Source organism: Musca vetustissima, unplaced genomic scaffold (genome assembly GCF_032173495.1).
Source record: "Musca vetustissima isolate MV318-11 ecotype Yass unplaced genomic scaffold, APGP_CSIRO_Mvet_v1 utg9089, whole genome shotgun sequence".
Taxonomy (NCBI): Eukaryota; Metazoa; Arthropoda; class Insecta; order Diptera; family Muscidae; genus Musca; species Musca vetustissima.
The window spans coordinates 78213-150301 of NW_026880574.1; the positions used below are offsets into that span (position 1 = coordinate 78213).

At 33.4% G+C, this 72089-nt stretch overlaps 2 protein-coding genes across 2 annotated transcripts; one reads left to right on the top strand and one right to left on the bottom strand.

Annotated features, from left to right (window-relative positions):
* The first annotated feature begins 2704 nt into the window (after positions 1 to 2704).
* Positions 2705 to 3894, top strand: LOC133326252 (succinate dehydrogenase assembly factor 4, mitochondrial-like). The gene is made up of 2 exons (XM_061534935.1): positions 2705 to 2787; positions 3590 to 3894. Exons 1-2 carry the CDS (start codon positions 2733 to 2735, stop codon positions 3874 to 3876), a joined length of 342 nt encoding a protein of 113 aa, XP_061390919.1. The 5' UTR covers positions 2705 to 2732; the 3' UTR covers positions 3877 to 3894.
* Positions 3895 to 6417: 2523 nt separating this feature from the next.
* LOC133326258 (WW domain-containing oxidoreductase) lies at positions 6418 to 57983 on the bottom strand. Its single transcript, XM_061534940.1, has 7 exons — positions 57980 to 57983; positions 57828 to 57915; positions 57146 to 57655; positions 56897 to 57076; positions 11151 to 11280; positions 6787 to 6915; positions 6418 to 6619 (listed from the first exon to the last, which is right to left on the bottom strand). The coding sequence occupies exons 1-7, from the start codon at positions 57981 to 57983 to the stop codon at positions 6419 to 6421; spliced, it is 1242 nt and encodes a 413-aa protein (XP_061390924.1). The 3' UTR covers position 6418.
* Positions 57984 to 72089: the final 14106 nt, after the last annotated feature.

Consider the following 72089-nt stretch of genomic DNA (forward strand, 5'->3'; position numbering starts at 1 on the left):
TTCTGGTCGCTCCAGAGGCCACAATTATCCTCCAAATATTTTTACATGGAGAAAGGGATCGGGCCAAAGAATAAGAATGTCCGTTTTTTGGTAAATATCGATCAATATTTAGTGGGTCGAATGGACCCTGACTTTTGTGAGAAAAATTGCAAAATTTGTATTCTAAATAGTATATATTTACCCCTGAAAGAAGTAGACCCTAGAAGTTGATATACTGTCAAGAGGAGTGGTTGATCTTTAAATTGATACCAATTGCATTGTCGTATGTACTCGAATGTGGGAGTTACACTTAAATATTTACAGGTGCTTACGTATTCATATATTATTAAGTAACCCATTAACTTACAAGAGGCCGGAAATATAGCTCTGATCGCATTGAAATTTTCCATGAGGGTCCAGGTATGGTCAAGGACAACGCCTAGAATTTTCGCTGATGATCTGATAATAATATTGAGATGAATTGGACCTAAAACTTATTTTTTGTGTTTTTTTTTTGAGTCGATCTATAAAACACAATTGAAAGCTGAACATCACAACACAACCTACGGTGAAGGGAATATGAACAAGTAATTAGAAGGTCTGTAATGAATATTAGTAATATTTGTTTACCTCTAGTCGGTCAAGAGGGTGCAAATATAGCGAAATATTTGCCATGCTCTGAATATAGAACAAGAGAAAGTTAGATTTTCGTGGAAGTAGTGTAGGGTATCATATGGTCGGCCCCGTCCGACTATACTGCTCCGCTCACTGATTTTTATATAGCTACGAGTAGTCTTAAAATACTGTTTTCTTAAGAAACATGAATAATCATAAATTAATTAAACCAGGTACGCAGACAAAACTATAGAAAATATTTAGACATATTAATAATTATAATTTGTTTCGATCGCTAATTCAAGAAATTTTCATATTTTCCCATTTAAAAACCAGCATTATTCTTATTGGATTTTTTAATTGGTATTTTTTCATTTTAATAAATGTTTTTGTACAACACATTATTTATCTTTTTAATAAAAATAAGTTCATATAAAAATATGATGATTTTTTTCCTAATTAATTATTTCGATGTCTACTGTACCGAATTTGTACCGTAAATAATTATGATGATAACCCGGAATTTGTGCTCGGTCAAGGGCAGCCTCCTCAGCTCATACTGGAACAATAGGTTGGCTTTAACAGAAACAACCATTTGAACTACCAAAATGTGTATTGGTAAAACGCATCACGTGTATGCTTATTCACAAATATGTTGGTATTCAAAAATAAAACACACAACTTTTTGTGTTCAGCATCAAACTACGATTTTGCGCAGCTCTATTGAAAGACATATTTTGTGAATATAACATCTCTTTCTGCACCAATTCTGCTGTACACATTTTTTTTATTAATTTATACATATTGGATTTTCCTTATGAATATGATTTGAGATATTTTCCTAATTGCCTTTTAATTTATGGAATCTCCCAGATGTGCGTAAATATTAAATTACGCACTTCACTCAGGTAGAAGATGAGATGAGATACCACTCGTAATTCATCATGCGTTAAAATTTTTATTGTAGATGCACATTTTCCCTTTAGTATATGACGAATGATATTGAACTCCTCCAAATGCAGACTGTATCATCTGTCAACAAAAAAACCAACCCAACAAAAAATGTAAACAAAAAACAGCTGGGCGAGGTATTGTTGCTATTTGGGCCTTCCTCCCCTACTTCAGCCAAACGAAAAGTTTCATCAACACTTAAGATATGCTATCGTGTGTTGTTGTTACTGCTGTTCGTTGTCGATGACTAAACCGACCAGTGGAGAACGTGAGTGACGAGACATATTCACGAGACCCAAAACAATACATATTTATTGACGAATGTGTGTAAATATATACTATTAATTGGGGTATGGCTGAACGACAGCGGCATACGTGCATAAAACGACGTACATCCATATAACTGCGAAAAAACGAGTACGTTAATATGTATGTAGATATGTACACTACGTTACATATTGACACTCACTCGACGCTGTAATGTTTGGAGCACATACATATCAAAGTCACGAGAGTATTTGGTTGTTGTTGGTGTTGTATTGTGCATGTACAAACAAAACCAAACCTTAGCAGATAATAATTATATACACAACATGTATATTTATATATAACCACACAACAACAACAATATCAAAGGGTGTTTGATAAACACAACCAAACAAAAAAATGTGTGTTAATGTTTTGTTTTTGTTTCATTTACATTTTGTGTTTGTTTTTCGCATCTCTTCATTGATAACAACAAGAATAAACGGAATCCAACCTTTTACACATGCACTGAGAGCAGCGCTGCCTTTGTTGCTTTGTTTACTCGGTGTGCCTGTGGATTGTATTGTGCATGACTGCGCTGCCGCTGCCTGTTTGCGAGAGAGTATTGCGGTAATAACAGCCACAGCCTGAGAGAAAGAGAAGCATGCTTTGGTTTGTTGGTATAAAACCGGCTGTTTGGCACGAAATGGCAAGCATTCATTCCAAAGTTGTCAATCGTATAACTACAAACGTCAGAACAACTTGCTATACGGCAATAAAGTAGTAGCACAAAATAAAATCGAGAAAACAACAGTCTCTTGTGTAACAAAAACATCGTATCCGAGCAAAGATTTCAATAAGAAATTCTGTAGTGGAAAACAGAAGTCTATTGTAGATTTTTTCGAAATTTATTCCAAGTTCCAAATACAAATCAATACAAAATGAGTCAAATTGTGAAACAAACCAGCCGCTTGATGCCACAAATCACCAAACAAGGTAAGGAGTGTATTACATGTTTTGTGCCACACCATCCAAATGAAAAACAACAATAACATTCAATGAAAATTTGTGATGATGAAAATCTTTTGGAATTTGGTCACCATTGGACATCGTGGGTCAATGGCCAGTGAATCTAGAATTGTCATCAATAAAAAAATTGTGATTTAAAGAAGTCTCAGAGAATTGCGTTTTAGATTCCAGTTAGGGAAGTTACCCGCCCATTAAATTGTGGTGAAATTGTTTGCCCATGGGGCACCAAAATTGAAAAAATTTCGGCTGTTTCTAATCCAGAAATGAAAAATACTAAAATCGGTTTTGTGTTCATATCCAAGACTTGAGTGAGAATTATTACGAAAAAATCTTGATATATCGATCAGAAAATCTATAGAATAACCCATTTGATTCGGAAATCGATTCTTCAATCTGAAAATTTTTCAAATAACTGGAGAAATAAAGATAAGCTCTTATTTCCAATAAGAAAATATCAAATAAAATACTGTGCCTTACAAAAGTGGACCCGATTTTTAGCAACATTTCGAAATTTGAATTATTTAAAAAATCTCGAATATTTAAAATTATTCAAAACGATAGAAACTAATAATTCCAATTTGCAAAAAAAAAATCCAATTAGAATGCAGTTGGATCGATTAAATGTTATATTTGGAAATATGTGAATATTTGAACTTATAATTTTAATATCGACCATTCTAAATCACAAATTTTCAGATTTTTTCCTATATATTTCTATTTTAAATACTCAAATTTTAATAATTTATTTTTTCTTTATTTTTATTTACAGTGGCCTGCTTCTCCACCTCTTCAGCCCGCCTGCAAGAAGGTGAAACCTTCAAAGGTACCTTGAAACCAAAAAGTGCCCGCTTCATCGAATTCCAAAAGAAATTGAGAGCCAAAACACCCTTGGGTAAATTGGATGAATTCTCACGTCATCCCTTCCAAGAAGTTGAACCCTTGAGACCATGGCCCAACAATGTTAACCCCCACACTGGTGAAATTGGTGGTCCCGCCGGCCCCGAACCCACACGTTATGGCGATTGGGAACGTAAGGGACGTGTATCCGATTTCTAGTCATAAAATCTTTAAAATTTAAGTATCCTCAACAGCCATCATCCCAAAATCATCCTAACGTTAGTTGATAGTAAGATATACATACGTACATAATAACATAGAGAGGCACTTTAGTTTTTTTCGTTTCACATTACTTTTTTTTTTGTTTTTGTATAATATTTAGAAAATTGTTTAGCTTGTAAGCGTTTGCAAGGCTTCCTCGCTCCATTGACCTGATAACAACATAAGGAAACAAATTGATTTCCTTGATAAATGGGGAAAACATTTTTAATTATTATCGCCTTGCTCTTTAGGATTTACTTAATTGTTCTTCTCTTTTTATTATGCATTGTTAAGTTGTGATTTTTCTACACAACTATCCATAATAGACTGCTGTATACTAATAAAAAAATGTAATAACTCGAAATGTAATGAAATGAGAAAAAAAAAATCAAAAACCAAAAAAAAAATATTTTAAAATAAAAAAATATTTAAAAAAATTTAAAAGAAAAACTTGTAATGTGTTTTAATTTAATAGAAATATTGTGGGGACTTTGATTTCATTTAGAAGAGCGACATCAAAAATGAAAATAATATAAAAATTAAATATTATTTTTCGAAAAATATTTTTTTTATATAAATGAAAAAAATATTTTTTAAATGCATATTTTAGTAAATAAAATATTGAAAATATTTTACTACAATACAATTTTAATACAAAAAAGAAAAAACATTTTAATAAACAATTATTAAAATAAAAAAATAAAAATATCTTGCTAAAACTTTAAAAAATTATTTAAATATAAAAAATATTTTTAAAATATTTAACTAAAATTTAAAATATATGTATACCCTTCACAACACTGTGGTACAGGGTATTATGTCTTTGTACATATGTTTGTAACTGGCAAAGGGAAATGAGATAGACACATGGTTCCTTTTGAGAATATGCATAGAATCACTTTCTGAGTCGATTTATGCATGTCCGTCAGTCCGTCCGTCTGTAGATGTTAAATTGTAAACATAGTACAGGTCGCATTTATGATCCGATTTGAAAGAAATTTTGAATATGTCACTTATTTGGCCCAAGGACGAACCCTATTGAAATTGGGAAAAATCGGTTCAGATTTAGATATACCTCCCATATATAGTTTCGACCGATTAAAGGTAAATGGGACACCACAGTCCCTATATGTCCGATTTGCACGAAATTCGGCATAGAGTACTGAATTAGGTCCAGAATAATGTGTGCTAAGTTTCGTGAAAATCCGTTTAGATTAAGATATAGTTCCTATATATGGTTTTGTCCGATTTTATGTAAATTGTGCACCAAAGTCGGTATATATCTTTCGATTTGCGAAACTTTTAAATATATATATATATATATATATATATAAATTAAAAAATAAAGGGATTTTTTAAAGCATCTGTTCATTTATTAAATTAAATCTTAATATTTTTTCATATATTTAAAAAATCTAACACCACAAATTAACAATTAAATGTCATCCTTCAAATAATAGGTTCGTTCGTTTACTTTCCCAGTAATATTTACTCAGTAAGATTTGCAGAGAGTGAAAATCCGTTTAGATTAAGATATAGTTCCTATATATGGTTTTGTCCGATTTTATGTAAATTGTGCACCAAAGTCGGTATATATCTTTCGATTTGCGAAACTTTTAAATATATATATATATATATATATATATATTAAAAAATAAAGGGATTTTTTAAAGCATCTGTTCATTTATTAAATTAAATCTTAATATTTTTTCATATATTTAAAAAATCTAACACCACAAATTAACAATTAAATGTCATCCTTCTAATATTAGGTTCGTTCGTTTACTTTCCCAGTAATATTTACTCAGTAAGAATTTGCAGAGAGTAAATACGAATTTTTCCTTTTCAAGAGAGAAAAACTGCAAAAAGTAAACGAACAACATCCAGTAAAAAGATTGTTTCGACACAGCTGATTAAAACAACAAACAAATTGGCGCAAACTAAAAAACAGCATTTTTATTAGAAAAATGGATAACAAGCGGAAAATTGATGTTGTTTGTTCTCCACAAACATTTAAAAGGGTTATGACCGGTAAGTTTTAACTATTTATTTGGAAATATATTGATGTTGATTGATGTTTACAGATTCGGTGTATATGGAGTCAGTGGTTTGGAACCTAAAAAATCGTTCGCCAATTACTCTTGTATTACCTTATTTTTAAATACTTGCGTTTTCTTCATCCATTTTTGTATTTAATGATACAAAATCAAAATAAAATTCACAAAACAATCAATTTTCTTGAGAACAATTTTTTGTTTGTTTACAAAACATAACAAAACAGCTGATTAAATATCAGCTGATGGTACAAGAAAATTCTTACTGAGTAAATTTTCCTTGTAAGAATTTGCAAATACTCAGTAACACAACTGTCAAATCTGCTCTCTCAATTCACTCTCTTTTACTGGGATTTTGGGTAAACGAACAACATTTTGTAATAATTTGTACAAATTCGTAAAAATTATTGAGTAAACGAACGAACCTATTGTTTCCTTGTTTGTCCTTAATACAACAGCTGTTGGCTTTCTGGTTCCTTCAAACGCTTAACCATATCTCCACTTATTGTCCACAATTGATTTTGTAAATTCTCATTTTGCGATAGCTTGCTTGGCTCACAGAAATAACAATTGTTAAAGTAAAGCCCTGTAAGGCCAGTAAGTTCATTGGCAGTGGCACAATAGATACTCGTGGCAGCCGCCTGTTGCTGTAAAGAAACAATGCAAAGAAAAAAAAAAACGAAAGAATGAAAAACTAATTACAATAAAGAACCTTCGGAATTTGTGTGTTGTATAATAGCAATTGTTGTTTGCCACAACGATTTTCTATTTAAATTTTTATAAAAAAATGTGAATTAAATTTTTGAAAACTTACCAGTGATTTAGTGAATGGTCTCACTAATGCGAACAGTAAACGATAAAACCACCAATTCCGTTGTATCCGTGTTGATACCATATTACCGGGATGTACAGAGAACACAGATATGCCGCGATGTTTCCAAAGCTGAAATTAGAAATAATTTTGTTTATTAATTAATTCGGTATTAAAATCATGAACAGATATTAGAATCTGGGGAGATATCTCGCAAAAAAAAGACTGACTTATTTGTGCATCACCTGAAGAAACGAATCTTGAAATACTCTTTAAAGGTCACAATTGGTGTCAAGTTGTAGGACAAGGCTGTATTTTTTTTTTGGAAATTTTTACAATATGTTGTGCGTATAACTGACATTTTTCGATTAAAAAAAAACCTAGAACTAATGCGGAAATTTTGTTGTGAAGTTAACTGAATTATTAGCTCAATGTCGGGATGGAAACATTATTGGAAGTAACTGTAATTGAAAGTATGTAACTGTCTATATAACTATGGTGAGTGTACAACATTGAGGAGTTATAATATATTTCAAATTTGAATTTTAACTACAGACCATTGAAGAATTTCTTCAACATCCCTCGTATAAATAATTTCGTTCAAGCCGAATGTCCTGTCCTGCATTTCGGTCAAAATGAAATATTTCATTTTTATGTGAGTGCGTGTGTGTGTGTGGTGTTATTCTTATCGAACCGGGTTCATATTTTCTGGTGGACTAATCGAATACTGGTTTCTTGGATGCAACTTTAAGATGGCATGTGGTGCCTGCGTGTACAAGAACAAGTTCATGCCATGCAACTAACAAACAAATAAATATGTATTACTTCATTATTTGTTGTTGTATCATATTTTTTTTGTTAGTCAGAATATTTTTTGCACTCTGCTCGTGTATTGCACAAGTCTCGCTACAATCCAAGGTATATTTAATAAGGTAGCCGCATCGGCCCAGCTGTTGGGCAAATAAATGTCAAAAATGTTGTTGTAGTGTTGAACCAAAAAATTAAAAAACAAAATTATAAATGAAAATCTCCGAATTTCGAAAAGCTTTTTTGGCACTACTTTTATTAACATTTTCTACAAGAATTTTTGTAAAAAAATCTTGTCAATCTGTTTGTTTTTGCAAAATATTTTTGACATATCAAAATACAACAACCGATGTTTGTTGTAGAAATTCGCCGATGCGGCTACCTTGTATATCTACCTTGCTACAATCCTTAACGAGACGAGACGTTGTTATTTTTGGTTTGTATGTGCAGCGAATTAAGTGTGACCAAGTATGTCACCGATTTATTTAAAAGAAAAAATGTTTTCGATTATTAGGCGTTTGACTGTGCACGTGAGTGATTCGAAGCCGGTTTTTGGCATTTTGGGAGAATGTTTGTTGTTGGCTACAGCATTTTATTCATGATGGTCTATTATTAATGTGCATATATTTCAAAGGGATGTGTGTGATGGTGGTATTTTTTTGGTATACATTTTGAAAGATTAATTTCTTGAGAATACATGACACCTTCTTAAAATAACCGGTCATACAAATGTACTTTTTTAATATAAAGATATATAAAAAATGAGTTAAAAATTCGTAAACTACGACCGGGCCAAATTTTCCGAAGTTAATAATCTTGGGATTTTTATATACGAACATAGCAAAGAAGTAGACCAATGTCGACTATGTTTTCCAAGGATATTTTGCAACCCATGGACCACAAGAAATAGTAAATTGCAGCCACTTTTGAAGGAAAAATTTCATAAAATTAAAAAAAAAAAAAACAGTAAGGAAAGTAATAAATTCGAACGGGGCCGACTATTCTAACATAACATGATCTATATATTAATATGAACCGAATTAGATTAATCCATAAGCATGTCATTCTGTAACTCTTCAGTTGGATAGATAGAGAATGCGACAATATTATGTTAATCGATTTAAAGCAAATCTCAATCGGACACTTATTGATTATTTAAAACCCAATAAACATGAAGTCGGTCGAATATATGGGCTATATTTCTACAAAGAGCAATTACGTCACTCTATACTCAATTTTGTACGTTGTACAAAATTTCACGTCAATATGACAAAAATGAGTAGTTTGGGCACCATTTAATTAAAATCGAACGAAAATATTAATGGAAGCTATATCTAAACCGAGTTCAATGAAACTTGTCACAGTTAGTTTAAAATACTTTTAACACGGTGCATCATTTACTTAAAAAATATAGGATCTATATCCAAATCTGAACTGATTTGAACGAAACTTGTCACACGTTAGGCCATACTAACTTCACTACGTTGTGCAAATCGGACGAAAATATATATTGAAGGTATATCTAAATCCGAACCGATTTTCAGGAAACTTAGCACACATCATTTTAGACTTAATTCGGTACGCTATGCCAAATTTCGTACAAATCGAGGGATATATAGGGACTTTGGTCCACCATTTACACAAAATCGGACGAAACTATATATGGGGGCTATATCTAAATCTGAACCGATTTTCTTCAAATTTTCTTCAATAGGGTTCGTCCTTGGGCCAAATAAGTGACTTGTGCCAAATTTCATCAAAATCGGATCATAAATGTGACCTGTACTTTGTTTACAATTTAACGGACGGACGGACGGACAGACAGGCAGACGGCCATGCATAAATCGACTCAGAAAGTGATTCTATGCATATTCTTAAAAGGAACCATGTGTCTACCTCGTTTCCTTTTGCCTGTTACAAACATATGCACAAAGACATAATGCACTGTACCACGGGAAACCTTCAAACGTAGAACCCAGAATATCAAGTTACAGCCATATTCGGTTTCAAAACCCTGAAAATACCAAAATTTAATCTATACTTTTTAAAAGAGTAAAGTGATTGACTGACTGACTTAACGATTCATCAACGCCCAGACGAAACGACTGAAGCTAGAATATTGAAATATTGGGTGAGGGTCACTCTTACTCCAAAGGTAACAGATAGGCTGGGTTTTTGGAAATTCGTACTAGAACGTTTCGAAAAGTACTAAATGTGATACCATTTGTGTTTGGCGAACCGGTAGAGCTAGAACTCTTAAATTTTAAATGAGGGTCACCGATGGAGCGTAGAAAATATATAGCAAAGGGTTTTTTGGGCATTCGAACTATAAGTATACAAAAAGTAATTTGTACAATGAAATTTGGAGTCACGATCACTGTAGGGGTCTAGGATTGGGGTCCGGATTCAGTTTAAGAAATTAATACTTATGGGTACTAAATAGTACTAAAATTGGTAAAATTGCTAATTTAGGTGAACCAATAGAAACCAATAGATAGAATCATGAAATTTGGAGTCAAGATCACTGGTGGAGTGTTAGATTGAGATATGTAGGATGTTTTAGAAAATTGTACTAATGTGTACTAAATTTGGTACAATTTAAACTCTGGGAGTTGGAATCCTGAAATTTTGATTTCGGATCACTTTGGAGGTGTAGGATTGGGAAATGTAGGAAGTTTTGGAAATTGGTACTGCTGTGTACTAAATTTGGTTCAATTTGAATTGTGGTTGAACTGATAGAGTTGGAATCCTGAAACTTGGATTTAGGATCACTGTGGGGGTGTAGGTTTGGCATAAGTAGGAAGTTTTAGAAATTCGTACTACTGTGTACTAAATTTGGTACAATTTGAATTGTGGGTGAACCAATAGAGTTGGAAACCTGAAATTTGAATTTAGAATCATTGTGGGGGTGTAGGATCGGGGTATGGAGGAAGTTTTTGGGATGGTTGAGGTGGGTACTTATTGAAATAATGTGTTCTGAAAGGAACTACATTTATTAAAATTTTAAGTTGGGTTAACATTTAGAGCTCGAATCATGAAATTTGATACTAAATGGTACTCAAATTTAATTTATGGTCGATATTAATGTGTGGATTGCTTAGTTTTCCTGACATATGCAGTTTTCCGTGAAAATAAAATAATATGTTTATACATGTTTTAATATTTCCCACATTCGCTAACCAAGTAGCTGGTATATGCTAGTAACAAATATTTTATTTTAGGAAAATGTGTTATCCTATTAGATCTGAAAATATAAAATAACAGATAATTCGGTTGGAAAATGTGTCTAGAAAAAAAAAATAAATAAAATTCGGATTTTTTGTTGCAAATAAAAATTTAGTTTTTAATGAATTTTGTATTGGTTTCATTATAAAATCAAAATGGTAGCTCAAAAAGCCAATGAACTTCCATTCTGACATTACAAATCTATTTTATGATTTTTTATATTTTAATTGATCGTGTGTTTCTTGTAAGACCTGAGTGGTCTATAGTTACAAAGTATGACCTCCACTCCTTAGTACGTCAAATACTAAATTACATTTTTTTTACTCACAACATACCTTAGCTAACTTGGCAGCAAACAGCACATTACATAATTTTGCATTATTATAGGCCATCATACTCCAATATTTCTCCGCTGGAGGTGACAAATGTTGTGGCGTTAAATTATCCGCTGGCAAATTGGCATATCTGAAACGACATAAAAATTTTAAATGCGTCATATTATTTAAACTTGAAAGCAAGTGAATAAAGTTGATTATGATCGGTTTGGACGAATTGTAAATATCCTAAACACATAATATTGACTTAAGATTTAATCAATTGGTAGTTGATGGCAAGTAAGACGAACTTCATCGGCAGTCTTACACAATTAATATACCACATCCAAGATTTACTCCTGATAATTAGAAATTCAAGAGAGAAGAGAAAAATTACAACTGACCAGTGTTTCAAAATAATAGAATTTTTCAAAGGACTGGGAAAAAACTTCAACTAATCCAAAGTTTAAAATTTATTAAGAGCAGACCCTATAAAATTTAAAAGAGATTTGTGGACCAAACAAATTTGACATATTTAATGTTGACCTACCAGAGGTTTCATTAAATTTAAAATTTTTAATATTTTCAACTCTTGGGATGGTAACAGAAGGAGTGGACCGATAGACTGTATCTTCGGTTATGATTTAGATATGGTAAAAATAGTACTTTGTGCGAAGTTTGGATCAAATCGAATACCCAAATAGCATCGAGATTTACAAAATGTTCAAAAAAATTGATAATTTATGGGTAAAGTACTAAAAGAAGTGGAGCGATAAATCTCATTTTCGGATTAAAATAAGGTGTGAAAAACGTATTATTGTGCAAAGTTTAGAAAAAAAATGGATGCTACAGGAGGAATCATTTTACACAACTATGTTGTGAGGATATCAAAGCTTTGTGTGGCCCCAAAAGTTTGCAACCGTAATCCTCATATCTTAATTAGCTGAGTCGATCTAGAAATTTTTAAAAATCCGATGCAGACCACAGTTATGGACCAATCGCCACGATATTTTGCATGTGTGACAGGTTCTGGCCAAAGAAGACTCCTATAGCTTTTTTTTAAACGATCGGTTAATAGGAGAATAAAATTGTATATATTTTATTTCTATACAATATTTTTTTATTACAAACGGAATCACGGGCCTAACATGGAATACCATAGTGTAGCCTGTAAGAAAACGACATTCACTAGAATTGCAAACAACAACAACAACTACAAATTGTATGCAAATGTTGTTTATTAGAGATTAATTTACATAGCCTACAACGCACAATGAACTAAAAATAACCACAATAACAACTTGAAATAGTAGCAGCAACAATAACAACCGCGGGCAGTGGTCTCTATAATTTATATCAAAATATGCATAAATTACTATATGAAGAAAAAACAAAATAATAAAAGAGAGAGACAACAAATGAAAACAACTATCAAGAATAGTTTTCAAGAAAAAAACACGCAAAAAATAAAATAATAATAATAGTAGTAGGAAAAAAATTAAATACGCCCATATGAAAATTGATGTTGTAGTACGCACGCATTCACATGCTCAGTCACGTTTTTTAACGGCGTTTGGCAACTTTGTGTGGAAAAATTATGGGGTTTAAACTAAGGATAGTATTTTAGATACCTCAATAAGCATGGATATTTAAAGGAAAATTTGTTTCCGGGATCTCAGTTAGAGTGGATTTCTTAAATATTATTTTTTTAAGGGGCCTTAACAAGCGTGAATTTTTAAAATATTTTGTTTTCTAGGGACCCCAATAAGCGTTGATTTTTAAAAGTATATTTTTCAGGGACCTCAGTAAGAATGGCTTTTTAAAGTATATTTTTTCAGGGACTTCGGGATTTTTTAAAGAATATTTTTCAGGGACTTCAATAAACGTGGATTTTTAAAAGAAAAATTTCCAAGGGCTTAAATATGCGTGGATTTAAAAAAGGAAATTTTCCAAAGACCTCAATAAGCGTGGATTTAAAAAAAGGAAATTTTCCAAGGACCTCAATAAGCGTGGATTTAAAAAAAGGAAATTTTCCAACGATCTCAATAAGCGGGGATTTAAAAAAATGTTTTTTCAGGGACCTCAATAAGCGGGGATTTAAAAAAATATTTTTTCAGGGACCTCAATAAGTGTGGACTTTTTTAGAAAAATATTTTTTCAGGGACCTCAATAAATGTTGACTTAGAGCGGATTTTTTAAAGCTTATTTTTTCAGGGACCTTAAAAATCGCGGATTTTTAACATATTTTGTTTTTTTCAGAGACCTCAATAAGCGTGGATTTTTACAAGATTTTTTTTCAAGGACCTCAGTAAGAGTGGATTTTTAAAAAAATATTTTTTCAGGAACCTCAATAAGCGTGGATTTTAAAAAGAATTTCTTTTTTAAGGACCTCAACAAGCGTGGATTTTTAAAAGAATATATTTTCAAGGACCTCAATTATTGTGGATTTTCGAGAACATATTTTTTCAGGGACCTCAATTATCGTGGATTTTCGAAAACATATTTTTTCAGGGACCTTGACAAGCAAAGATTAAAAAAATAGTTACTCGGGAACTTAATTCTGAAAAAAATATTTCCTCAAAGACATCAGCTAGCGAATATTGTGTGAATTTTATAAAGATTCGACCCTAACTTGAAGTACCTCTCCCAAAATATTCTCTAGCTCCATAACCTATAAGTGTCAACTTGCCCAGCCTGCAGCCGTATTTATTTATTTAAGACGCAATCACTTTAAACTTATCTATCTACTCAATTGAGTTCAATATGTCTTTTTTTCTTCATTTCGATTGATAATTACAACAACTACAACGATGGTCTCGTTTCGGGCATAACGTTTAATTCACATGCACACACCACCCGAGGAGGCAGCACATGCTGGCTATTCACACTGCTCACTGCTGCTGCATGTGCCAAGAGTTCAAATACATTTTTTGAGATGATTTATTAATAACAAAATATAATAAAAAATATATACATACACACATATGAATGCACATACCTACATATATATCAAATAGTAAATAACAACACCAAAAGCCCCACTAAAAAAACAACAACAAATACCGGCTGATATTTGTTTAGGCGTACAAATGCCTATTTTTAAAAGACAACTAAAGATATGGACTTTGGACTTACATCCAAGTGCACTCCACCGGCGAATGGAGCTGAACATACAAATGTACACATTCTCACACACACACACGGATGTGTTGTTATTTACAACGTCAAGCTAACCACAGCAAGAGAGTCATACCAAGCCTTAAATCACATGCGACACATCATTGCTATAATTGCTCCAATGGATATTTGAACTCTCTGCTGTCAGTCAAGTAGTCGTATATGCAAAACAAACAAACAGACAAACAAAATGTGCAACAGATTGGGAGTCTTAAATAAAAGCCACAAAAACAAAAAAATATTCAAAAAATGTGGAACATATTTGAAATTGTTACGATTAAAAGTGCGGTGCCAGGGACCGAAATAGAGACTTTCAGAGAATATTACAGAATAATGGGATAGGATCGAAGTAGGTCTTCTTATAGTTGAAAGGTAGGTCTTCTTATGGACGAGCAGTTTCTGGGACCGCAATAGGCGTGAATTTTTAAATCATATTTTTTTCAAGCACCTAAATAGGAGTGGATTTTTAAAGAATATTTTTTCAAAGACCTCCATAGGCGTGGATTTTTAAAGAATATTTTTTCAAAGACCTCCATAGGCGTAGATTTTTTAAAGACAATTTTTTCAAAAACCTCTAAAGGCGTGTATTTTTTAAAGAATATTTTTTCAAAGACCTCCATAGTCGTGGAATATTTTTTCAAAGACCTCCATAGGCGTGGATTTTTTAAAGAATATTTTTTCAAAGACCTCCATAGGCGTGGATTTTTTAAAGAATATTTTTTCAAAGACCTCCATAGGCGTGGATTTTTTAAAGAATATTTTTTCAAAGACCTCCATAGGCGTGGATTTTTTAAAGAATATTTTTTCAAAGGACCTCCATAGGCGTGGATTTTTTAAAGAATATTTTTTCAAAGACCTCCATAGGCGTGGATTTTTTAAAGAATATTTTTTCAAAGACCTCCATAGGCGTGGATTTTTTTAAGAATATTTTTTCAAAGACCTCCATAGGCGTGAATTTTTTAAAGAATATTTTTTCAAAGTCCTCCATAGACGTGGATTTTTTAAAGAATATTTTTTTAAAGGCCTCCATAGACGTGGATTTTTTAAAGAATATTTTTTTAAAGGCCTCCATAGGCGTGGATTTTTTAAAGAATATTTTTTAAAGGATTTGAGGACTCGGTGTGGATTTTTTAAAGAATATTTTTTAAAGGATTTGAGGACTCGGTGTGGATTTTTTAAAGAATATTTTTTTCAAAGGATTTGAGGACTTGATGTGGATTTTTTAAAGAATATTGATAATTTTTGGTCAAAGTCCTCCATAGACGTGGATTTTTTAAAGAATATTTTTTAAAGGATTTGAGGACTCGGTGTGGATTTTTTAAAGAATATTTTTTAAAGGATTTGAGGACTAGGTGTGGATTTTTTAAAGAATATTTTTTTCAAAGGATTTGAGGACTTGATGTGGATTTTTTAAAGAATATTGATAATTTTTGGTCAAAGTCCTCCATAGACGTGGATTTTTTAAAGAATATTTTTTTAAAGGCCTCCATAGGCGTGGATTTTTTAAAGAATATTTTTTAAAGGATTTGAGGACTTGGTGTGGATTTTTTAAAGAATATTTTTTTTTAAACATTTTGTTAGGCGTGGATTTTTTAAAGAATACTTTTTTCAAAGGATTTGAGGACTTGGTGTGGATTTTTTAAAGAATATTTTTTTCAAATGATTTGAGGACTTGGTGTGGATTTTTTAAAAAATATTTTTTTCAAAGGATTTGAGGACTTGGTGTGGATTTTTTTAAGGAATATATTCGGGGACCATAAGAAAACGGATTTTACGTATGGATTTATTTTTCGAGGACCATGTGAAACAGAGATATATTTTTCAGGGACTATAAGAATAGTCGTAGACTTTTTAAAGGGGGTTTTCAAGGACCTCAATATTTTTCAACGTGTCAAAAAGCCTGATTTGTTAAAATAGTTTTTCAAGGACCTCAATAAGTGTGGATATATGAAATAATGTTTTCAGGGACCTAAAGAAACGCGCATTTACTTTTGGATGCGTGGATTTCTAGAATATATTTTTGTGGACTGAGAATTCCTAGAAGATTTTTATTTATAGACCTCAAAAGCCATGGATTCCTAGAATATGTTTTAATGACTTCTAAAGGCGTGGTTTTCTAGACGATTGCTTTTAAACGACCTCTAAAGGCGTGGATTTCTAGAAGGTGTTTTTGCGACCTCAAAAACTGTGAATTCCTAGAAAATTTTTTGATTTAGAGACTTAAAAAGGCGTGGATTCCTAGAAGATTATTTTTTTAATGACATTTAAATGTGTGGATTTCTAGAAGATTGTTTTTTAATTACCTCTAAAGGCGTGGATTTCCAGATGATTTTTTTTCGGGACCTCAAAATGCGTAGATTTCTAGAAGATTATATTTAGGGATCTTAATAACCTGTTTATTTGTATATTTTCAGTAGAAAAATATATCTTCTTATAAAAGAACTAAAAAAATCTTAAAAAAATTTGCGTATACTTTCAACAATCACTGTTTACCGGTTTGTTTTGTTTTCCACATATTAAATCGCAGAAAAACAAAAACAAACGATAAAATACAATAAAATTATTCAAAAACACACAAAACCCAAAACAAGCGAATGAGACAATTTGGACTTTGGATTTGTTTTGGTTCAGTTCAGACAAAAACTCAAGTTTGCAAAAAAATAACAAAACAAATTAATTTTTGTTTTCAAGGGACTTTAAACCATGCTCCATTGGAAATGACGCCGTACAAAAGACATCCGAAGAAACAAACACAACCAACAATCACGAATGATAGTATCAAAGAAATGGGACATTTGTCACAGAAACGAAAACATTTTGAGAAAGTTCGACAATGCAACGGTTTTTGCGTTATAATCAGCGATAGACACAATCAGACCTACTGACGAGGAAATTGTCCTATAATTCAAAAATTGTATTTTGATTATCAGTAAATTCAGTCGTCGTTCGTCAACTTGTTGACGTCTTTTGCAGCCGACTTGCTGGGGAGGTTTAAAGTTCACCAAGATTTAATTCAATAAAAATTATAATTTGTTTATACTGATCAAGAATTATTTTTGAAATATCAATTAGGAGAATTATAGTCGTCGATTTGCAACGCAAAATTGAACCTAGTTTTTTGTGTGTCGCACAATTGTTTATCGTGCTAGGTGTAGATATCCGATGATATATTTATGTTATTTGGCAAAATATGCAAATACGAAACAGATGCTATTGCTTAGGTTATTTTTTGAATTTTTTTTAATAACCATGCCTATCATTATCATTTTGTATTATATTCCGCCAATAGGGCTACTTAAAAAAATATTTCTTAACCAGTGAGAGGAGTAGTATAGTCGGACGGGGCCGACCATACGATACCCTACACAACTACCATGGAACTCAAATTTTCTGCGGATGTTTATTCCGAGCCTGGGCAATATTTTTCCTGATATTTGCAACCTCTTGCCCGATTAGAGGTAAACAGCACCTCTTTCTCACACTGACATATTTTCCGGCTTTTCATTTGTGGTCTATAGATCGACTCCAATATAACACAAAAAATTAAGTTTTCAGCCCACTTCATTCCAAAATTATTATCTGATCATCACCGAAAATTATAGGCGTTGTCCTTGACAATAACTGTTACCTCATGGAACAAAGCGATCTGCGCTATAGTTCCGCTCTCTAGAGTGATAATGGGTTACTAAATAATATACAAATGCGGAGATACCTGTAAATATTTAGGTGTAACTCCCACATCCGAGCACATACAACAATATAATTGATATTAATTTAAAGGTCAACCACTCCTCTTGAATATAATATCAACTTCTCAGGTCTATGTCCTTCAGGGGTAAATATATACGCTATAGAATACAAATGTTGTCATTTTTCACACAAAAGTCAGGGTCCATTTGACACGCTAAATATTGACCGATCTTTATCAAAACAGGCATGCTTATTATTTGGCCCGATCCCCTTCTCCATGCAAAATTTCACGATGTTCGGGCCATTATTGCGGCCTCTGGAGCGACCAGAAAAACCGACAAAAATTTTGTATTTGGTCCATTCCATCCCCTAAATATTAACCGATCTTTCCCAAAAACAATAGGGCTCTTCATTGGCCATAACCCATCCTACATGCAAAATTTCGTGAAGATTGGTCCATAACTGTGGCCTGTATCGTGTTTACAAATTATAATGGACAGACGGACGGACGGACACACAGGTCTAGATCGACTCAGCTAGTCGAGATATGACGATCGATATACTTAAAGGTGGGTCTAGGACCAATATTTCGCGGTGTTACAAACTTTTGGGGCTGCACAAAGCTATAATACCCTGACAACATAGTTGTGTAGGGTATAATTATTCATGCCAATAAGGCTTAATTAAAATATTTATTTTTAAATTGACGCTATTAAACATAACAGTTACAGTTATTGAAGAAAAAAAAAACAATTAAAAAAATAATACATTTTAAAAAAAGTCTATTTAAAATACTTTAAAACATTCATCTATTAGCATTTCTAAAAAATGTATATCTTAAACCACGCCTATTAAATCTACATTATTTTTTTATTCACGCCAATAAGAATATTTCTCTTAAAAATTCCCATCAATAAGTCTACATAAAATATATTTTTAAAAATTGACATCTATTAGGCCTCCTTTTGAAAAATCATGACTGTTATGGCTACTGGAAAACATCCACGTTAATAAGGGCTACATAAAATACGTATTATTTTAATGGCGCCTATTATTATTTAAAAACTATGATCACAAATGACATTGATGTTAGTGCAGGAACGTACGCAGGGGGCGGCCCAGGACGTAATGGGCGGTATTGGGATTGAAAACTAAAATATTAGCTTGGAACTTGAGTTACATCGGCCCTTAATTAGGCCTAACCCCTTATATAATGAAAACACCAAGAAGTTGCTAGTTCCTACACAATGTTGTCAATATTGGTCCCGCTTTAGTATGCCTCATATATAATATTGCCCTTTAAATTGGAGTATTTACTGGATTTTATACACATGTTTCAAAGTACCATGCGTTAATAATGTCATGTAATGTCAACATTTTAGGGTTTTGAGATTTTAGGAAAACCCTCATTGAAATTGCTGAATATTCTATTTGGTTATATGTATGCTCCCTATGTTTTCATTTCAAAAAATTGTCAGTATTTCTGTGGTGGAGGGTATCCAAAGTTCGGCCCGGCCGAACATAACGCTTTTTACTTGTTTCCTTTCACTCTCTCTCTGTTGACAAATCAAATGTATTTCTCCCAAATAAAACACCGACACCATTGTGGCTAGTTTTGCATTCTATTGTATGTTTATTGCCGAAACCGTTAACGACCACTTCATTGTTGTTATAAAATTCGCATATCTATTTTCCAAATTAATTTGATATAAACGACAAATACAAAATAACAAATAGGTGTTAATACGAGCAACAAGATCAAGCGAAAGGTTAACATCGTATTGGATTGTAATAATGACGAAAATATAAAATCAAAATAGTATAACTGAAACGACAAATAGTTGTTTTATTTAAAATGCAGAAATCTGGACACTTATTCATATAATAAACCACTTAAACTTTACACACACTATGTGGTATGCTACACTGTTCGATATTTAATTTTAATCAGACACCCGTTGACTATTTGGGGCACAATTAACACGAAGGTCGAAAATATATATGGAAGAAATGTCTGCATCTGCACCAATTTCAACCAAACGCAATAAAGCCAGTTTAGTCTCAATTTGATACGTTGTGCAAATGTTCGTGTCAATCGGACCCAATGGTGCGAAATGAAAAAGTCAAATTTTGCCTTCCTTAAATATGAGATGAGCAGATGATTATGTGGGGTATAAAAACTTCTTTCAGCTGATGCTGTGGTTACCGGTATTTGTAACAATCTATATATATAAAAGAGCTTAGTGTTAAGTGAGTGAGTGAGTGACTGACAGATCATCGCCCAGACGAAACGGCTAAAGCTAGAAGCTTGAAATTTTGAGTGTGGGTTGGTGTTCGTGTGTAGGCGTGAGATAAGGCTGGGTTTTTGGAAATTCGAACTAGAAGGGTACGAAAAGTACTAAAATGTACCAAATATGGTACCCTTGGTATTAGGCGAATGGGAAGAGCTAGAATTCTGAAATTTGGAATGTGGGTCACTGATGTAAAGTTAGGAAGATGTACAAAAGCGTTTTTGGAAATTCGTACTAGAACGGTACGAAAAGTACTAAATGTGATACCATTTGTATTTGACGAACCGGTAGAGCTAGAACTCTGAAATTTGGATTGGTGGTCGCTGATTGTAGGATATATGTATCAACTGGTTTTTGGAAATTCGAACTATAAATATCCGAAAAGTACTAAAATGTACTTAATTTTGTACAATTTCGTACCATGTGAATTGATAGAGCTAAAAACTTGAAATTTGAAATGCGAATTAGGGATGAGATGTAGAGTCCATTTAAGGAGATGGTTTTGGAAGCATGTACTCATGTGTACGAAAAGTACTATATGATACTATATTTGGTACAAATTTAATTTGGAGATAAAAATCGAGCTGGAATCCTGAAATTTGAAATTAACATTACCGTCGGAGTGTAGGATTGGGAATGTACGTAGTTTTGGAATTATTTTACCCAGTTTCAGTAATTTTTATTCATGGGTACTAAATGGTACTAAATTTGGTACAATTTGAATTTTATGCAAACCAATAGAGCTAGAACTATGAAATTTGGAGTCAGGATCACTGTTGGGGTGTAAGATCGAGATATGTAGGAAGTTTTAAAATTTTTTACTAATGTGTACTAAATTTGGTACAATTTGAATTGTGGGTGAACCGATAGAGTTGGAATCCTAAATCTTGGATTTAGGATCACTTTGGGGGTGAAAGTTTGGGTTCAGTGGGACGTTTTGGAAATTCGTACTACTGTGTACTAAATTTGGTACAATTTGAATTGTGAGTGAACCGAAAGAGTTGTTATCCTGAAACTTGGATTTAGCATCTATGTTTGAGGTAAGTAAGAAGTTTTCGAAATTCGTACTACTGTGTACTTAATATCGTACAATTTGAAATGTAGGTGAACCGATAGAGTTGGAATCCTGAAACTTGGATTTGGGATCACTGTGGGGGTGTAGGATTGGGGTCTGTAGGAAGTTTTGGAAATTCGTACTGCAGTGTACTAAATTTGGTACAAATTGAATTGTGAGTGAACCGATAGAGTTGTAATCCTGAAACTTGGATTTAGGGTCACTGTGGGGTTGTAGGGTTAGGGTAAGTTGGAGGTTTTGGAAATTCGTACTACTGTGTACTAAATTTGGTACAATTTGGATTGTGAGTGAACCGATAGCGTTGGAATTCTGAATCTTGGAATTAGGATCACTGTGAGGGTGTAGGATTGGGGTCTGTAGGAAGTTTTGGAAATTCGTACTGCAGTGTACTAAATTTGGTACAAATTGAATTGTGAGTGAACCGATAGAGTTGTAATCCTGAAACATGGATTTAGGGTCACTGTGGGGTTGTAGGGTTAGGGTAAGTTGGAGGTTTTGGAAATTCGTACTACTGTGTACTAAATTTGGTACAATTTGAATTGTGAGTGAACCGATAGAGTTGTAATACTGAAACATGGATTTAGGGTCACTGTGGGGTTGTAGGGTTAGGGTAAGTTGGAGGTTTTGGAAATTCATACTACTGTGTACTAAATTTGGTACAATTTGGATTGTGAGTGAACCGATAGCGTTGGAATTCTGAAACTTGGAAATAGGATCACTGTGGAGTGTAGGTTTGGGTTAAGTAGGAAGTTTTGGAAATTCGTACTACAGTGTACTAAATTTGGTACAAATTGAATTGTGGATGAACCGATAGAGTTGGAATTCTGAAACTTGGATTTAGGATAACTGTGGGGGTGTGGGTTTAGTAAGAAGTATTGGAAATTCGTACTACTGTGTACTAAATTTAGTACATTTAAATTTGGAATCATTATGGGCGTGTAGGATCGGGGTATGCAGGAAGTTTTGTTGGAAGTAGAAGGGTACGAAAAGTACTAAAATGTACCAAATATGGTACCCTTTTTATTAGCGAACGGGAAGAGCTAGAATTCTGAAATTTGGAATGTTGGTCACTGATGGAAGGTTAGAAAGATGTGCAAAAGGGTTTTTTGAAATTCGACCTATAAGTGTACTAAAGGTACTAAACTTTACTGAATTTATTTCCTATTGTATATATATTGAACATATATAGCTGGAAATGGTTTAAGACATTCGTACTTATGTGTATAAAAAGTGTAAAATGGTACTAAATTCCGTACTATTTACCTTCAGTTGAGTGTGTAGAGATGGAATCTTGATAATCGGAATTAGCTTTAAAAAATTGTACTTATTTGTATGAAAAGTACTTAATTGGTACTAAATTTGGTAGAAGTTGGATTTAGGTGAACAGATAGAGCTGAATTCTTCAAATTGGGAATTAAAATAACTGTTGGAGTGTAGGACTGAGGTAGATTATGAAATTCGTACTTTTTGGTACGAAAGGTATATATGGTACTAAATTTAGTACGATTTGGATGTTGCTTGAAAGGATGGAACTGAAACCCTGAAATTTGGAATTAAGATTTCTGTTGAAGATTGTGCTATAGAGACATCTTTGGAAACTCGTATTTATGTGTACGAAAAGTACTAAACGGCACTAGATGGATTTGGGTGAACGGAGAGAGCTGGAAACCAATAATTTGGACTAATGGTTGATGTTTGAATATAGAATTGAGATATGGAAGCATATCACCTACCTACTACTAAATAGTACTATATTTGGTACAACTTGATTACATGTGAACGGATAGAGCTGGACTCCCGAATTTTTAAATTAAAATGACTGTGGAGGATTGACATAGTTTAGGAAATGTTTAATTATAGAAACAAAAAGTACTAAATGGTACCGAAAAGCTTACAAATGTGTGAACGGATAGGGCTGTATTCTGAAATTTTGAATTAATATTACAGTTTGAGTGCAGAATTGAGATATGTCGGTAATTTTTTAAAATTCGTCATTATGGTAAATGTTAAAAAAATTTGGTACAATTTTGATTCGAGTTAACGGATAGAGATAGTAAACGTAAATTTGGAATTAAAATTACAAGATTAAGGAAGTATTGGAATTTCGTACTTATGGATACGAGAAGACCTAATTAGTACTAAATATGGTACAATTCGTTTTGTGTGAGCGGGAATCCTAATATTTGGACTTAAAAATAAGGTTGGAGTGTAGGATGAGGTCGTTTTAAAAATACGTAAATATCTGTACTAAATGGTGCTAAGTTAATACAATTTAGATTTGAGTGAAAGGATAGAGATGGATGGATTTGAAAATAAAATTACTCTTATAGCAAAGAAATGAGACAGTGTTGGAAATTCGAACTCATGAGTACGAAAAGTACTAAATATGGTACAATTTGGATCTATGTGAAGAGATATTGCTGTTATCCTGAAATTAATGAATAAAATTACTGTTTCAGTGGGAAATTGAGGCAGTTTTAGAAACTCATACTTACGTCGACGAAAAGTAATAAATGGTACAATTTGGATGTTGGTGAACGAATAGAGCTGGAATCTTTAAATGTGGACCTAAGGTTGTTATTGGAGTGCATGACTGAGGTACTTTTGGAAATTTGTACTTTGGGTACGACAACCAAAAAATTTTGTACAATTTGGACTTCGGTGAACGGGTAGAACTCGAATCCTGAATGTTGCAACTTAGGTTACTCTGGGAGTGTAGGGAAAGTACAGAATGGTATCAAATATGGTACAGTTTAGCGAACAGATAGAGCTGAAATTCTTAAATTTGGACTTACGATTGAAAGCAGGTTTGAAATATTGAGATTGGTTTGGTATATGGGTACGAAAAGTGCGGAATGGTTTCACACAGAGCTGAAATTCTTAAATTTGGACTATTTGAAAGAAGGATTGAGGTACATTTGGAAATTTGCACTTATTAGTACGAAAATCACTAAATTTGGAACAATTTGGACTATGGTGGAAGAAAATTCACTAAATTTGGAATAATTTGAATTTGGGTAACGGAGAGAGCTGGAAACCTAAAATTTAGAATGTTGGTCATTGACAGAGAGTTAGAAAGAAGGACCAAAGGGTTTTTGGTACTAAAATTAGTGGAGGTGACGGTATAGAGGTAGTCTTGAAAATGTATAATTATGTGTTCGAAAAGTTCTAAATGAAATTACATGTGGAACCTGTACGTTTTTGCTAAAGTGTGGATTTCGGAAAATAGTGCTTATGTGTATGAAGAGTACTTAATGGTAATAAACTTGATATTAAATGTAGGAACAGAGGTGGAATTAAATAGTACAACTAATTTTTTTATTCCCTTTCCGCATACGAAGTAGCGGGTACTTTGCTAGTATATTTATATTTGGAAAAAGATTTTCGTCACATAATACAATCGCATCAAATGGATTAAATGCGATTATATCGTGGATATACACATGGTATTTATTGAGAATATAGAACCACTTTCGGAGTTGATTTATGCATGTCCGTCTGTCCATCTATTTGGGAACAAAATACAGGTCGCATTTATAATCCATTTTGTATAAAATTTGGCCCGCCCTGTTGAAATCGGAGAAAATCAGTTCAAATTTTATGTAAATGATGCACCTATCTTCCAAGTTTTGTTCGATTGAGACAACATTTTGCACAGGTTACTGATTTAAATCCAGTATGATGTGTCTGTAGTTCTGTTGAAATCAGTTTCGATTTGCATATATCTCCCATACATAATTTTGCTCGGTTTCATACAAATGATACACCAAAAAAATAAAAATCTGTCGGTATAACTTATTTGTTAAAAATACGATATAGCCTACGAGTGTTTTCATCGCCTGGTAGTAACTTTTTGGATATTTTTGGGATAGAAAATGCTTGCTGGGTCTGATTGACATGCTATTTTTATAGATTTCAGAATTGAAATGGTAAATCACAAATTTAATTTCGTCCGATTTCATTTCAATGGACTTCCAAAGATACTATGTCTGTTCTATCTACAGGATATTGTGCACATGAGCATCTCTTGTATGTACCCAAAATTGGTGAAAGGTATCATATAGTCGGCGGCCCCTATTTTACTATGTTTAAGTTCCTACTCTAGTCTTCTAACCTGAGTGTCTATAATTAGATATTCAATTTTGTCGGAGTAAGAAAAAAAACCTACTATCACACAATGCAATAACATAAAGCCCAACTACGGTCTCGGCCGATTTAAGGAATTTGGAATGCACATCACATGGTGGAGGTATAAAAATTTGATCCGATCGACTTACCCAATTTTCATACCCTACACAACTTTGTTGTCAGGGTATTATAACTTTGTGCAGCCCCAAGTGTTTGTAACGGCGCGAAATATTCGTCCTAGACCCACCTTTTAGTATACCGGTCATATCTCGACTAGCTGAGTTGATCAAGACATGCATGTCCGTCCGTCAGTCTTTTCATTATAATTTGTAAACACGATACAGTTATAGACCTATCTTGACGAAATTTTGAATATTGGATGGGTTCTGGCCAATGAAGACCCCTATTGTTTTTGATAAGATGGACCAAAAACTTAATTTTTGTCGGTTTTTCTGCTCGTTGTAGAGGCCGCAATCGGAGCAAAGAATAAGCATGCATGTTTTGATGAAGATCGGTCAATATATAGCGGGTCAAAGGGACCCAGACTTTCGTGTGAAAAATTACAAAATTTGTATTCTATGGCGTATATATATATATACCCCCGAAGTACATAGACCCGAGAAGTTGATAGTATATCCAAGAGGAGTTGTTGACCTTTAAATTGATACCAATTATATTGTCGTATGTACTCAGGTGTGGAGGTTCCACTGAAATAATTACAGGTGCTATTCAGGTGCGTATTCTTATATTATTTAGTAACCCATTACTACACTAAAGACGGTAATATAACGCTGATCGCTTTGAAATTTTTAATGAGGTTCCAGTTATGGTCAAGGACAACGGTTTTAATTTTCGGTGATGATCAGATAATAGTTTTGGGATGAAGTGGACCGAAAACTTATTTTGTTTGTGTTTTTTTTCGAGTCGGTCGGTATATACAACAAGACAACACACGGTGAAGGGAATCTGGAGAGTCCAAACATCAAGAAATATTGCCCAAGCCCGGAATAAACATCCGCAAATAGTTAGAGAGATATAAAATTATCGGTCCAATTCACAACACACTTGTAAACTCGAGTGTTTGCAATAATTCAACATTATCATCTGACAAATCTAACAAAGGAAACTATTTTTAAACACTATATGAAAACATGCACATATACTCTAGCATTTATTTAATCTATGTTCCGTTTAATATAACCTTCCACATAGGATTGATTTTTGTACAAAAAAACGTTCTAGCATTGTTTAATAAAATATATTTTTTGTTATTATTAATATTATTTTATTTGAATTATCAGTAACAATATAAAAAATGCGTAACAATATTTGCTGTAGCGTTTATTTTTTCTAACAATTTATTGACATAATAAATAAATACGTATTTATGTATGTTCGAACATGTGTATGTGCAATAATAAAACACAATGAAAGTACATTCCTTTGTGCAAAAAAGAAAAAAATAACAAAAATTATATAAAAACCATATCACCATAAATAGACAAGCTATTATTACAATATTACCTACAAAAGTATTGAGAATGTGCGAAAAAAAATTATAATAGCAGAACCAAAGATGGGAGTGCGGAAACATCTTTTTGGAAATTTATGGTGATGATAATAATAAATAATAGATTTTTAATTATATGTTTTCAGTAAATACTAAAAAACTGTATTGCTTTTATATTCGATCTAATGAAATAAATAAATTAAAAAACAAAATTTAATAAGAGCGACTAGTTCACACAGCGGTCCATGCATATAAGGACGAACAGACGCACAAAGACTACAGATCGAAGGAGGATATGTTTAACCAAAATATTCCCCATTCGGTTTGAATGCAGACGAGTGATCTCAAAAATAATTTTCACTAGCCGCAAATGAAAATATAAAGCCTTGTAATCAAAAACATTCGAGTTACCAACAAAAAAATCATCAGGTGTTAAATTGAAAACCTGACTTATGGAAATTTTTTCTTCTGGGATTTCAATATACTCGCCTAGGGCTTTCACCCATTAACATTTTCCACAATCTTATGGTACAGTGTGATATATATTTTTCAGTTGCAAAATGCGACGAAATCGAAAATACCGATAATGACTTTACCGAAACGTGAACCGATATTGACTTTATGGGATCTCCGAAGAATATTTAGAGACCAAAAAAAAAAAATATATATATTTTTCGTGATGGCATAAAAAATCTTCGTCGGACATAGACAGACCTCTATTTAGGAAAAAACAATACTGTTTTTAAAAATGTTGTGGATTTTAGGGGAATATTGTATAAAATTGTTTCATTTTTGATTTATAAGCTCCCAATCTGGTTCATAATAAAGAAATCACTTTCAGGATATAAAATAATTATCACGTTCTTTTGTTCAAGAATTTATCTTTGTTAAAACAAAAAATAAAATTAACTTTCTACCCAGACAATGAGATGCTACATTAAGCGAGTAGAAATTTATGACAACAACGAAAATGGTTTCCAAAAACTTAGTAATTTCGAAGAATATTCAATAAAATTAAATGAATCATCGAAAGTAAATGATAAAGGTAATGTACCAAAAACAAAACGTTGCAACTAAATATGTAAATATTTTAAACAAAAACTTTTAAAAATTGTAAGAAGAAGCACATAAAGAATATTTTCGATCAAAATAAAAATAAACCGGTAAGGAATGTACCACTTTTGGTATATTCTAGATGTGGATCCTAAAAATTTCAAATTGAAAGAATTACAATATGTGATATTTACCTATAAGTGAACCAACTAACATCAATTCATACCCATCCCTTTCTGCATCCAATGCTAAATTTAATTTCATTCAGATTTTTCGTATGCAATGGGACAAATTTATGTATTATTTACATTAAATCGGACGAAAATATATATGGGAGCTATATCTCAATCTTGACCGAATTCTACGAAACTTAACACACATCATTCTAGACTTTATTCAGTACACTATGCCAAATTTCGAGTAAATCAAAAGATATATAGGGACTTTGGTGTACCATTTACATTAAATCGGACGAAAATATATATGGGAGCTATATTTAAATCTAAATCAATTTTCTCGAGATTTCAGCACGCTATACCAAATTTTGTGTAAATCTGAGGATATATAGGGACTTTGGTGCACCATTTACCTTAAATCGAACGAAAATATATATGTGAGCTATATCTAAATCTGAACCGATTTTTTTCCAATTTCAATAGGGTTCGTCCTTTGGTCAAATAAATGAGCTGTGCCATATTTGATCCAATTCGGATCATAAATGCGACCTGTACTTTGTTTACAATTTAACAGCAACAGACGAAAAAACGGGCGGACATGCATAAATCAACTTAAAAAGTGATTCTATGTGTCTATCTCGTTTCCTTTTGCCTGTTACAAACATATGCACAAATACATAATATCATGTACCACTGTGTGGTGAAGGGTATACAAATTTCAACCACTCTCAAAAAGTTTAATTTTGAGTTTCGAAATTAACCTAATTCAAGAATGTCCCTTTAAAATTTCAAGTGAAGATCTCAACAACTCTTAAAGATATAGCTATGGTTTGGGGTCGGGAATTCCCATCCCGGGTATTCCCGGGATTTCCCGATTTTTTGACATTGATATTCCCAGGATTTCCCGATAGTATTTCCCGGGAAAACGGGAAATTGTTTTTTTTTAAATAAATATTAATACGGAATTAAAATTTTAAAAATGTATTATTTGTTATCGATACTACAACAACTACAAGGGGCAGAGATGGTCCGTCAGAAACAGTGACGTAAATGACATACATTTTCGACGTATAATACATACGTCAGAAACGTCGGAAACCCACCCAAAATCATTAGGTTTTTGACAAAATACTCATATCTATTAATGAATTTGGAAATTACGTATGCTTTACATAAATCCATATCAAATTTCAAAATTTTTTTCTCCAAAAAGTTTAGAAATTTGTATTAGATCTAGTAAGGAATAGACAGATATATGTAAAAATAATATATATTCTTGAAAATAACAGTATATGGTAATAATATTCGAATTAATGACGTTTTCTACATTTATTACATTTTATACAGGTATATGACGTTTTCGACGTTTACACCTTTTTGACAGTCGAAAACCTAAAAATTCGTCATACGGACCATCCCTGACAAGGGGAGATTTTAATGTGTGTATAAGTGGAAAATGCTCACTTTAAAACCGATTTATATAATAGACAGGTTCGAAATTCGGAAAATGATTAAAGAAAATCTGCTGGAATTATGTTTTGAAATCCATCCTATTGAAGGGTTATTTTGCTGGAATCATGCCATACATTTAAATTATTGTTGATGCTGTCTTAAAAATATCGTAAGATCAACAAACTTCCATCGACCATTCAATTCCTCAGATATTACAAAAAGAAATAATAAATGACCGGCGTGACATAAAATGTATATCTAAACTGAAGTTTTTAAGAGGCCCATATAGTTTGGGGAATACGGATGTGCCAAAAGAGACGCAAAGGTGTATACAGAAGTTATTTAGGTTTTCAATGAAGTGGAATCTGGTCATCTAGTAGTGATGAAGATACTCCAAAGGTATACATGTTTTGAAATTAAATTAAAATGGTTGCAAAGTCAGCCCCTATAAGATCAAAGCCTTGTCAAAGTATTTTTTTTTAAGAAATAAGCTTTATTAAAAGTGAGTGTTATAGTACAATGACGTAGAACGTCAATTTTTATAATTCTAATTATTTGATTAATATAATATCATTCCTACCCTTTAATTAATAATAATACAAAGGTTGTGAAAAGACCCGGGAATTCCCGGGTACCCGGGAATGAAAATTTTGAATTCCCAATTTCCCGGGAATTCCCAAACCCTAGATATAGCCCATTTATTGTGTCAGCATCAAGCGATGGCAGAAGTGCTTCTCAAACTTTAAACGCGTTTTTATCGAAACAGTCTTTTAGCCAATGGCGGACACGATAACTCTAACAATCCAATACGTTCCAAATTTTAACGCGTTATTCTGTACGTATATAGCTATCGTATGTATTAGGAGAAATGCATTCGTCAATATCTGCCTTATTTTCTGACTCCATTTATGGTCGAAAATATTGAATTTTTCAAAAATCAAATTTTATGGGTCTCCCATTTTGTTAATTTTTATGGTTGGGAAGTGGTGTTGATGAGTTTAGAAATCCGTACTTATGTCTATAAAAAGTTCTAAATGGTACTAAATTTGGTACTATTTGCATTTAGTTGAGCGTATAAGATGGAATCCTGAAAATAGGAACTATTGTACTAAATTGTACTAAATTTGGTATAAATTGGATTTATGTGAAGAGATATAGCTGCAGTCTTGAAATTGGGAATTAAAATGATTGTTGGTGTGTAGGAGAGAGGTACCTGAGAAAATTCATATTTATGGGTACAAAAAGTAGTAAATGGTACTAAATTTAGTACAATTTGGATAATACTAATTCTAAAATTTAGAATTAGTATTACTGTTGAGGATTGAGCTATGGATACAGCTTTGGAAATTCGTAATTATGTGTGTATGAAAAGTACTAAACGGCACTATATTTGGTACAATTTAGATTTGGGTGAATGGAGAGAGCTGAAACACACGAATTTTGGAATTTCAATTACTTTTGGAGTTAGAATTAAGGTAGTGTGGAAAATTCTTAATTGTGGAAACAAAAAGTACCAAATGGTACCAATTATTTTATATTGTGAACGGATAGGGCAGAAATCCTAAAATTTGGAATTAAAACTAGTGTTGGAATGAAGGATTGAGACATGGAGGTAGTTTTGAAATTTCGTAATTATGTGTACTAAATGGTACTAAACATGGTACAATTTAGATGTTTTGTTGAACGGATAGAAATGAAAAGCTGAAATTTCAATTAAGATTACTGTTAGAAACATGGCACCATATATGCTATATAGTACTAATTATGGAACAATTTGGATTTATATGAAGGGTAGAGCTGACATCTTTAATGATTTTAAGGTTGAAAATGCGTATTTATAGGGTACGGAAGGTGCTAAACAATACTAAATTTGGTACATTTTACATTTAGCTGATAGGATAGAGTTGGAATCCTGAAATTTGGAATTCAGTTTACTTTTAGAGTATAGGATTAAGATAATTTTGGAAATTTGTACTTATGTGTACTAAATTTTACTATTTTTTTTACAATTTTTTTCATACAATTAGTTTCTGAAATTTGGAATTATGCATATGAAAAGCACTAAATGATACTAAATATGGTACAATTTGTTTTGTGTAAACGGGCAGAGCGGGAATCCTAAAATTTGGAATAAAAAAATACTGATGTAGTGTAGGATTGAGACATGGAGGTAGGATTGAGACATTGAGTGCATGATTGAGATAGTTTTGCAATATGGGTACGGAAAATACAGAAGGGTGTCAAATATGGTACAATTTTGATTTTGGTGAACATATAGAACTGGAATTCTTAACACTAGATTGACGAAGGCGGTCATTTTGACAGTAGAAAAACGACTGTGTATATAATGACACAGCTTTTTAAAATCTGGTGACTTTTTATAATAAACGTAATTCTATGTGGTACAAAAAGTCACCAAATTAAAACAAAAAGTGTCATTATATGCACAGTTGTTTTTGTATTTGAAATTGAAAAACGGTCAAAATGACCGCCTTCGGCAATCTAGTTTTATTTGAAAGCAGGACATAGGTAGTTTTGGAAAATCGTACTTACGAGTTCCAAAATTACTACATTTGGTACATTTTGGACTTTGGTGGAATTAATATTACTGTTAGAGGATTGATTAATAATATATAATATAATAAAAAAATTATTAATTATGGGTATTAAACGTTCTAAATTTTGTACAATTTAGATTTGGGTGAATGGATAGAGCTGGAATACTGAGATTTAAAATTTAGATTACTGTTTAAGTGTAGGATTGAGCTATGGAGGCAGTTTTTAAAATTCGAATTTATACGAATACACCTAAGTCTGTTTTTACACGGTCTTTTTGTACACGGTTTTGATATAACACGGTTTGAAAATTAAATATATTTTTTAAACGTTTTTATTCCATTTAGCACGATTTGAAATTTTATGTACTTAAATTTTTTTGTCAAATTTAATTTTTGCGAAGTATGTTCATATCACAAAAAAGTATTTATGAAAGAAAAAAGTCTGAAACCATCGATAGTTTGCGAACACTAGCTTAAAGATTTAAGTGAATTCCCCTTTAGCGCGTACAAACAATTTTTACTGGTCAAAGCAAATGTGAATAGCACTAATTTAGGGGAATTCCCTTTATGTATAAGATCAATGTCTTTTTTACACGGCTTCTTCTGGAACCAATCTACCGTGTAAAAACAGACTTAGGTGTAGTACTAAATGCACTTAATGTGGAACAATTTGCATTTGGGTAGCGGAGAGAGCTAGAAACGTAAAATTTGGAATGTGTGTCACTGATGGAGAGTTAAAAATAAGTAGCAAAGGTTTTTTGGTACCAATTGGTAACAAATTTAGTGAAATTAGAAGTACGATTGATATATGGAGGTAGTCTTGAAAATGTGTTCGAAAAGTGTTGAATGGGACTAAATGTGGAACCTCTAGGTATTTTTGCTAAAATATATAATTGGAATTCTGATTACTTGTGAATCTGTATAATGGCAATAAGAAAGAAATTTCGGATATTAGTGCTTATGTGTATGAAGAGTACTAAATGGTAATAAACTTGATATCAGATGTAGGAATATAGGTGGAATTCGCAATTATAGTACAACAAATTATGCAGTATTCACGATTTCCATATAAAATTTTATTTATTTGTTTTGTATCCCTTTTCCGTGCACGAAGTAGCGGACTCTTCGCTATTATCAGTATTATTGATGAGTTTCAATTGAGCTTGGATATTACCAACATACGTTGTCCCTCTGTAGTCCACACAGTTTTCTAAATATGTTGAAAATTCGCTGGATTTCATTAATGTCGCATCTGTGTATATGAATATAATAAGTTGTTGTTGCTTTCTTGCAGTGTAGTAATATATATAGTATCAATCTAATAGTTATCATGGGAAAATCAAAATGTTCTTTATTAGTATTACTCTCGCTGACTAGGAAGACAGATTGACAGTAATTAAAAATAAAGTCCGCTACCTATCTACCGGTAGGCAACAGATAACGCACAAAAGATAGTCTTAATTGTCTTTGTTGTTGCTGCTGTTCGACACTGCAAGCACAATGATCTTATTGTTTGGTTTTATTAATAAATATTATTACAAAAAATGGACTTTCCTTCTCAAACAAACATAAATGCATTAATATTGCAAAAAAGCAAATAAATACTCGTATGTATGTAGCAGTGAAATTTAATTGACAATAAAATTAACACCTCCTATTCTATCAATCAATTGTTAATATTTGTTCATTATAGCAAATAATTATTTTGCAGTTATTATTAAAAAGGGTTTATGTACATATTATTTTGCTGAATTAGAGTAAAGTGGAATTACAGATTGTTTTGTATAGATCAAGATATAGATCAAGATATCTCCTTTTTGGGATATTTTGAGGCTATTGGACATGTTTCCGACCTTATTGGTTCTTATTCGTAATTATCAATATTTGTAAATTATTCTAAGTAGATCTTATATTAAGGTGCCCCATTTTTATATATTCAGCCATAAGGCGAATAAGATTAAACATACTTTTAGATACATCGATTTTAGATCCCATATCCTTTTCAGACAGATTGAAGTTGATTTAGAAATGTCTGCCTGTCTAGCCTGTCATCCAAATATTGCATCTTGCATCGTAATACTTGCATCAGTACTTTGATCAATATCGAAGATGAATAGCTCACTCCTTCTCGCATCTCAGCTAAAAAATCTTAAAATTTGTCATTTACAATTTAATTTATGGCTATTCAGCTGTTGGACATCCTATTCAGAAACATTTGACGCATTTTAACTACATAAAATAAAATGCCGAATTAAATATGTAACAAACAATTCAGTTAAAAGATCGAACCCAATTCAGCTAATGTTTTATTTTATAGAATTTAATTTTATAATTATAATTCTTTTAATTGTAAGTTTCTTCAAAGTTTGCCCTATTTACCACTATTTAGCTACCTGAAATGCAATTCAAATTTTCAAAAATTACGTTACCCAGCTTAATTGTAAAAAATACATCATTCCATTGTACAAAAGGCCTTAAAATAGGAAAAAAACCCTCTAATTCAGGATTTTTAAATGCGATTGCACTAAAATGCACCTAGCTGAATTACAGAAAAACATAATTCTCAATTGAAAATTTCTATAAATCATATAATCCTCCACTTAAAAGCCAATTCAGCAGGAAATTTTGACTAGCTGAATTTCAAAAATATCAGAAAAAATGCAATTTAAATGGATTTTCCAAGCTGAATTACAGAATATTACTTCATTTCTATTTGAAAATTTGGGAAATCATGGCATCCTACTTTTAAAATGTCAATTCAGCTACTAAAAATTGCATATTCTGCTACTGCTTTACTTCACTAAAAATGTCTAGAATGATCTTACATGTCTCAGAAATCTTAAAACACTTATTCAGCTCCTATAAATACAATTCAGCAGACAATTCAAATGCCAATTCAGTAGGAAATTTTAACTAGCTGAATTTCAAAAATATCAGAAAAAATGCAATTTAAATGGATTTTCCAAGCTGAATTACGGAATATTTGAAAATTATGACATCCTACTTTTAAAATGGCAATTCAGCTACTAAAAATTGCATATTCTGCTACAGCTTTTCTTCACTACTAATGTCTACACTGATCTTAAAACACTTATTCAGCTTCTATAAATACAATTCAGCAGGCAATTTTGACTAGCTGAATTAAAATATATAATTTTTAGGTGTAAATATGATAAATCATAAAATTCTTGCTTATAATGGCAATTCAGCTACAGTTTTTCTTCACGACAAATATCCAAAAGGACCTTCCGTGCCATACAAATTTTAAATATACTTATTCCAGCTCCTGAAAATATTCAATTGTAAAGAAAATTGGAAATTTTGACCAGCTGAATTTAAAAGAGAAAAGTTTCAATTAAAAATGTAATAAATCATATAATCCTATATAGAATATATATGCCAATTCAGCAAATAAAGGGGAAGGGTATATTGATATAAAGGGAAATGATTATCCGATTTGGCCAAACCGAGATTAACAGAACACATGCCTTATCGGTCCACCCTTCTGGACCTCGTCTTCTTTAGTTATTTTGAATACGAAGAAGACATGCAAAAATATGTTGTGCAAAGTTTGATCCAAATAGGACATTCCATTCGCCTGATATTGGATTAATAAATGTTGAAAATGTTGAACCTTTTGGGGGAGGTACCAGAAGGAGTGGACCATGGGGTCCCATCTTCGAACTTGATCTAGGATTGGTAAAGAGAATAGGTTGTGCCAAGTTTGGTTCAAATCGGGCATTCAATTCGCCTAATTTTAAATTTATTAATATTGAAAATTTTGACCGTTTGTGGAAAAGGTACCAAAATGAGTGGTCCAATGGGTCCCATCTTCGGACTTATCTAGTCTTGGTAAAGATAAATGGTTGTGCAAAGTATGCTTCAAATCGGATAATATTATAAAATTAAATTTTGGCACAATTTGTTGACCATTTTGTGGGGGAGGTACCAGAAGAAGTAGACCGATGTTCCCTATTTTCGAACATAAACTAAGTATGGACGGAATATTATGATTAATTATGATTGAATGAAATCCGTTACTTCCTTTTAGAGTTATCGTGCGCACTGCGCACCAGCCTGTCAGACAGACGGATAAGAATAAATCGACTCCAAATTGCTGAAACGGATTTTGTTCAAAGAAACATGGGGTCTAAAATCAATATTTCGATTGTGATAGATGACAGTCAAGATCATTTCATATTTTTTAAATGAAACAAACGACAACAGAACCAAATTGAATATTTCGATATAATCTCGAAGAGAATTGTATATTGATTTGTTTTCTTATATTGGAATCGTTAAAATTTGCACGTACGCCAGAGTCGTGTCACTTTCAAACAGTCAAGCGATGACAACCTTTGCTTGCGAATAAAAAAAAAACAACAACAACATTAACACACAAAAAATTAGGCAAGCTGTTTCGCCCAAAAAATATTGTGTGGTTGGTTATTCCGCGAATTAAATACAGTGGTGGTCACAGAATTAAAACATTTACTGTGGTAAACATTCCTTGATCAGCCCTCGAATCGTTTGAAGTATTTTTGAAAATTTTTTAATTCAGAACACTTCGATATACTGTACTTAAGAGATTTAGTGTGAAAATGGAAAATTATTGCATGCAATTTTTCCATAAATAACGGTTTTTATGAAAATACATCGACTTTGAAGTGGCCATATAATTAACACATTGTGTAATTTTTTACTTTACTGCATTTTTTTGAACATGTTTTTAAAAAATCACTTAAATTTAGGTAAGTTATGCAAATTAAGCATCGATAAAATCATTTACAGAAAAAAATTTTGAAAAAAATCTGTAAAAATTATCAAAATTGCCAACAATTTTGTACAATACACCTAACATTTAGAAAATTACCTTTATTATAGGAAATAAAGGTTCGAATGCACCAGAAATTGCTAGAATTAGTAGAAAACTATAAATAATTCTCAGAATAAATAAATATTTGAAATAAAAACTGAAAAAATGGGAATTAACCTAAAAGAACGACTCAATTTCGATAGCCTTTTTTGAAGAAGGCCGGAATATTTTTGCAGTATGTGAGGAAATATCGATTGATATTGGCATTTATTATATCAAATCGATTGTTCGAGTAGTACAGAATATATTTTATCAAAAAATATATCAGTCACAACAGAACGAACAGAGACCAACACCTATGTTGGCGAGAAAACGATTCTGGTACACAGCAGCATGTTTGATTGTTAACTCTTGACCCTTAAAATCTATTGAACATGACAATATTTTTCCATAATAATATTTTTTGAATAGTATAATGCCCATTTAATCTTTTTTAGCCTAAAAGAAGAAAACAATTTACAATTTGACAAATATTTTAAGTCTTGTGTTGAGCATAAAAAATACTGCTGTGTGCCAGAAACTTTTACTCGTTCGTTTCGTTGTGACTGATATTTTTTTTGATAAAATATATTCTGTACTACTCGACCAATCGATTTGATATAATAAATTCCAATATCAATCGATATTTCCTCACTACTGCAAAAATATTCCGGCCTTCTTCAATAAAGGCTATCGAAATTGAGTTGTTCTTTTAGGTTAATTCCTATTTTTTCAGTTTTTATTTCAAATATTTATTTATTCTGAGAATTATTTATAGTTTTCTACTAATTCTAGCAATTTCTGGTGCATTCGAACCTTTATTTTCTATAATAAAGGTAATTTTCTGAATGTTAGGTGTACTGTACAAAATTTTTGGCAATTTTGATAAATTTTACAGATTTTTTCAAAATTTTTTTTCTGTAAAGGATTTTATCGATGCTTAATTTGCATAACTTACCTAAATTTAAGTGATTTTTTAAAAACATGTTCAAAAAAATGCAGCAAAGTAAAAAATTACACAATGTTTTCAAAGTCGATGTATTTTCATAAAAACCGTTATTTATGGAAAAATTGCATGCAATAATTTTCCATTTTCACACTAAATCTCTTAAGTACAGTATATCGAAGTGTTCTGAATTAAAAAATTTTCAAAAATACTTCAAACGATTCGAGGGCTGATCAAGGAATGTTTACCACAGTAAATGTTTTAATTCTGTGACCAACACTGTATATATTTTTTGATAATTATAGAGAGTAGCAAATTAAATGAATGCTACTTAAAATTAAAAAAAAATACCCATCATCACTAGCTGCGTTGTATACTACGAGCTCCCAATCAACCGACTACGAATTGTTCTCACGTCGTCGTCATCACTGACCTATGGCAAAAAAAAAATACACTCACTTGCTGTTTTCTTGTTGTTGTCTGTCATTTACTATATCGTACCTGACATAGCCGGCAAGCTGTGAGTCATTTTTTTTGTTTTGTTTCTTTATAAGCAATCACAGTATATTTTACGATCGTCGTCTTTATCTGAAAAGTAAATAAATTTGCCATATTAAATATGATTTTAATAGCTTTAATAACAAAATATTTACTTCATGTAAAACACAATGAGCGATTTAAGTAAACATATTTACATATTTCATAAAGAAATTTAAGGATGATGTATTGTCATTATTTATAATCGAAACTTTTATGGAATCACGTGCAGCATAGCTTTTTGGCAGAAGTTCAATGTGTTACGGTACAAAAAAAAATATTTTTTTTTCAAATTTTATATTATGTTTTTATTCGAAGAAACATGAAGGTCATTTGATTGTCATTCTAAGATTTTTAAATCTTTGTAAGAATAAATATTTAACATTTTTAAATAAGAAAACAAATCAATATACTCATCGCAGATAATTTTTTTTTTGTTCAAACATTGAAGCAATTTTTGAAACACTCCAAGAGCTGCCTCATCTGCAGCGACTTGTAGAGTGTGAGTTTGGTCTGGTGATAGGTGGCCTTGTTTCTACACTGTTTACATAGACCATAGAAGGATATGTTGCCCAACACTATCATTCTACAAATTTCAAAACTGATCGTTCACTACCTCGAATCTGTAGTTCTCAATTTCCACAGTTGGTCCGAGTCTACTGGACGTCTTGCACGTTGATACCATCAGCTTGGTCTTCTCGCAATTTACTAACAATCCCACTTTGGCAGACTCCTTCTCAATTTGTTCAAAAGTGGTTGTTACCGCTCACAATGCTCGACCCAACTGCTGACCTTGTGTCAGTTAAAGTTATCGTCTAACATCTAGCACTTTTTTAGCATTTTTATTTTGTGCTGACATCTTTTAAAATTTTCGATATTACACCAATAAAAATGTCGTTTTTCGAGTTCACATTGAAATTTTTGTATTTTGCACACGAACGGGGTCAACCATCATACTCTACACCACTACAGCCGGACTTAAATTTTCTGCTAAACTAATTCCCTAGTCGGTGAAAAAGTCAGCCTTAGTTTTAGTTCATTTGCCCCGCTTAATATTCTTTTTCGTTGACCAAATTTCCTTCCCTGTATAATAGTTATTGGAGTTCGGGTGATAAATGTGGCCTCTAGGGAGACTAAAAAGCTTTGTTGGTCAATTTCATTCCCTAAATATCAAAGCTATAGATGTCGCACTTGACCGTAACCAAAATTTCATAGTTATAGAAATACTAAACATTATTCAATTTTTATACCCTCCACCATAGTATGGAGGGTATATTAATTTTGTTTTTCCGTTTGTAACTCATCGAAATAATCATTTCCGACCCTATAAGGTATATATATTCTTGATCAGCGTAAAATTCTATGACGATATAGCCATGTTCGTCTGTCTGTTGTAATCACTCTAGCGTCTAAACGAATTGAGATAGAGCCCCAAAATTGCATAGAGTCGTATTTTGTCTGGAGGCAGGTCAAGTTCGAAGATGGGCTTTATCGGTCCACGTTTAGGCATAACTCCCATATAAGGGTATCCCCCAATTTCGGTATTTTAAGGTTCTTGAGCGCGTTTTTTAAATGAGTTCGCTGAAATTTGGTACATGGGATTCTAATTGGGTACCAAATTTCCCCACTAAAAATTATAAATATGGGTTCATATTTCGGATAGGCCCCATATAAGGGTACCCCTAATTTTGCGGTATTTTGGGAGGTATGATCGCATTTTTCGACTGAATTCGCTGAAATTCGGTTCTTTGAGTTCTTATTGTAGCAAATCTCTATACTAAAAATTATAAATATAGGTCAATTTTTTCGGGTAGCCCCATATAAGGGTACCCCCCAATTTTCGGTATTTTAAGGTTCATGAGCGCGGTTTTCAACCGAATTCGCTGAAATATGGTACATGGGATACTTATTGGGTATCAAATTTCCCCACTGAAAATTATAAATATAGGTCCACTTTTTCTGCTACCCCCATATAAGGGTACTTCCCAATTTCCAGTTTTTGGAGGGTTTTGGCCGGATTTTTCACCAAATTGGCTGTAATTTAGTAATTTGAGTTCTTATTGGGTACCAAATCTCTCCACAAAAAATTATAAATATAGGTAAATTTTTTCGGGTAGCCCCCATATAAGGGTACCCCCCAGTTTCGATATTTTGGGGTTCTTGAGGGCTTTTTTCAACCGAATTCGCTGAAATTTGGTATTTTGTTGTCTATATGGCAACAAATCTCCCCACCAAAAATTATTTATATTAACCCCTTTTTAGGGGTAGTCCTCATATATAACCCCATTTTTATACCCTTCACCACACTGTGGTACAGGGTATTATGTCTTTGTGCATATGTTTGTAACAGGCAAAAATAATCGAGATAGACCAATGGTTCCTTTTCAGAATATGCATAGAATCACTTTCTAAGTCGATTTATGCATGTCCGTCCTTCTGTCCGTTTGTCTGTCCGATCTCCATCAAAGCCGTCATACTTTTTCATAGGTCGGATACCCCTCCCCGTCAAATATTCTGATGTGCATATTAAATTTGTCAAACCGTTTGCAACACCTTGGGAGGTTTGGATACATTTCATTTTTATACCCTTCACCACACTGTGGTACGGAGTATTATGTATGTGTGTATATGTTTGTAACAGGCAAAAGGAAACGAGATAGACACATGGTTCCTTTTGAGAATATGCATATAATTACTTTCTGAGTCGATTTCTACAAGTCCTTCCGTCTGTAGATGTTATATTGTAAACAAAGTACAGGTCGCATTTATGATCCGATTTGGATGAAATTTGGCACATGTCACATATGTGGCCCAAGGACGAACCCCATTGAAATTTATTTACATATAACTCCCGTATATAGTTTCTTCCGATTTTATGTAAATGGTGCACCAAAGTCCCTATATATCTTCCAATTTGCACGAAATTTGCCATAGGATACTGAATTAGGTCCAGAATAATGTGTGCTAGGTTTCGTGAAAATAGGTTCTGATATAGATATAGCTCCCATACATATTTTCGTCCGATTTTAAGTAAATGGTGCACCAAAGTCCCTACATCTCTTTCGATTTGCACAAAATTTTGCATAGTTTACTGAATTGAGTCTAGAATATCGTGTGTTAAGTTTCGTAAAAATCAGTTCAGATTTAGATATAGCTCCCATATATATTTTCCTCCGATTTTAAGTAAATGATACACCAAAAACCCAAAGTTAGGCCGATTGACACAAAATTTTGCACAACGTACTGAAGTTAATATAAATCGGTAAAAATTTGGATAGAGATACCATATATATTTTCTCCGATTTAAAGTAATTTATGCACCAAGAACTCCAAATGTGACCGTTATGCACAAAACATACTGAAATTAGTATAACCTATCCTGTGACAAGTTTCGATGAAATCGCTTTAGATTTCAACATAGATATTAAGTAAATGGTGCTCCAAACTCCTCATTATTCAGATATTTAGCCAAATATTCAACAGGTGTCCGATTGATATTTGCTTTAAATTGATTTACATAATTTTGTCCCATTGTAAGAAGCAACTCTATATCTGACCAAATAAAAAATTTAGTATAAGTTGCAGAATGACATGTTTATGGATCCGATGTCCTTTTCTAAGGATGTTCATCAGCGAAAGGTTTTACTGTATATGAACACACGGCATAGTATATTCCTTTTTCTTGAATGAAATTCATCCACCAATTCAGTGATGCGAAACAAACAAAAATGAGAGGGGTAGTAAAGTAAAAAAAATCAAGTTCCACAAACATTCTGATACAACCAAAACATAAACTTATGTTTACGAAATGTACGTCGACTGCAGCAGCGTACAGTTGACGTTTACGTCAAGTACTATAGGTTTTATGTTTTTATTTATTTTTTTTATTTTGGATCTCTCTGTTTCTTTTTCTCTTCTTCTTTTATTTTTTGCTTGGTGATTACTTCCTCCCCACACGAAGTCAAAGACATTCATCATCACGACGACCGCCACAACCATCAACAGCATAATATTCTGTGGTGGCTGGGTCAGATGGAAGACTGATTTTTTTTGTTTTTTGGAGGCTACGTGAGCAACTCAACGCACACCAAACTTTGTTCAGTACATGGACTGGTACATATTGTGTGTACGTTGTACATGCATATAACGAATGTCAAGTTCCCAAAAATTCAACTACAAAAAACAAAACAACAACAATCGCAAACATGGAAATTGTAAGCCCAAAACTGCCACTACACACAATATTCTTATTCTCCATATACCCTGCCTACGCCGAAGTTACATCGAATCCAAACAATTGCGTTGTAAGAAAATTAAAAACTATGTTTGGTCGTATTTTTTGTGTGGGACAGACAATATGTCTGTCTGCCAGTTTGTATGTTCACTGGAAGTCACATTCAGATCATACGCATGATTTTTTTTTTTTTTTTTTTTTTTTTTTGAAGTACAGTTATGGACGTTTTAAAGGGCAGTGTCTGTCAAATTTACTTCCTTCATGGTTTTTGTTGTCATATTGACGAACTAACTGTTTAGGTAATGATTTTTTTCTTCGGATAAGAATGATCAATGGTGTGTCGAAGTGGAAAACACTTTCATTTTCATTTAAACATGAAAATTATTGTAGCATGCACACACACACGCACACACTCTATTGGATGGGTAACAGTAAAATGGGATGGTTATAGGGGAAGTACCTAAATCGTAGCGGTTTCCTTGCCCAGCATGATGTATTCGTATTTAATTTTATGAGTTTTCGATGAAAAATCGTGTCCTTTACTAAATTTCTTGTAACGGAAATGAAGAAAATGTGTGTCTGCAAGGGTTTCGATATGGGTTATAAAATATTTATTATGTTAAACTGTTGATGCTAATATAATATTACTAATTTTTAATAAAATATAAACAAATACAAATATAAAAAGTGTGTATCTTTTAAAAGTAGGCAACGTTGAACAAAATAATTCATTTTCAGATCCCAAACCATTTTTGTTAGAATTGTAAAGCAAAAAATAAAAACAATTATTAACAAGTTTATTTAAATTTATGTAATAATTTTTGTACTTATTATATTTATTAAATCTATTGAAATACAATTAAAATATAAAATTAATTCATACAAAAAATAAAAGATAGTAAATACATATGTTAGTGTTCCGACAAATGGAACACTACAATTTTAAGTGTTCCGGCAAATGGAACACTACGAGTTTTAGTGTTCCGACCGCGGTACACTACGATTTGTAGCGCTCCGACAGCGGTATACTACGAATTTCGTTGTGCTCCGGAACAGTAACACTAAACTATTTTTTAATGTATGTGTACTGGAACACTACCCTGTAGGACTTTCATCAACTAGTTTACAAAATGTTTAGTTATAAAGAAATTATTAATCAACTGATTATAAATTAGCTAGAAAGTCATCTAAGACTCAACCACATTGAAACCAAAAATATGTTCATGTCATCAAAATCATAACACACGCAAAACAAGAAACCGTTAGAATTGCATTCCACACAACAACACCGAATGCAAATATGAAGGAAACTCATTCTGTTTGAAAGTTCGGAGAGTGAAGACGTGTAAATCGTAATTAATTGTAATTGTGCTCTTTAAGTGTGAAATTAAAAATAAATTGGTAAGTGTTTTAATAATATAATTGAAATATTACCTAGCAAGTCACATCGTAGAAAATTATGTAAAAAGCAAAGAGAAGAATCTGTAAATATAGATACATTTTTTTAATTTGTAGCGCATATACCGAATATAAAAAACATGGAGTCCCCGCCAAAATCAGTGAAACGCCTCAGCATGAATTTAAGTAAGTAATTTATTATATACATTAAAACCAACTATTCTAATTCGAATTTTAATTTCACTATATTTCAGATGTTCATCAGCCTACCTAAAAGATTTCCAAAATGTTTTCGAGTGCCTTATGGACGCCCTGCGATCACTTCCAGTGGATCCAGAAATTAATTTTCTGTGATGAATTATTTATTGTACATATTTTATGTATTTCAACCTATGTATATAATTTTCCAACTATTTATAATAAAATATATTGAATTCTAAACTGAAATTGTATATTGTATTGGTATAATTACAAATTATACAAGTTAAGTTAGTAAATAGTTATATTAACATATACCAACTAATAGTCATTTCGAAAATTCTACATACAAATTAATCTCTTTTATACCGATGAAAATCTGCATTTTTTTAATCTAACAATAAATTGGTCAAAAATAGTTAGTTTGTAACCAGTTGAAAAGTTACTGACTACTACCGCGATCATCGCCATGTAAAAATAGTCAGTTGGTCCAAAGAAAAATAATCGATAAATGGACTAGTAGTGACTATTTTAAAATTAGTTTAAAATTGGTTCATTTCCCTACAGGGTAACGCTAAACATTTGTTAGTGTTTGTGTTCCTGGTACGGCACACTACGATAGTGTACCATTTTTTTCGAACACTGCTAAAGATAGCCCATATACGCCTAATAACTTTAAAATACCGAGAATTGGGCGGCACATTTAAAAGGGGTTATGTCAAAACATGGATTTATATCGAATATGTTATGTGATTTCCATTAACCCAAATTGCAGCCTATTAGGTAGGAAATTACGGGTTAAAAAATCAAATGGGTGGGAGCTTTATATGGGGGTTATATCAAAACATCTACTACTTAAAATACGGAAAATGGTTCGGGAGCTTTATATGGGACTATATCAAAACATGAACACATATCGACAGTTTTTGTAACATTTTCAAATTAATAAAAAAAAGGGGCGGAGTCAAAGCATGGACCCAAATTGATAATTTTCTGCTGGGCTTAAGGTAGACCTTAGAACCCAAATGAAAATACCACGAAGAATTGAACACCTCGTAGCATCTTTTTGGTGGCCACTTGTGATCATTTTTTCGAGAGATAATGCGCTCCGGAATATTTTCGTTGTTTTTCTGGCACGTTGAAAGTAACCGTTGCCTAGATCAATATCATCGGTGTTGTATAGAACACATCATTCGCCGTAACTACTGATCCAAACTCATATTGGAAAAGTTGAGACCCAATGACCATGTTAGAAATGTTTCTCATATAAACTCAAGTATTTTTTGAGCCCCAGATGCGACAAAACTACTTGATGATACAGCCACCGAGGCAAAGGTAATTTTCCGAAAAGGTTTTTAGAAAAATGTTAATGCTTGAAAGTGTACAATCCAATGATGCCGGATGTCAGTAGTGATTACGTATTTTAGATACTACGCGGTGAAATGGGTTCGTTTCATGTGTGGTACGTAACGTGATGTTGTTTTTTATTTAAAGCAAAATTTGTCCAGATCAATACAATCGAACTCTGACCATTGAAAAGTTATTAATCATATTCATTCACCGTCACTAATATTTCAAACCTATATATGTATCACTAACGTCCAAGGACCCGTCTATCAATAATCTGCACCAAAGAGTCACACTTTGAGGATGTAAAGGCTTCTTAACAAAAACTCTTGGGCTTTCCGAATCAAAGATGTGCAATTTAGCTTGGTGACGTAGTCAACGGCTTCTTCTATAGGTAGAAGACCTATTATAGATGAAAGGAATACTTAAAGAGGGACCGAAAGAAGGTCAGAATAGACATCACAAAAAAGCTCATTAAAGCTAAGAACTTGTAATAAAAGGCCAGAAAACACCTTTTATAAAAGGCCACCGACATTTTATGGAACATCAAAAAGGATATAAATTTGCGGGCCTAAAATTAATGTTTTTAGATGGACTTTTAAGGAAAGAAGAGGCTTGTGAAAATGAAAGTGTTTTTATGAAGGTCAAAGATATTTCTTACCACCAGTTGTTTTCTATGGATAGAAGTCCTGCAAAGGCAAGATACCTTCTATCCATAGAAATCCAATCTTCATATAAGACCTATCAGAAGTCTTCTATGGACTGAATACCAACAGGATGTCTCCTATTTATATGAATGATATCTAGATATCTTCAAGATTAAAAAAAAACTTGTATTGATCGAATCCCAGTCAGTTGTTTTCTATGAATAAAATAACTGCCAGAGGTCTTCTATAGATAGAAGATTTAATAGAGTATTTCTCTAGATAGACCTAGCTTTTATAGATCCTGCCAGAAAGCCCCCTGAAGACTGCAGGACTGCAAGAATGCAGTTGAGGAATTCAACTGCATTCATGTGAATTCAAGAATAGAATTGGCACAACTGACATCAGGATGGTGTAGCCGACTCAATTCTATCTGGCACGAATTGATGGCACGATGGGCAATATCTGCCCGGTATGCGGTAATGGCCCACATGACACCTTACACCTCTTCAACTGCCCAGCCAAACCCAAAATTATAGCCCCATCTTCACTTTGGCCACAACCTGTACAGGTCGCAATCTTTTTGAAACTGGAGTTGTAAGCAGAACTAGATTAAAAGAAAATACACGGCTGTATAAGCTGCCACAACAAAAACAACCTTTTATGGAGATTTTTACGACAGAGGGGTATAGGATCCAAAACGAGCAGAGTCTTTATCGGTCAACATCGATCACCTCAGTCCACTGTGTAAAAGCAATGGGGCTGCTACAACAACAATCGTCTATGGTTAAAACCCTCTTCAGGGTTTTTTTTTTTTTTTTTTTTTTTTTTTTTTTTTTTTTTTTTTTTTGATGGCAGACAAATCAGAGATCTTCTGTGAATAGAAGACCCACAAGATGTCGTCTATAGATGGAAGAAATATAAAAAGAAACACTTCGAATAGATAGAACATTTTACAGAGGGTTTCTTTAGAGGAATTCTACTGACAGAAAACTACTAAGTATTCTGTGAATTAAAAATTCTTTAGAGATTCCAATAGATAAAATATTATTCAGAAGGTTTCTACAGAAAAAAATTCGACCAGAGTTCTTCTATATATAGAAAAATTCTCCGAGTTCTTCAGAATAAAAGGCCTTTCAGAAGTCATGTACATAATGTGTGATGTTTTTTTACTTCAGAAAACATTTCAAAGGTCTTCATATACCACCTATTAGATGTCGTATAAAGATTAGAAAATCTTTCAGAGTTCTTCTATATAAGGACATGCCTTTAACAGAATATACCACTTTTCAGAGGTCCTTTATGGAATAAAAGGAATTTCAGAGGTTCTGTATGAGATATAAACCGTTCTCGAGTTTTTCCATAGCTAAAAAAACTTCCCAGAGGCCTACAAGAGTTTAAAGACATTATTTAAAATTTGTATATTTCTTGTGCTCATTTTTTGTACACAACTGTATTTAAGCACGTTTTTGTTGCTCTCGTGATGTTTAAAGTGTCTACAAAAATTTCAAGTGACCATGTAAATATACACAAACATACATACATACGCACAAGTATGTAGTTCATATAGATTTAAAATTTTGTTTATGAACTTGTTTATGATGTGTGTCACGTTTATATTTTTATTTTATTTTTCTATTTTCTATTCTCCGAATTGCTAAAGAAATGTGAAATAGTAAATAAATAACAACGACAAAAAAATATATATCAAGGAAACTGTGGACATAAAAATCTCACATAAATTTTTGTATTTGAATAATATGTAACACAGTGTGTAAGTATGAACGCACTAAACAAATAAATACGCATTAGAAACGTGCGTTCCGAATAGATTCCACAGACATATGTACATACGTACACATCTATCTGGCAAGGTGCCTTGTAATATTGAGAATTTCAACATCAACCAATAAAGATGAAGAAGAAAAAAACTAAACAAAGTCTTGAAATACGCTCTTTATCTGAATATATGTGTTGTGTACACACTGAGAGAACAAATATATACATATGTACATATACGAGAATTAAAATTGATAAAGTTCAGGCTGGATGGGTCTGCCGACTACGCAAAATGTAATTGAATGTCGAAATGTAAACATTGCGGCGGAGATAATGATGAAGGAGGTAGGGTTCCAGCAATGAGGCCTTTAAATAAAAATAAAGCAGTAAGAAAAGTAGTAAAGTCGGACTGGGCCGACTATATGATCCCTTCACCACTTTGGGTATATTGTACATATGTTTCCTTACAATTGCATGCCAATGTTCCTCGAAGGAACATACTCATGTCTTTCTGCAACCTATTACAAATTGAATTTCATATGGAGAGATTTAGAGTCGTGCGTACCATGGGACAAATTTGTGGAAAACGATTTATAGCAAAATTGATAAACGCTATTCGGTACGCCGCACTGTTAAAAATTTAATTTCAATCAATTTGATACGTTGTGTAAACTTTCGTGTTAATCGGACAATATTAGGAGTTTGGTGCACCATTTATGTAAAATCGGGCGAATATATATGTATATGTGGAAGCTATATCGAAATCTAAACCGATTTTCATGATATTTAACACACATCTTTCTAGACTTAATTCAGTACACTATGCCAAATTTCGTGCAAATAAGGATATATAGAAACTTTGGTGCACCATTTACGTAAAATCAGACGAATATATATGCGGGAGCTATGTCGAAACCGATTTTCCCAAATCTCACCACTCATCATACTAGACTCAATTCAGTACGCTATGGCAAATTTCGTATAAGTCTAAGGATATAAAGGAACTTTGGTGTACTATTTACCTAAAATCGGACGAAAATATATATATGGGAGCTATATCTAAATCTGAACCGACTTTCACGAAACTTAACACACATCGTTCTACACTTAATTCAGTACGCTGTGCCAAATTTTGTGCAAAGGGACTTTGGTGCACTATTTACCTAAAATCAGACGATAATATATATTGGAGCTATATCTAAATCTGAACCGATTTTCACGAAATTTAACACACACATTTCTAGACTTAATTCAGTACGCTATGTCAAATTTCGTGCAAATCTAAGGATATATAGACTTTGGTGCACTATTTACCTAAAATCGGACGAAAATATGTATGGGAGCTATATCTAAATCTGAACCGATTTTCATGAAATTTAACACACATCGTTCTAGGCTTAATTCAGAATGCTATGCAAAATTTCGTGCAAATCGAAGGATATATAGGGACTTTGGTGCACTATTTACCTAAAATCGGACGAAAATATATATGGGAGCTATATCTAAATCTGAACCGATTTTCATGAAATTTAACACACATCGTTCTAGGCTTAATTCAGAATGCTATGCAAAATTTCGTGCAAATCGAAGGATATATAGGGACTTTGGTGCACCATTTACTTAAAATCGGACGAAAATATGTATGGGAGCTATATCTAAATCTGAACCGATTTTCATGAAATTTAACACACATCGTTCTAGGCTTAATTCAGAATGCTATGCCAAATTTCGTGCAAATCGAAGGATATATAGGGGCTTTGGTGCACGATTTACCTAAAATCGGACGAAAATATATATGGGAGCTATATCTAAATCTGAACCGATTTTCAGGAAATTTATCACACGTCGTTCTAGGCTTAATTCAGAATGCTATGCCGAATTTCGTGCAAATCGAAGGATATATATGGACTTTGGTGCACCATTTACCTAAAATCGGAAGAAAATATATATGGAAGCTATATCTAAATCGGACGAAAATATACATGGGAGCTATATCTAAATCTGAACCGATTTTCAGGAAATTTATCACACGTCGTTCTAGGCTTAATTCAGAATGCTATGCCGAATTTCGTGCAAATCGAAGGATATATATGGACTTTGGTGCACCATTTACCTAAAATCGGAAGAAAATATATATGGAAGCTATATCTAAATCTGAAGCGATTTTCAGGAAATTTATCACACGTCGTTCTAGGCTTAATTCAGAATGCTATGCCGAATTTCCTGCAAATCGAAGGATATATAAGGACTTTGGTGCACCATTTACCTAAAATCGGACGAAAATATATATGGAAGCTATATCTAAGTCTGAACCGATTTTTCCCAGTTTCAATAGGGTTCGTCCTTAGGCCAAATAAGTGAGCTGTGCCAAATTTCATCCAAATCGGATCACAAATGCGACCTGTACTTTGTTAACAAAAATACATGGACGGACAGACGACAGAAACATTACCCGAAGTTACTCTAGTACAAATTTCAAAAACGACACAAATTTCAGGATTCAACTCTATCGGTTCACCTACAATTGAAATTATACTAAATTTAGTACCATTAAGTACACATACATACAAATTTCCAAAAAAAAAAAAACTACATACCTCAATTCTGAAATCCAATAGTAATCTTATATCCAAATTTCAGTTTTTCAGCTCTATCGATTCACACAAATCCAATTTAGTACCCATAAGTACAAATTTGGAAACCTAAATCCATACCCCAATCCAACACTCCAACAGTGGCCCTAACCCCAAATTCCAGCTCTATGCGTTCATCCAATATATAAATTGTACCAAATTTAGTACCATTTCGTACACATAAATTAGTATAAATTTCCATAACTGCCTACATCACACAATCCAATAGTAATTTTATTTCCAAATTTCAGTGTTCCAGCTTTATCGTGTCACCAAAACCAAATTGTACCACATAAAATTGGTTACTTTAAGTTCGATTTTCCAGTGACCCTCATTCGAAATTTAAGAGTTATAGCTGTACTGGTTCGCCAAATACAAATGCCATATTCAGGACTTTGTAGTACTTTTCGAACCGTTATAATACGAATTTCCAAAAATTTCAAGATTCTAGCTTCAGTCGTATCGTGCTTTAATGAATTGGTCAGTCAGTCATTCTTAAAATACCAAAATAACCACTCTAATTGGAAACCCCGCTAACAGGAAAGACAAATAATTTCTCTTTTTTAATTCCCTTACATGGAACTGCAATGACTAGGGCCTTATGACACCCACAACAAAAGGCCTCCTCTATTGTCCGCTGTAGATTTTTCTCACTACGAATTAAGTTTGTATTTGTTCTCAAATTGTTGGTATGTTTACATTTTTGTTGTTGTTGTGTAGTTTGAAATTTACACCAACACTAGTTACAATTTAATGTAAGGCCTAGGCGGTCTAAAAAATTACGATGATCATGCGTATGGTGCGTGATTATTACCCGCCGACATTACATAGAAATTGAGTGTTTACCATATGCCGGCATACATTTTTGTCTATCTCGAAATATCCCACACATACACTCTAAATTTGTTTAAACAATCAAACATTGCAGTAGAGAGAAGTACATACATGTTTATCAATCTATTGTGCATTTCTTCAGTGTCTTTCTCGTCTGTTTTTTTTGTTTTTCCAGTGCCTTCAAGTAATTAATAAACGCACAATGTAAATATAAGTAATAGTTTATATATATATGTGTTTGTACGTGTATTGACATAGTACAAAGTACACATGTTCATCACGTGAGCGGCTGTTAAGGTGTTAAATGTTCACTATAATAAATATATGTATGTCCATACAACAAATTTTCTTTGACAGTTGATATGAAATGTCATATCTCTAATGGGATTTTGGACTGACTGCCTGTACTGCACTCCAGTCCATATGGAATAGATTAGACACACTACGGGTGTGGGTATGCATGCTTCTTTCTATTTTTTGGATTTTGACCTATATTTGTATGTAATGGGATTTAAGTATTAACATATGAAACCACTCGATTTATTGGCTTCAATATCCGACATAGATTAACATTTTATCAGAGAATACAGAAATAATAACCTCATTTTTATTCTTGATTATAGAAAATATATTTTAACAATATATATTTATATTTATATATTTATTTAACAATATTTTTCAGAACTATTAGAGCTAAGAATTATTAAATCATATTTCTGAAGGACGATCAAAGCTAAAAGCAAAAACTCTTAAGATTTTGTGAAAGGCTATCAGTGCAATAAGCGTTGATTTGTATACTCTTTACTCTAGGTGAAGGCAAATATTCACTGGAGGATTTATAAGGTTATATTCTTGATTAGAATTAAAATACTATTTCGAATAAATTACGTTCGTTTGTCTATACCTCTGTCGGTTAAAATCAGAGAGGGTTCGAAGATTTTGGGCACGCATTTCAGCACAAAAGGGTTTCCAATTTTTTTTCTCATTGAGTCCCAAATTATCCTACCAAAAATGTTCAGTACATCAGCTTGGGCACGTTCTACAATTGATTTGGCTGTAATATAACATTTTCAAATCTCACCAGTAGTTTAGCAGACGAATTACTCCGCACATTTGTCCAATCCACTTCATTTATGTCCCATTTGAAAGTGAGTGATCTAATCCTGCAGTGACCTGTTATGATCCCTACAGTGGACTCCGTCCAGATGGTTTTTCCTGTATCCAGGTTACGCTGACCATCTGCTTCCGCCTTTCTTGCAGTAGCTCTTCCGAATTTTTAAAAAAAAAAAAAAATGTGTTGACACCCTTCACCACTTTGGGTACATTGTACATATGTACGCTTACAATTGCATGTCAATGTTCACTCGAAGGAACATACTCATGGTTCCTTCGAGTGAACATTGACATGCAACGAATGCAAAATTTAATTTCATTCGGGCAGATTTACAGTCGTATGCGTACCATGGGACAAATTTATGGAAAACGATGTACATCAAAATTGATACACGACATTAGGTACGTCGCACTGTTAAAAATTTAATCAGAATCTGACACCCGTTCGAAATACATAAGGAAGCTATGGCTACATCTGCGCCGATTTCAACAAAATGCAATAACGCCATTCAAGTCTCAATTTGTGCAAAATTTCGTGTTAATCGGACAAACATTAGGAGTTTGGTGCACCATTTATATAAAATCGGACGAAAAATATATATGGGAGCTAAATCTGGACCAATTTTCACGAATCTTAACACTCATCGTTCTACACGCAATTCAGTACCCTATGCCAAATTTCGTGCGAATCGAAGGATATATAGGGACTTTGGTGCACCATTTACATAAAATATATATGGGAGCTATATCTTAATTTGAACCGATTTTCACGAATCTTACCACACACCATTCTAGACTGAATTCAGTACGCTATGCCAAATTTCGTGCAATTCGAAGGATATTAAGGGACTTTAGTGCACCATTTACATAAAATCGGACAAAACTGTATATGGGAGCTATACCTAAATCTGAACCGATTTTCACGAAATTTAACACACATCGTTCTAGACTTAATTCAGTACGCTATGCCAAATTTCGTGCAAATCGAATGATATATAGGGACTTTGGTGCACTATTTACCTAAAATCGGACGAAAATATATATGGGAGCTATAAATAAATCTGAACCGATTTTTCTCAATTTCAATTGGGTTCGTCCTTGGGCCAAATAAATGAGCTGTGCCAAATTTCATCCAATTCGAATTAAAAATACGACAGACGGACGGACATGCATAAATCGACTTATACCAAAGACAGACGACAGCCTTAATTTGCATTAAATAGTTCTTAATTTGAATTAATATTTACCCCTGACAGACGAGAGTTTCTGCATTTATGATCCAGTTTTTTTGTTTCAAAACTATTGTTTGTCTGTGTGTAGGAAGAAAATATTGACATTTTTTACAATATTTTTTAGGATTACATCTTTATGAAAACGATACACGACAGACAGGGCGAATAACAGCTGTAATGATGATAAAACAGCGCCCAGCTCGAGGGAATGTTGTATTTTGCCTTTATTTCTAATTTTTATTTTCATAAACGTAAACAAATTTGACAATAATCAATTTATTTTCTACAGCATTGCCATATTGAAATTGCTTAATTCAGTATAAATTCAGTTTCATTTTGTGCATTTACAACACATAAAATTGAGGATAATGTTCAAGTTAATTTGAATTAAGACTGTTAATTCAAATTAAGGCTGTCGTCTGTCTAGGCTATTAGAAAGTTATTCTATGCATATTCTCAAAAGGAACCATGTGTCTATCTTGTTGTTGTTGTTGTTGTTGTAGCAGCCCTATTGCTTTTACACAATGGGCTGAGGTGACAGACGTTGGCCGAGTAAGACTCGGGTCGATTCGGATCGTAGACCCCTCTGTCGTGGAAACGATGTGTCTATCTCGTTCCCTTTGCCTGTTACAAACATATGCACAAAGACATTTCCTTGTATGTCACCTGGAACCCAAGGCTCTATCGTATATCATGCAGAGCACCTTTACAGTCAAGATCATCTTTTGAATTAATAGCACACAACCTGTGCCTGACTATTTTGACTATGTAAGCCGATTTTGTGATTGCTAGGATTTCTGTCTGAAATACGCAACAGAGATCGTTTAGTTTATATGAGTTATTTATAACTTATTCTTTGCAGTAAACACCTGCACCAGTGCCTTCCTCTATCTTCGACCTATCTGTATATAACGACAGACCAGCCAGCAATATTTTAATATGATTTAGCCCCGTATAAAAGTCCTGATAAATTTCCCGTATTCTAACTATGTACTTTATAGTGGAAAATATAAAAAGTTCGATGTGGTTGACTTAACGACGTTTTTACTAAAACTTAAAACGAAAATTCAAATCTGTTTAACGGGCCATAATACGTATGTTTATGCGTAAATATTTAAGATATTTACGCATAAATATATGTAAGCGTGAATTTTGTAAGAAATATTTTAGAAATCAATATAATCTTAACTGATTAACACAAATAACGCCAAACTATTAAAATGACAGCGCCTAAAAGTATACTACAATTTCATGCATTACTATGTTATAAAACAATATTATCAGCGTTGCCAACCGAAGACAAGGAAATCGTAAAAACGTTCACTCATTCATAATACCCATAAATAACTAAAATAAATGATGTAAATCTAGAGGGATTATATAGCTTAACGCAATTATCTTGGCAATGAATCTATTGGCAATATATAACTACCGTATATAAATATAGTTATATACCCGCTTGAAGATGTGTGAAAACTATTTATTTTATTGACTACTAGCATATGTCAGCTACTTAGCTATAAATGCAATTCACAGAGAATTGCATAGTCAGAAAAGCATATTAATCTACACACCAATATTGACCACAATTATAATTTTAGTACCATTTAGTTCCTTTGTTATCTTATTGTACTACCTCCATTTCTCAACAATGCACACCAATCCTGACCGCAATATAAATTTATCTATATACTAATTTTAATACCATTTATTACCTTTCGTACTCTTGAAGTACTAATTTCTAAAACTAATTCCCAATTTTATGATTTTTATAATACATAATAGTAGCAATTAGTACACTTTAATATAAATCAAATAGAAATCATATTTTCCAATTTCGGGATTCCAACCCGATAGCTTCACCCAAATATAATTGTACCAAATTTAGTACCATTTAAATACACATTAGTACAAATTTCCAAAACTGCCTACATACCCCAATTCTACACTCCAATAGTAATCATAATTCCTATTTTCAAAACTCCAGCTCTAATCCTCAATCCTACAACCCCAACAATGACCCAACCCCAAATTTCAAGATTCCTGCTCTATCGGTCCACCAAAAATTCAAATTGTACAAAATTCGCTACCATTTAGTACTCACAAGTAGGAATTTCTAAAACTACATCCATACCCTAATCGTTCGCTCCATCAGTAACCATATTTCCAAAATTCTGTGTTCCAGTTATTCTGTTCATTCAAATCCAAATTTGGTACAATTTAGTACACATTAGTACAAATTTCAAACCTTCCCACATATCCTAATCCAACACCCCAACGATTATCCTGACTTCAAATTTCAGGATTCCTGCTCTATCGGTCCACCAAAAATTCAATTTGTACCAAATTTAGTACCCTATAAAACACATTAGTAAGAATTTCCAAAATTTCCTAGATACTCTAATCCTACACCCCAGTTGTGATCCAAATTTCAGGATTCCTGCTCTATAGGTTCTTCCAAAATTCAAATTGTACCAAATTTAGTACAATTTAGTACCCATAAGTATGAATGTCGAAAATTACATCTATACCTCAATCCTAAACTCCAACAGCAACATTATTTCCAAAATTCAGTGTTCCAGCCAAATCAAAATTGTACCACGATAATTAGTAATTTAATAGACATACTTCAAATTTTACCAAATTTAGTACAGTTTAGTACTTTTCGTATATTTGATAGTGGGTATAACTACTGTGGTATATTTAAATCCATGTCATGTGTCGAGCACCTATTTTATAGGTAGGGTACTTCGTCAAAATTATTATGTCCTTTATCACAGTACACAAAAAACGTAATCAAATGGAGTGCGCAAATTGTTACCGAAAGGGGTCTTTGCAATCAGGGTGATATTAATATAAAGCTTCGTTCCTTTAATAAGTCGCGTTGGTACTTAAAACTATTCATACCTGTGGGATTCCGATGAAAGTACAATAATACGTGTGTTATGATCGAATAACGATTCCAGCTGCATCGTTATATAGAAGTGGGATAAATGCGATACTTGGAATGTTGTTTCCAAACCATCTTCAGTGGTGGTATAGGGCAATGCAAAAACCCCAGCATTCAATATTAACATATCAATGTGTCTGTAAACGAAGAAAAATTAGTAATTTGAGAATAGAAATTTGTAAATAATTATAAAATAGACAACTTACTTAACACTTTGCTTTACATGTTCGACAAAGGAACACACCGATTTGAATGAACTCAAATCTAATTCCATCCAACGTAAACGATTACGACAAGCAGCTCGATCTTTGGCAATACGTTCGATTGCTTCCTCGGTGGTTGAACGATTACGACAAGCCATAATAACATCGCATCCGTGAAATGCCAATGAACGTGTTGTCTCATAACCAATACCGCTATTGGCACCTGTCACAATAGCCAGCCGACCATGAAGATCTTTACCATGTAAAACTTGTAGGGCATTGGTGCTGCCATCAAAACGTTGTCGTACTTGTGATATATTCATTGGAGGCTCTTCCAATGCAAATGCCAGGCGTGGATCCATATAAGTTGTCTGATTTGTTGTGGTATTGAAAAATACGGTTCTTTGGGTACCCTCTTCGAAACGTTTCTCCCAACCCAGGGGCAATTCCATTGTCATACGTTTAGAACGTCCCGTACGGGGATGTGTCATTTGGGCAACATTTGTTTGTTTGCTATTTGGAAATGATTTTAAAATAAATGTGAATAATGGATGAAACGGTCACCATACATCAGAACATATCCAGTCAACTAAAGAAAGTCAGTTCTTATATACCGGTATTATAGGTTGTAATAAACTTTCGTATTGGTGAAGGATATTAAATCTATTTTTGTTATTAAACTTACTTTATATAGCATACATAGCCATTCTCAGTGGCCTGTTCCTCCCATCCTGGTGGTAATTCATCTTCGCTATCAGAATCTGGTAGAAAACCTATTTATTTGGGAATGCAAACAAATTATTATGGTTCCTTTTACACACCTATATATTTACTTACTCATTTTTTACTCGAACTTTAGCCTCTGATCCGACCTCACAATTAAAAACTTCTAAACTCAATCGATTAAAAAGTTATGAATGAATTTGCATTTGTTTCTATTTATGATTAACCCTACAGTAGACACCGGCAAGACTCGTACATTCTTATTTATTTCTGTTTGAAAATTCTGATATGTACGAAGGTGGGTTAAAAATTGCTTGTTTTGTTTTGATTGGCTGAGAGAAAATAAATATTGTCAGCTGTTTGTATTCTCTCAGAATTTTGTCAGCTGTATGAATAAAGCAATGATTACTGGGGAACGTAACGTAGAATACAAAAAGTAGTGTAGATTTTCTAAATATTTTTCAAAATTTTTTTAAACGATCATCACAACTACAACCAGAGCTTCCATCGTCGCAGAACAGGGTCAAGCGACCATCGTCAACGCTATAAAATCCACGCATCAACAAGCTGTCTTCGAAGCCATAAATGGATGCAGATGCCACAAAGTCCTATACCAACTCCAATTTAGCACAGTGAAAAGCTTCTTCATTGGCAAATTAGTTCGACTCTGGCACAACCCAGATACTGGTATAGCAACGTTCTCAATTCGTCTCGAGAGTGCATTGTCCCCGTAATCTTAAATGCAAGCACATCTCCCACGACAGACACACCATCTATTCATAGACATATGACTGAAGCCAATAAAGGTATTTATATATTTTCCTTTTTCTGTTTCTTCTTCCAATATTTTCAGGTAAGAACTTTCACCAATAGCAAACCTGTTACAAGAACAACAAGCTACATAGCTGTTTTTTTTTAATTTAGTCCATCTGGAGAATATGAAAATATCCACTACCTAATGGACAGTAACAATGTTCACCACTTGTAATGCTGAAATGAAGCTCCTGTAGAACATAATAGTTCATGAAGAAGAGATTCCGACTACCAATTACCACAAGATTTCGGGTGTAATGTTATGCAATCCTATCAGGCCGTCTGTGTGAATTGCGATAAGCAATAGGACGATCAGTGGATAGCTATGCAACGTCGGTGAGCGAGGTTTGCGAATGCAAGTGATATGCAAAAGAAGAACATTCAGACCTGCCAGAATGCCGCCCTGAAAACTGAAACAACATGTCTTCATAGTCTAGAGGGGGCGGTGCAAAGGTAAAACCGTGAACATCTAGATCAGGGGTGCTCAAAATTTTAAAGTATTTGAGAGTAACTGAGAAAGGAGTCTGCCAGGCTGTAGAGCAATACCGTACGAATACTACATTTGGAGATCATTCATAGCAGCTGCATATACACCCATATAGAGAAGCCAGAACCAGACAACACATAACACTAAAATTCTTTCAATGGAATTTTAAAACTTGTTGATACCCTTTACCATACTGTGATACAGGGTATTATGTCTTTGAGCATATGTTTGTAACAGACAAAAGGAATCGAGATAGACCCATGGTTCCTTTTGAGAATATGCACAGAATCACTTTTTTATGCATGTCCGTCTGTCTGTCCATTTATTTTTGTGAACAAACTACGGGTCGCATTTATGATCCGATTAGGATGAAATTTGTCACATGTCACTTATTTGGACTAAGGACGAACCCTATTGAAATTTAAGAAAATCGGTTCAGATTTAGATATAGCTCCCACATATAGTTTCGTCCGATTTTATGTAAATGGAGCACTATACTGCCAATATTTGTCCGATTGAGACAAAATTTTGCACAGAGTATTGAATTAGGCCACCACATTTATGTATGCGAAGTTTTGTTGAAATCAGTTCAGATTTAGAATAGCTCCCATATATAGTTTCGTTCGATTTTATGTAAATGGAGCACCAAAGAGTCAAATTTAGGCCGATTGAGAAAAAATTTTGCGGAAGGTAGTTAATTAGGTCAAAATTTATGTATGCGAAGTTTTGTTGAAATCGGTTGAGATTTAGATATAGATCCCATATATATATATTGAGACAAAATTTTGCACAGAGTATTGGATTAGGTACTGATTGATGTATGCGAAGTTTTGTTGGAATCCATTATGTAAAGGGAGCACCAAAAAGTCATACTTAGGCCGATTAGCACAAAATTTTGTCCATTTGTCCAAGATTATGTATGCAAAATTTTGTTGAAATCTGTTCAGATTTAGATATAGCTACCATATATAGTTTCCTCTGATTTTATGTAAAACGGTTGCTCAAATACGTCCATTAATATAAAGATCTTTTACATTTTTTTCTCGATGATTGGCATTCCATTTTTCATAAATTTTCGATTGGTTTTTTTTTTAATTCGCTATAAGCGCGTTTTTATTTCAAAAATATATATTGGAACTATGCGCATCGATTTTGTAAGCGTCAATTTATAATTAATTTATAAACAATTGGGTCTATTGCGTCGATCCTTAAATTGTATTTTTCAAAATTATAGAATTTTCAGACCTAAAATTTTCAGAGAATATTTTGTAAATGAATCGCACCTAATTTGATTAATTTGCAAGAAGGGGCCAAACACATTCTATTAGGAACATTTTTGTCCCATTATCATTTAAGAGCTATATACTTTTTCCAAAATAGTTTAATGATTAGGGTTAGAAAAACCCTCATAAAATGAAAATATAACATTCCATGAATTGAATATATGTCTTCCTTTACTGCATTCTTGCATGTGCGAAGGATTATGCAGGTCTTTTTAAGTCTTGTCTATTAACATGTAACGTTTGCAAGGGTTATTTTTTATGAATTTCTAGCCTTCATATCGATATCGGATTGGTAAGTTTCGTAATAAATGAAATGAGATCCGAAGGCCAGTGAAAAAAAAAATGTTTTTGTACTGCCTACAAAAAAACAGTTTTGTATCCTCCACCTGAGGTGTGCATCGTTAGATTATTACAATTTTTAAAGAATAACATAAAGATTTTTGGATTGGTCTTCGTGGAAGCTGTAGTGGAAAACAGAGGTATTACTATTCTCCAATCGCCAATCTTAAAAATAGTAACACCTCAAGTATTGTTCAACAACACCTATTGATCGTCCAATGTCAATTATTTTAGAGAACATGCTTTTAATAACTACGAAAGTGTAGTCTTATTTTTGTTTTTTATTTTAAACAATATAAAAAACAGTTCGCATATGGCAAACCTTTGGAGACACTGCTCGTATATACTAGGAATATATACAATTACATACATACAAATATAAATTATAACATCTAAAGAAATAGCAATAAAATCATTGAACAAATCTTTTGATTATTCTTAACAACTAATTTAATTTTTAATAAAATAAAAAGGAAAAACTCGTATCGCACCAGTCCTTAATTCTCTATAATTCCGGTTTATTTATGACACCATAGAACAGTGGCATTTTGGTGTGATCATGTCGTATCAATATAAGGAATGGAGTATCACCACGGAATACAACATCGGTACCGGAACGATATAAATATGCAGCAGTAGCTGCTGCAGCTTCAGTACCCTGTTCGTCGACAGCAAAATCAACTTTGTGTATTATTTCGTTAACAAAGAGATCCGAATGAAAGCCATCATAAGTGTTACGAGCTGCTTCGAGATTATGTAAAGCTTGTAGATTTGGGTCAGGGAAGGAAACTTGTCTTTTTTCGATAGCATGATCAGCAGCGGGAGTAGTTTCTTTTATATTTTCCATATCGGGATTTTCAGTGGTCGTTGCTGCACTTTCTCCTTCCCCCTCTTCTTCTTCTTCGCCAAAACGAGAGAATATTAAAGGTTTTTCATTATATCTATCATAAAACTGTGGACTTGCAGCTGCTAATCCTTTACGTCCGGGAGTAGTTATGGCTTGTACAACTGGTGTTGCCACCGACGAAAATAAAGGTTTGCGACGAGTACTCAAAGCAGGCAATGGTGTTGCTGTATTCCTACCACCAATTAGTGATAAATCACTTAGACCAGGATTAAAGACACTTGCCACCCCCATGGCCGGTAGGATATCATTCAGTGTCATGGTACGGGTAAAATGCATTTTCGGGAATACCATAACCGTTGTTTTCAATGTCATTTTATCAATCATATCGTTTATTTTACGTGCATCCAAAACACTCAGTAGACCTCTCAGTTTCAGACGTGTCGAATCATTCGGTTGAATAATATACATGGTGGTTTCATTGCCCTTATATGGCATACCAATAATTCGACAATCATATTCTTTGGCGTTATAAAAGGGGAAAAGGCCACCCGTTGCCATTAGCAGGGCACGTATTGGTTTGGTGTTTGGACCATCCTGATAGAAGTTATCCTCTCTGGTAGAACGTGGAAAGAATGGTGTTTGCCAAAAACCTCTAAAGTACAGAGTACTGGCTAAAATTATATTCGTTGTCGACGGAATACCCGCCTTTATCAATTCGGGTATTTTTCCATTAGTGTTTTCATTTGACCACGCATTGATATATTTAACTGCGTCCCGAGTTTTTGTTTTATAATCAAGTTGTGCCAGATGGCCATCATATATGGAACTCACCACTTGTCTGAAAATTAAAGAAGAAAGAAAGGGGGTTAGTAATATGTTTATAAATTTATGAAAAAATATTTTTATTTAATAATCTATATTTTTCAAGATTTTCAATGGGCTGGTAAATCAATACCAATGCTTGTTAAGGTTTGTAACTTTGCACATATATAATTGAAGATTTAAAAGAGAAGAAAAATAATTTACAAAAAAAAATTGTTATTGTTTTGTTGTTGTTTTTTGTAATTAAAGAAAAGTCCTTATTTTTGATGGCGGGCATGAAACTCAATATGGAACATCGGAAAAAATTCCAACGGTGTTAAAAAGAGTACATGTCTGACTCTCGTATGCAAACTAGGATTATTGACTTCGCTCTAAAATTAAGAAAATGGTGGCCCTTTGAAAAAATATTTTTGAAAAATCGCGGATTTTTTACAATAAAAACCAAGTTAAAAAATAAGGAAGATCTTCACCGATTGGCTTTATCCTAGTTCATACGAGAGCTATACACTCCCAGAGAAACGTTGCAAAATTTGGAACCGATTGGATTATTAGTTTTTGAGTTATCGTGCCGCCAGACCAAAGACATTTTTTACGAACGCCTAGAAACACCAAATGACCGCTGCCCTGGTCATGAAAATATTTTTGGTCCCACAGTCGTAAAATTCAGCCTCCATGAAGAAACATCCGACAACGGCAGCAACAAATGGTAGTTAGCATCTCGACATACACATACCCATCTCGATTTCTCCCGATCCAACAAATCATTTTGTAATAGCGGAAGGCATTCATCCATTGTTTTAGACGTCTGATCGATCCGAGGAGCGAATATCGATTCGCGCCATTACCTTAATTTCTCCCGATTCAACAACGAGATATCAAATCGATCATTTTGTGATAGCGGAAGGCATTCATCCAGTGTTTTAGACGTTTGATCGATCCGAGGAGAGAATATCGATTCGGCCTTGTGACAGCCAATGTTCGCATCCGTCTTAATGTAGCAGCGAAGGTGCGATCTAATGTAACACGACAACTCGACGTCGAAAAGCTGCAAACACAACAGGTAGCAGAAGTATACTCCGCTCAACTCACTCACCTGCTTGACAAAAACACTCATTGTCCCGATAGTAATATAGAAGCACAATGGCAATGAATTTCCCACTACCTACAAACTGCAGCAAAAGCAACACTTGGGTACCAAAAACCACCATCAAGAGTGTCGTAATGCCACTGAGTTGAAAAACGCGCGTATAGGGCAGTAGAAACACGTAATGCGATGGAGAATTATCGGGAGAAAAGTAGAGAGGAGAAACGTATTTTCAGAAAAAGGAAGAACAAGAAAAACGTTAGCGGGAGCAAATCGAGATGTACAGGAGTCAGTATGAAGTCCGGAAATGTTACCAGCGAGTAAAGCACCAAACCGAAGGCTTTGGTTTAGGCAGATCCTCCTGTAGAGACGAATAAGGAAACCTGGAGATAGATTCAGACAGCGTGTTGAGCATCTGGAAGGAGCATTTGTAATGCTTCTGATATCAAATAGTAGCGATAAAGACCGATACTCTGAACCAATAAGAGATGACGGTAGAGATGAGTGTATATCACCTAGCCAAGATGAGGTCAGAATAACAATCAATCGGCTATCTCAGCATACTGAGTCCCTTGCACAAAAAAGGAGACATGACGCATATAAAGTGCTATTCAGCGTGTGACCTGTTAAACATCCTGCTGAAAAAGGTCATACGAGAAGCAAAGGTGGACAGAAATGGCACTCTGTACAAAAAACATGTTACTTTCCCGCCTGTGACATCGATATAATGGGTCGAACATTGAGAGCGGTAACAGCCACTCTCAAATTGTCTATAGCCTCTTCGTTATCATTTGACCTTTCTCCGATTTCATAATTTTCTTTTACTATAGTTTCCGCAAATTCAACGTTTGACTGAACTTCCTCCAGAAAAACAACGTCTCTGCTTATGATAATGTTATTATTGCTGGGATCTAATAAACGATACCATTTTGTTTCATCACAATATCCAACGAAAATGTATTTCCCTGCAACAGCATCCAGCTTTTGTCGCTTCTTCTTTGTGGTGAGGGCACATGCAACAGAACCGAAAATTTTAATATGCTTCATGCTTGGCTTTTTGGAATGCCACTCCTCATAGGGTGTTAAATCAGTTGCTGCCGAAGGTAGTCGATTTTGTAAGTAATTTGCTGTTTTGACCGCCTTTGTCCAATATTTTAAATCCATATTTGCATCAAAAAACATGCTTCTTGCCATTTCCATTAGACTTATGTTTTTCCTTTCAGCTACACCATTCTAATCTGGTATATAAGAAGCAGTTAATTGTTAATTTCGGGAAGGATTTCCGTGTCATTTTCCCTTTTAAACACACTTCGCACATAATTTCACAATTACATTTCTCCCATTGTATCCCATTTATGAGAGACTTATTCACACCAGATTTTATTGCATCCATATCACGGTGTCCAAATCGACGGTGCCAGCCATCGAATTTTACTGTGAAGCCTTGACTTGTCAGTTTTGGGACTGATAATAAGCTTCCTTCCAATTACGGTATAAATAGGACGTTTTTCCTCCTAATTTCTTTATGTATACCAAAGAAAATTCCATTGCCCACTCCTTTGGACTTCAAATTCGTACCATCAGTGAGATACACATCACTATCGCAATTTTTATTAAGTTCCGTGAAAAAAACTTTCACTACATGTCATGTAGTGTAGCTGCAGAATCAATGAACCAATTATTTTTGTTTCCAGACGAATCGGCAACGAAACGCGCATTTGAATCCGATTTTGAAATATATTTTGCATTTTCTTTCTGCTTATTTTGACGTTGGTTGCAATTTCTTTTAATATGGTCATTTTTACCACACTGATAACATTTCGGGTTATAACCTGCGCATTGCTTATTGCACTAATTTCTCTTTAACCATTTTCAGCGTTAAATCACTTTCCGGGCGAACTTCCAAAGCTGACACCAATTTATTGTAATCTACCGGCAAGCTTCCAAGAAAGAAACACACAACCTTATGGTCGGGTAATTCTTCACCAAGATCTTCGTATTTACTCACAATTTCCAAGAATTCTGAGATGTGACTCTCCATCGGCTGGCTTTCGTTCATACGCTTCGATGATAGCTGTCGGAGGAGATAGCTGTTGTGTTTGAGGGCATTCCAATATGCTTTTACAGTAGTTAACTTTCTTATATGAATTTTCTGTGTATCCTCTATGGACAAACCAATCACAGCACGAGCTTTACCATCTTTAAGCATGCATGCAGCATCCGGCTTCTCAGGAATGGCGTCCGTAACGTGATTCCACAATTCCCTTTCCAGCAATACTATTTCAACATTAAATTTCCAAGAATAGTAATTATTGTTATTTAGCTTGGCGAATGTTAGCTTCAAATCCATATTGCAGTTTCCTTTTTTATTTCTCTTTGATAGTTATAGTTCAGATCCGAAAAAAGATTTTAGCATAGGCCCATAACCTATTAAATGATGTTCGAATTGTTTTCAATTCAACGGTTTTTTTTAGAAGTAATGAAAAAATAATTTTTTAAATGGAAACATATAAATATTAGAATTCACTTACAAAGCTTACTATTATATTAACTAAAGTGTTATTATTACATATTCAATAGAATGTTGGGGGATTACAAGACCTAAAAGACAATAGCAAGTGCGAATGGAAAAGACTGAAGGGTGTTGCTAAGAAAACAGAATTTCTGTAAGTATAGGGAGACCAATATTATGATTTTCTAATGTGTCCTTTCACTACTTGAGTGTATATCCAACTACCGGACATATTGTACGAATAGTGCGATATTTTTCAAATAAATGAACAAGCGAACTCCACCGGTTTCTTAGTTTCTTGGAGTTCAGAAACTAGTCTGTCCATTTTTTGCCCCATTCTCAATATTACAAAATTTCATTTATACATAAATATAATTGTAATCTGAGGGGTTTCAAATTATTCTATTCTAAAATATCCCATATATACTCATTCATTTGTTGTTGTATTGAGACTGATAGAGAAGTCTTATCACATCCAAAATATATTTTCTCTCTATACACAAATGATTCAACAATTAATCATTTCATTAAAAACAATTAAAATATTATATATTGTTTTTTTTGCCGCTCATCGAAAGGAAATAAATTATTTTTGTTTTTTTTTTCGACATTAAAGCTCAAACTATAATTGAATATATAATTACGGGCAAGGTTTTTCCGTTCTTTTATTCGAAACAAAATATTGTGAGATCATTTGATAGACATTACAATGGCCCGGATTATTACATTGGGTCTTTATTTGTAACAATTGGTGCATGTTTTTAAATGGATGTTTCTTGTCATATTATTTTTGTTCTGGCTTATTTGAGGATATCAGTGAAAAATTATTATTTGTCAGCTAACACATTCGAGACAAATTTTTGGTCCATAAATATTTTATAAAAACAGTAATCAATCTATAGTTGTGACCAAGTGTACAAAAGAAGATAGTACAAATTATAAAAATTATATTATAAAAAGAAGACGTCCGTTTATTAAGAAATTAATTTAAAGTTTAATTAACAGCTTTCGACTTTATTATAACTATTTTTCTATGTTTTAAATAAATGCGAATTCTCGGAATATTGAAAATAGAAAGTTTATTAATTTTTTTTTTAATGTAGACCTTATGGAAGAGTTCCTCACCTCTACTTTGAATACTTCAGACAATAGAAATACGTGAAATTCGGGTATGCTAATAAGTAGCAAATTTGCTACGACTTCATGGCAGCTGTAGTGGAAAGCAGAACTATTACTATTCACCAATCTTAAAAGTAGTGACATTGAAGCTTCTTTAAGAGTCAAGTACCTCAAGTGTTTTTCAACAATTACCATCAACGGTTATTAAGAAAAATATGTATAGATTAAAAAAAGATTTCTTATATCACAAAAAAAACATGTATGTGATACTTCCGATCATAGCACAGTGAACAGGTTATCCCAAGGTATATTTAAAAAGGTAGCCGTATCGGCCCAGCTGTTGGTGCAAATAAATGTCAAAAATGTTGTTGTAATGTTGAACCAAAAAATTAAAAAACGAAATTATAAATGAAAATCTCCGAATTTGTTTGGGCTTGTTTGGCAATACTTTTATTAACATTTTCTACAAGAATTTGTGTAAAAGAGTCTTATGAATCTGTTTGTTTTGGCAAAATATTTTTGACATATCAAAATACAAAAACTGATACCTTATATATCTACCTTGGGTAGTCCATTTAGCGCAGCTGATGTCTCGATTAACTGTCAAAGTGGGTAATTTCTACTTGAATTCGATGTGCAGTGTTGCCAACAATTTGAAATATTATAACGAATAATTTGACAGATAATCGAGACAAAAACAAATGTTTTTGTTTTGATACATCACCTCATTATTGTATCATGCTTCCGATGATTGTTGTAATTATATGTATGACGGAAACTGGGGATGATTTGATTAGTGGGGAAGGTAACAGATCGATAGGCTAAGATCTGTAGGTTGAGCTGGACTCGTATTATGTGAACCCTGCTTCCCTTGGGGCAGATCATGGTACAATGAATAGGTAGTCCATTTAGCGCAGCTGATGTCTTGATTAACTGTCAAATTGGATCATTTGCCAACCATGTTGCCAACCATTTGAAATATTATATGGAAAAATTTGACAGATAATCGAGACAAAAACAAAGGTTTTATCATGGGGCAGATCTCTTCAACAATTCTAGATTTTTAGGTGTTGAGGATGACTCGCGTTCACCACTGCTCTATTGTCATGTCCCTGGTTCACATCTGAATAAATTCCTTATCGGAGATCGAGTTATTATATCGTTCGATGAACCGATTACAAAAATTAACCGTACTTCCGTAAATTTTTTTCGGAGACTCCTTCGGTATCGACACGTTTGATTGTTGTTTGTACTGATGATTCATTCATCGTTTCGATGGGAAGGTCATCAGCACCCACTTCAACGGTCACTGCCTTCCATGGAGTGGTAGATGATGCCAAGAACTTCTCAACATTCCGGGACCCCTCAAAGCACCTGATTGATTAGAAGTCCTTGGCATAATTTTCCTGGTTGTACTCAGGCTACTCACAGTTTCCACCTCCGTTGAGGTTAAGGGGAATTATTTCCATTTCTCTCGCAATATCTGAATTTGAGGTTCTTCACAATCTCAAAAAATCCCTTATCGGTGAACGAACCCTATCCCGTTTGATGAACCGATTGCAAATATTAACATCTCTATTTTAGATATATTTGTCGGTGACTACTTCGTTTCGATTCGATTGTGGTTTAAACAGTAGTAACCAGACTGATGCGGAAGGAGCAGATTTCCTCTATTAAATCAAGGTGGAGGTCGAGAGTAATGGGGTTATGAACATAAAAAGAGAGGTTAGATGGTACATTCGAAGTACTCGACGTCATTGGGAATTAATTTAATTTTTATTATTCTTTTGTAGAGTTTGTGGCTGAGGGTGCCCTGGCAGTACCATTATGTGGAGGCTATTCCAAAAGGTGGATCTATATTAAAGATTATTCTTTTTTTCTGTGGAGAGAAAACTTAACCCATTAAGATAAAGGAATATTCAAAATATCTCAAATTGGGCGCCATCGTTTAAGTGAAACTACTCCGATAAGAGGATTTATATAGAACGTTTTTTCTTTCGTAAAGATTAAGGACAAAAGATTCTATTCTATTAAATACTACATAAACTAGAACTTTAAAACTATTCTAAATTGAGCGGTACCTTAATATGGGGCTATTCCGAGAGGTGGACCTATATTCAAAATTGGTGCAAAATCTTTAAAATTTTTTTAAAAATTGTGTTATTCCATTTAACCCATTAAGATAAGAAAATATTCAAAATTTCTCATGTCGGGCGCCTCCGTTTTTTTGGAGGATATTCCGAAAGGTGACCCGATGTTGAATGTTTTTTTCGTTTTTTTTTTCTAACCACTAAAAACTCGACATTTCAAACTACTGATACTAGGGCTCTAAAACTATACAAAAATGCGATGTGCAGTGTTGCCAACAATTTGAAATATTATAACGAATAATTTGACAGATAATCGAGACAAAAACAAATGTTTTTGTTTTGATACATCACCTCATTATTGTATCATGCTTCCGATGATTGTTGTAATTATATGTATGACGGAAACTGGGGATGATTTGATTAGTGGGGAAGGTAACAGATCGATAGGCTAAGATCTGTAGGTTGAGCTGGACTCGTATTATGTGAACCCTGCTTCCCTTGGGGCAGATCATGGTACAATGAATAGGTAGTCCATTTAGCGCAGCTGATGTCTTGATTAACTGTCAAATTGGATCATTTGCCAACCATGTTGCCAACCATTTGAAATATTATATGGAAAAATTTGACAGATAATCGAGACAAAAACAAAGGTTTTATCATGGGGCAGATCTCTTCAACAATTCTAGATTTTTAGGTGTTGAGGATGACTCGCGTTCACCACTGCTCTATTGTCATGTCCCTGGTTCACATCTGAATAAATTCCTTATCGGAGATCGAGTTATTATATCGTTCGATGAACCGATTACAAAAATTAACCGTACTTCCGTAAATTTTTTTCGGAGACTCCTTCGGTATCGACACGTTTGATTGTTGTTTGTACTGATGATTCATTCATCGTTTCGATGGGAAGGTCATCAGCACCCACTTCAACGGTCACTGCCTTCCATGGAGTGGTAGATGATGCCAAGAACTTCTCAACATTCCGGGACCCCTCAAAGCACCTGATTGATTAGAAGTCCTTGGCATAATTTTCCTGGTTGTACTCAGGCTACTCACAGTTTCCACCTCCGTTGAGGTTAAGGGGAATTATTTCCATTTCTCTCGCAATATCTGAATTTGAGGTTCTTCACAATCTCAAAAAATCCCTTATCGGTGAACGAACCCTATCCCGTTTGATGAACCGATTGCAAATATTAACATCTCTATTTTAGATATATTTGTCGGTGACTACTTCGTTTCGATTCGATTGTGGTTTAAACAGTAGTAACCAGACTGATGCGGAAGGAGCAGATTTCCTCTATTAAATCAAGGTGGAGGTCGAGAGTAATGGGGTTATGAACATAAAAAGAGAGGTTAGATGGTACATTCGAAGTACTCGACGTCATTGGGAATTAATTTAATTTTTATTATTCTTTTGTAGAGTTTGTGGCTGAGGGTGCCCTGGCAGTACCATTATGTGGAGGCTATTCCAAAAGGTGGATCTATATTAAAGATTATTCTTTTTTTCTGTGGAGAGAAAACTTAACCCATTAAGATAAAGGAATATTCAAAATATCTCAAATTGGGCGCCATCGTTTAAGTGAAACTACTCCGATAAGAGGATTTATATAGAACGTTTTTTCTTTCGTAAAGATTAAGGACAAAAGATTCTATTCTATTAAATACTACATAAACTAGAACTTTAAAACTATTCTAAATTGAGCGGTACCTTAATATGGGGCTATTCCGAGAGGTGGACCTATATTCAAAATTGGTGCAAAATCTTTAAAATTTTTTTAAAAATTGTGTTATTCCATTTAACCCATTAAGATAAGAAAATATTCAAAATTTCTCATGTCGGGCGCCTCCGTTTTTTTGGAGGATATTCCGAAAGGTGACCCGATGTTGAATGTTTTTTTCGTTTTTTTTTTCTAACCACTAAAAACTCGACATTTCAAACTACTGATACTAGGGCTCTAAAACTATACAAAAATGCAAAATGGGGCTATTCCGAACGCTAGAATTATGTTAAACATTTGTGAGAGAAAATCTCTCGTTTTTTTAAAAATATTAAGGGGCATATATCACATAAATTTGAACATTTGTCAGGAGTAAAATAATTACTTACCTATAATCCGGATTTAGCGTATAACCCTCTTGGACAAATAATCCATTAGCTATATTAATGGTGTGATTTATTTCCTCCATTGCAACATTTCGACCTGTTACACGATTATTATGTTTCTTAACTGCGGTATAAAACCAATTTGGGCGCTTCCTCCTAACCGTATCTATGCCAGCATTTACATCAAACTTTTCCATATCATTCAACATTGAACTAAATATTTGATGATATTTTCCGGGATTTGTATTAAAATCGGCTATATTCTCAAGGCCAAGTACTGTTTTTAACTCTTGATAACTTTTGCCCTTGGCGCCGAGCATTAACAGCGATAAAGCCGACATCAGCGAAAGCGGCGAAAAGATTTCACTACGTGTTGCATATGGATCCATATTGCTCAATTGTTGAATCATATTGTGTCCGAATTGTAAAGCATTTTCAGCAATCATGTCATCGATAGAATCTTTAGGTGATGCCGGTGAAGATGCTGGCGGTGGCAACGGTTCGAAAATGGGTAATTCAGTTAGCTGCTGCTGTGGTTGTGGAGGTGGTGGTGAATTTGGAAACCTGTGAGGTCCCATATTAAGGGGATTTGAAATCGTTTGAACAATAAGATCATCACCGGCCGCCAAATGTCCAGTTGCCAAAAGCACCAACAACGTTGATGCCGTCAACTGCCAGCTGTTTAATATTCCCATCACAGGCTATTTCTGTGCTCCAATCCAAA

Coding starts and splice junctions, on each gene's coding strand:
- LOC133326252 (XM_061534935.1), top strand. CDS start 2,733: ATGAGTCAAATTGTGAAACAAACCAGCCGCTTGATGCCACAAATCACC. Junction 2,788..3,589: donor GCCACAAATCACCAAACAAG/GTAAGGAGTGTA, acceptor TTTTATTTACAG/TGGCCTGCTTCTCCACCTCT.
- LOC133326258 (XM_061534940.1), bottom strand. Junction 57,656..57,827: donor GGCTATGTATGCTATATAAA/GTAAGTTTAATA, acceptor ATTTCCAAATAG/CAAACAAACAAATGTTGCCC. Junction 57,077..57,145: donor CATGTAAAGCAAAGTGTTAA/GTAAGTTGTCTA, acceptor CTTCGTTTACAG/ACACATTGATATGTTAATAT.